The following is a 72089-nucleotide window of genomic DNA, read 5'->3' as shown; positions in this document are numbered from 1 at the left end:
AGGGTTGGGTGAGGAGTGGGCGCCACAGATCCCTGGCCTGTAGCAATGGGAGCCACACAGCCGCACATCTGCGCCCTTCCTCTCCATTATGAGAACCCAGTGGCTTTAATCAGAGGTGTAGAGCAGCATGTATACACCTGCCTTCTGGGGTCTTTTCCTTTTTTTCTGGTGATAGGAGGTGTTGGATGCAGATGATAGACACCTTGCTGTGTGAGCCATTGTCTTCTGTGCTCAGTCAACCTTTCACCTGAAAACAGAGAGACAAAGACATAGAGAGAGAGACAGAGAGAGGGAGATCATCTTTTTCCTTGTACAGCCTGACTGTGCTCAGGTTTGTGATCAGTTGGCAAATTGCAGGTGCTGCATGGATGAAACTTCTGTCACCGGTCTGGATGTGTGTGTGTGTGTGTGTGTGTGTGTGTAGAAGTGGGTTGTAACAAGGAGGCCGAATGCTTTGCTAACTTCTACCTGCTAACTTTGGGGCATGTATGGGATTCACAGCTGAGGTTGAGGGCCTGGAAAGGTGAGAGGCTTGAAGGGGACACAGCACTGTTAAATTACAAGAACAAGGGATCTGTGTGCAATGGAGCTGTGTACTATTTTGGCCTGGTTGGTGGCAGTGTGAGCTTTGTAGGACCTGGGAGTGCGGCCTCCAGGGGATGGCTTCCCAGGGGGACATAGAGCATGACCAACACTTAGTAAGGATATGAGTTCTGCTAGTATGGAGCGCAACAGTATAGTTCAGACTCTGGGTCTTCTCATCATGACGTCTGATGGGTGAGGTCAACCCTATTTTAAATCTTGAGCTGTGATCTTCAGATCTCAGCCTCCTGAGTACTTAGGATTATAAGCATGAGCCTCTTGCACTGGGACTCTGGTTCTTTTTGGTATATTAGGGTTTGACCTCAAGGCCTTAGGCTTGCCAGTTAGGTCTTCTACCATGAGAGTCAAGCTTTTCTGTCTTGGGCATTTCTGAGATGGAGAATTAATATATGCTCAGTCTGGGCTGGATCATGGTCCTCCTATCTGTGACAGGCATTAGCCACCAGGCCCATTCTTCTGTAGTTGGAATGGTAGATATGTAGCACCACGCTCAGTCATTGGTTTAGTCAGATTGGCCCAAACTCAGTCCACGGCAGCAGATTCTTGACCACAGGTGAAACTCTGGGTTGGGCCTCAACCATTGGACTTCAATCTCCTCATGGGACAGTTGTGAGGAAACAAGAGATTAATACAGAGGGATCTCTGGATCAGGGACAGGCACAGAGGAAGAGGACTTCTGATACTATTCTTGGCAATTCTGTGAGCATATGATAGGAAGATACCCGGAAAGATCTCAGATAGTGTGTATTATTAATGGTGCAACAGGTATGGGCTTATGAAACAAAATATGGATCTCTTTATTTATTATCCTATCCCCATGAGTAATGGGATCCTTCACTTTGTTCAGTTTTAAAGCTGGGGAAACTGAGGCACAGATAAACCGGGTGACCTACTAATGACTCCCAGCTGACAGGAAGCTCGGCCTGACTTCTCTGCCATGCTCCCTAGGACAATGGGTGCTATTCAGTCCACATTTTGTGTTGGGAAGTCCACTTCTTTTCAGTCATGGGGCTTGAAATTTGGGCCTGGGGCAGCTCCCTGAGCTCCTCAGCTCAAAGCTAGCACTCTACCACTTGAGTCACAGCACCACTTCCAGTTTTCTGGTGGTTCTTTGGAGATAAGAGTCTCAGAGGTATTGCTGCCCGGGATGGCTATAAACACGATCTTCATATCTCAGCCTCTATTGTACTTAGGATTATAGGACTAAGCCACCGGCACCTGGCTTAAGTGTAATTCTGACCTTCTTTCTTTCTCTTTCTCAGCATCCCCATGTGGTTAGAACCAAGGTAGCCCTCTCATTCTGGAGGTAGGCTGTGGGTCAGGAGCTGTCTCACTCAGTCTGTTGTACCAGCACCATGAGGTAAGTCCCTCTGTGCCCTGGCTACACTGTGACAGTTATGCATTGTCCGTCTAGCCTTACTGGACTCCGTACTGTGTTCAATGCACTTTTCTAGCCAAAATTACTGGCTAAAATTATGATACATAATTACAGAATGAAAATGTAATGCCATTTTAAGAAAGTCATTTAGGGTTTTGGGAATGTGGTTTCATGGTATGGTGATTGCCTAGCATGCATGAAACCTTGGGTTCAATTCCTCAGTACCACATAAATTGAAAAGGAAACACTGGAAGTGGTCCTGTGCCTCAAGTGGTGGAGTGTTAGCCTTGAGAGAAAAAAAAGCTGAGGAATAATTCCCAAGCACTGAGTTCAGTCCCAGGACTGCCAAAACAACAACAGCAACAACAACAACAATTTAGTTAGTAAATGCAAAATAAAGAACCCATATTTGGAATATATAATTGCTCCTTCCATACTAATACCTGACAATAGTCCCTAATTCATGTACTTTACCTATGTTAGGATACTGTGTTGAAAGAATGTTTTGTTCATTAGGTCACGGCAATTAATGCCGGGAATGTGCTTAGATGTCAGGTGAAGATTAATACTGGAAAATTAAAAGATTCCAGGCTTTTGAGTGGGGTCACTGCTAGTCACCATGAGAAGGATAGTCTAAGTGAGATTTGGGAATTATTTTGGCTAGTCATCACACCAAAAAGGCAAAGGTTAATTAACAGTTGTGACAGAAGAGAAGGCATAACTCCAGATGGAAAGAAAAACATGATAGTAACTAAGGTACAGGAGAAACCGTTCTAGGGAACCATGTTTGGTTATTGAAGAACTAGTTATCAACTAGGCTTATTCCTCATTGCCTTTAGCATTCAAAATCTCCTAGGCTAGTTCTTAATCTCTGTGTGATAAATGTATCTTCTTCCATGCTGTTCTTTCATACCTGATCTCCTTTGCTTCCTAAAAATCTCTTTCTATACTTCTCTATGAACATTTCCTGATACTAAATACACCTACAAAGATGAAAGTGGATGCTAATGTAAGAGTCCCATAACTCATGAGTCATTAATGTAACAAAATGGAAAAGGAGGACATATTTATTGCTACTTCAATTTTTCTGAAAAGCTGCAATGTCACATCATTTGGTTCAGATTTCCATTCTTTGCCTACATAGTGACATTAAGTGCACATAAATGCAAATATGAGCTGGGTGCTCGTGGCTCAAGCCTGTAATCCTAGCTACTCAGGAGGTTGAGACCAGAGGATTCTGGTTCAAAGCCAGCCTGGTCAGGAAACACTGGTCCATGAAACACTTATCTTCAATTAACCCCAGAAACCCAGAAGTGGTGCTGAAGCTAAAGTGGTAGAGTGCTCAAGTTGTGGTGAAGAGCTGTGAGACAGTGCCCAAGATCAATGTTCAATCCCCACAACCAACAAAAAAGTGCAAATATGGCTTTAAGTTTCCCCCAAAGGAATGATGAAGTCAATTGTAATCTTCCCAAATGATTTAGTAGTGCACCTACTTTCGCTGAGTTATTTGTTATGGCTTCTTTGCTAAATATATTCTCTCCTTTAAAAATTGTCAAATATTAGCTTTATAATAAACTTCATCTAATATTTCTTGGTTCAAAAGAGAAGTCTATACAGTTGATGTCACTTAGCTTTCTTATTGTCTTATTTTAAAGCCAACCCAGGCAAGAGAGTCTGTCAACCACTTATCTGTAATTAAACACCAAAAAAGCCAGAAGTGGAGTTTTGGCTCAAGCAGTGGAGTACTAGTTTTGGGCCAGGTGGGAAAGAAAGACAACTGTTCAGGGACAGGGGCCAGTCTCTGAGTTCAAGCGCCAGAACCAGCACAAACTAAACAAACAAGCAAACAAAACAAACCCTGGGTATTTCTTTGGGACTCTCCTTATAATAGTGGTGGTCCGAGAAGAGGCTGCTTTTGCTGATCATACTCACTGGATCCTGCTTTTTTGGAATCCTTATTGCTATCGAAAACTCATGACCAGACTAAAGGAATTGATAACTGATTCCTGCAACAAGAGAATCATCTCAGGAGTGAAACATCCATCCATAAGACACTTAAAAACCTCCATATCTTTGCTTCTTTGCAGTAGAACATTTTAAAACAAAGTTACTTCCTTTTGTTCTATACTGGCCTTCAAATGGCATATTGTTTCCTTTTGTAATACTCTCAACCAGATGTTTACAGACAAGTTTTATATGAGTAAAGGACACACTCAAAAAAGTCACGGACAGAGTTTCCTTCAAGCCTTGGATTCTTTTCTTGTACAGTAAAAAGGAAAGCAATAGTTAACTTGAACTTTATCATTTCTCCATGTTCAATTCCTCTCCTGGGATCAGTTTCCATGTCCAATAACAGTTACTTCCACTTATTTCCAGTAACAATCTATGGTGCTGCTACAGAAAATAATGACTGTTTTCTGGCTTCATTGAAATAGCACAAGGACACTTTGGGACATGGGGTAACACGTGTTTCAGAGACAACTTAGTAAATAGAAATGCAATTTAAATTGCTTATTAATACATTATCCATGAGAACATTTTGTTCAAACTTCTTATGAGCTCTGTAAATTAATGTGAATTTTAAATGGGAAGAAGGTCCTCAGATCATTTTTTTGTGAGTCTATGTGCTGTGCATTAATTTCCCAAGTGTACATGAGTTAACCGTAAGAGAAACAATAGCAATTATAGGAGAAAAAGAAGTTCTGTGTTTATGTATAAGTGTTCAATACAATATAGAATACTCTACAAATAAGAAAACTTTGAAACAATAATGCCAAGTCCAGTATGTAGATTTATGTGAGTGATATGGAGAAAGCATTACTCCTAAGTGGAACATGAACCATGAGGCCACTCCTTTTCTAAATCACGCTTGATAATCACGTAAATGTGCAAAAAGAATGGAAGAATGATTCTGTTTCCAATGTAAGTCAGATATGGAAGAATAGACTTAACTGGAAAAAAAGAGTCCATCTGAGAGAACAGGAATTATACTAGCAATGAACCTGGTGGCTAAGATCACATATCTTTTCCTTTCCTTTTCTTAAATTCTTTTTTTTTTGTTGTTGTTGTTCGTGGAAATTGAAATATGGGACAGGGGGCTGTCCCTCTTAAATGCAGCTGAAGGCTAGTGCTTTTCCACTTGAGCCACAGTGCCACTTCCAGTTTTCTGGTAATTATTGGAGCAAAAAGTCTCCAGGAATTTCCTACCTGTGCTGGCTTTAAACCCCAATCCTCAGATCTCACAACAACTTGGTTTATGATCACATTTCTAACAGTGTACACTCAGGATATGTAATGTAAATGTTCATCTATCTTTATATGAATTCTTGAGTTAAAAATCTGGGCTACAGGTTAGACTTTACACTCACAAAAGTGTTTGAAGTTTAAAAGTTGATACTCCTGGAAAAATAAAACCTAAGAATGTAAAGGAGTCTGGGAAGTTCAATTTGCATCTGGCTTGGACAGTATAGGCTTTAAGACACTACCTATAATTAACCAGCCAAAAGCTGGAATACCAGTCAGGAGCAAGATTGCTGAATAACAGCTTTAGCTTTTTGCATACATACATACAAACATACACATACACACAGAGGCACTTATAGGTGCACACAAAAATACACAAATGAAACAGCTCTCAGAATATGTAGAAAAGTTAGAAAAAATAGAAAATAGGTCCTGAGTAAGACTAGAATCAAGTGATAATTTTTAATATTAGAAATCCCTCAAGTGAACTTTGCCCCAGAAGTTGAGAATATTACATAGGTAGGGACCAAAGATAGTAAGAGAGTCAAGCAATCATTATTAATGGGATAGGATCCATGGAGGAATGAGTCAGGGAACCCTGCTGGTGCATCTGAAAATGTTTATATCCAGTGTCAAATGTTAAATATTTTAACATTTGAAAATAGTACATAAACAGTCTGAGCAGTCAGTCTAGTGGATAAGATCATAGGAGAAGTTCAGAATTGCTAGTCTGTTTCTAGATTAAATAAAGAAAATATGGCAGGTCAATGTGATACAAGCCTGGAATTCTAGCACTCAGACAGGAGATTAGAGAGTGGAATTACATAACGGTACCTTCCCTGGACCAGGTAGAATAATTTTGTCTCAGTAAAACAAACCAAACAACATTAAAGGAATACACATTTGTAAGTTTGGCTCAATTTTGTCATTATGTTTCCTATTGAATGCAACTCATATATATTCTCACTTGTGTTTTAAATGCTCTCATCATTACAGAACATCCATAGATGCAAGATAGCTCATGATTCCCATCCAAAAATTTGCAAAAGTAAGTAAGTCTCATTCTGTTGGATTCCAAATAAATGTTGAAGGATTAAAAAAGCTTAAGTCTGGAGAAATAGCAAGTTCGTCTAATGTAGGACTTTGTAGACCTTGTTAAATTAGAATTTAAATTTAAAATATATTTTTTGGTTTTGTTTGTAATTTCATATTCTATAGGATACTACAAAATTCTTTTTAAGTAGAGGGATTAAGTGAAAAATCACAAATGCTTCTGGCATTCTATTTGCCTAGTTATTCTTTCAAAAGAGTTATAATTAGAACATAGTTAATAGATAATTCGCACAGTTCATGTATACCATGTTAATGTGAATAATCTAGACAGAGTTGCCAACAAATGGATGACATTAATTTATACATTTAGAAAAACCAATTTTTTAAGGGTTTGGTTTAATATGGTATGAAGATAGTAATTGTGTGACATCTTCTTTCTTCTTCATATATGTAACACAGGAAGCCATTTCCTTATTTACGTGCCTCTGTATACATGGAGAAAAATGCTGGGACTGGGGTTTGTTTTCAATTTTGTTTTTGTTTTATTGGTTCGTCCTAGAGCTTGAACTCTTGGCCTGGACAGTGTCTCTGAGCCTGTTTATGCTCAAGGCTCATGTCCTACCACTTCAATCTCAGGGCCACTTGAGTCTGGCTTTCGTGGAGATTTTTGGAGGTAAGATTCTAAGAAACCTTCCTTCCTGGGTGGGCTTTGGATCATAATTTTCTTATCTTAGCATACTGAATATCTATGATAATTAAAAAAGTATAAATATAAATAATATTTGCAAGTGTTCTGATCTCAAGAATACAAGTGGAGGAAAAATGATGCAGCTCAGTTTATTGTGTTCTTTTCAGAACAAGGAGGGTGTCACATTAGCAGAGGTGTAGTATTTTTTCAAAATAGAGATAAGGTATTCATGATGTGAATTAAGGAATTTTAAGGTGTCCCTTACAAGTTGGAAACTGTTGGGCTAGGATGACTTTATGGCATAAATCTTGGGATTGATGGTCATATTTATAATAGCTTACTCATAAACAATTGCTTACTTTTGAAGAATTAATTATTACACATGCTTCACAGTTTTATCCTCTACCAGAATGTGGCTATTTTTCTGTTTAGGTCTCAATCTGTAATACCCCATTGGAAACTGCATCTATTGCAAAATTACATAACATGCAAACAGGTACTGTTTTGAATCTCTTAGGAATGTTGAGAATTTAAAAATGAGTAGCTATTAATCATAGGAATTTTGAAGAACACATATATTCTGTCCTCTTAACAACTTACTTACTTTTAAAAGTTATGGATTTCCATAGCATTAAATTGTTTTCTGTTTTAGAATGAGAAAGTACTGAATTTATTCTTTTTTGAAAAATTTGGCAAGTATATTGTGAAAATATTGTCTACTTGGATAACATTCAAGTTGATGACCCTCTGATAAAGAAGGGGTAATTAATTCAAATTAGATGCCAAATATTATTGATTTTTAAAATGTTACTACATAAAGAATATTATTTACTGGGCCAATACAGTGAAATTATATTTTATGCAGCTTATTTTTTCAGTTTTATTATAAAAATGATATACAGTGGGGTTACAGTAATTGTAAGGTATAAAATCATAACTTTTCAAACTTGATAACCCTCCCTCATTTTTCTCACAATTTTCCTTCACCCCTTTACCCCTCACAAGTTGTAATGTACATTTCCAACATAATGTCTTGTGAGTATTGTTATTGCATTGGTTTGCCTTTGGTCCTTTGTCTCACCATTATGTTTTTCCTTTACCCTTCGCTAATCAAGGTAAATGTATACACAATACAAAATGAAATACAGCAGGGATAAACCATAGGGGAAAAACCCAAAGAAAACAGAAATCACATAGTTCATCAAAAACAACAACCACAAATGAAAAAATAATCTGGTTCCATATCTTGGAATTCATTTTGCTTAGCATCAGCTAATATGGTTATATATACGCATAACAAAGCCACTGGAAAATAATAGCTGCATTGATAACGTTCTGAAAAAAGCATGTTAACTTTTTGATGGTAAAGGTGGAATTAGGATTGGTGAATTCTCGGTTCTGATAAAGGATTTCAAAGAATTTTAAAGTTATGACAGGTAAAATTTAATTGTTCAAAATTTTTAACAACTTAGCCTATTAAAAAAATTTTAAATTGCCTGGAAGAATAGGCTTTCATGCAAAGAAATCCAAGGAGACTTAGTAGAGAGGGAGCAATGTGGATGAAGATGGCTCTTTTTCACACTAAACAATCAGACCTCAGAAACTTTGCTGTAAATCCTGTAGGTTCCCTTGAGAATTGTCCTTACCCAGGAACTATATTCTCAGTGTTTGAAACAAGGTTGTATTGGAATTTAAATTAAAAGTTCTTAAAAAAATAAGGCATCAAAATTTGTGAATTTACCTTTAATTATCAAACATTAATTCTCTGAAAAAGATAATTTGAGTCAAAATATTTAGGGAGAAAGTGACCTCCACAATGAAAGAAGGTGTTGGGATTAAACCTTTCTGTTTGTAACACTTTCCACAATGTCTTTGGACGTGAAGCAGTGAAACACAGAAAAAAATCTGATTGGACACTTCAAACCAATGATTTCACATTTCCAAGTGGCTCACAAAAATAATATTCTTATTAATATGAAATAGTGAAGACTTCTTTTATTACATATGCCTAAAAGTTCAGAAAAGAATTGAGCAAATGGAAAAGTTAATAAAAAAGTTTTCTTAGAAGCCTTAGCTAAGCGTATTGTCTTCTGCAGTGAAGGGAGGCCAAAACTTTTTGATGTAAATTGTGTTAGTATTTTTACTCCCTAAAGTGATTTTACAGAGCACATTTGTCTCACTATAATGCAGAACTGATTGAATGAAGACATGAAAATAAATTCCACATCCAAAGGAGGCAACTTAAAGAGTTTTAAAAGAGAAATAATGAAGATGTAGCAGTGGTGGAGCCTGTATGGCTCTTCAGCTTCACTAGACTTGAAGCCAAGAAGCTGTGATTAATTGGAACTCGGCAAGAGCTAAGAGAAGGACATAGAAGTAGGACATAGAAGCATTGTCCTTTTGTAACACACACTTTCTTCCAAGGTATGGGTGATTTTTAACTCTACTCTCCTTCATACATCTTGGTGAACTAATGCAAGACCAAGAGAAAAATAATCTATTGAAATAATTTTGCATAGAATAACTTCACTGTTTCTGATATAGTATCTAAGGAGAATCTTAAGAGAGAAGATAAAAGTGCAGTATTTTTTGTTTCTTCTAAGTATCTTGTTAGCAAAATATATCCTTGAGGTTAGACAATTCTGATTGAACCAACAAGTGATGTAGTACTTTTTATTGTGGGCACTTTAGCCAGAAGAAGTCTTTCAAGGTAAAAGAAAAAATAATGCAGCCAAATATTTGTGATTAGAGCCTCTTGGACTGTTTTCTGGAGACAAAGTTTAGCATTAGATTTCTCCTCATTAACATAGATGTTGTTTCATGGCAACCAAATGCAAGAGGGAAGTTTAATGGACTCACTTGGCCAATTAAACAGCATGAAAGAAGAAAATGACAAATAATATTTAATGAAATTATTTTGACCAATTACATTGCCAGAAGAAAAAGGAAAAATATAATTCAAAATCAATTGACTTAAAAGTTTGAAGAAAGAGTAGTGAAGAGAGATTAGAGAAAATATAGAGGATTGTTTTCTCTCCAGTGGAGTAATGGGTTCTTGATCTTGTTTCTTCCATTCTACCTCACAAGCTACCAAGTGTTTCTCAGGACTGGATTATACAGTTCAGACAGAAAACTCACAGAAGAAAGATACTGTTTAGAGCAGATGTAGGTGATTTATAACCTTAGACAATCTATTTTATTCTGTTCAAAATTCTCCCCTACCCCAAACTTCCTCTTTGAACAGATTTGTTTGCTTTTCCCAAGAATGCCCTTCATTAACTGATTCAAATTTTGAGAGGTCATATTCATACTCTCTAGAGATTGCTGTTTGGTTGTGATTTTTGTGTGTTTTTGTTTCTTGTGTTTTTTAACTGAATTTTAAAAGGTTGTGCAATTGTGTTACAATTAAATATATCCATCTAATTGTCCAATGCTCCTAGATCAGAGTCACTCCTTCCATCATTCTCAACCAACCCTTTCTCCAAGATTTATTTCCAATTTACCACTCCCTTCATGATATGTGTACATTGAGTATTCTAGCTGTACTTACCCCTTGTTCATTTTTCATTCATTCTATGTCTTTATTATAATTCCTCTCTGGTTTCAACTTCCTGATAGTCATTCTGTTAAACTATCTATTAATACTTTGAAAGGTTTATATACATTCCATGGAGTCTCAATCCTGCATATTCTTGAACTGATGTCAGCTTAAATTTCCATAATTCATTCATCTGCAGCAACAATTTGCAAGACTGGAGACGTGAAGCACCTAAACATGATTTTATTCTCACCCATTTGGAAGATTAATCTTTAGTCAAAAAGAAAGTTAAAAAATAGCTTAGAATGTATTCCTAACAATGAATTTTTATAAATGGCTTTGTACAATGGTGTGATTCTTTTATTTTACATGGAATAATATTTTCTATTACCTATAAGTTTTGGAAAAAGAAGAAAATTGACTTTATTCCTAGAGAGGAATATGATAGAAATAGAAGACAGATATTATGTTTGTCATATCTCTGATGAGTACCCATATTCAAGACTTAAAGTCATATTTCTTACTATGTTAGACAGAGGGAAAACATAAAATAACATATGATAAGGTAACTATTTGTGATTTTTTTTAAATGTACCTTAATAAATGATGAAATTTATTAGGTAACGTTTGGGTTTGAAATTTAGGAGGCTGATCTATTTAACACACTTCTGGAAGTCTCTTACTGAAAAACACAAATTGTGGGTGGTATTATTTCTACACTTTAATGAATGGTTGAACATGTTTGGCATTAGTGCTGTGTAAATAATTCAACTCTATTGTAACTTGCTCCCTATACTTGAAAAACTTGTAATGTCACTAAGTATCATCAATTTGTCAAATGTTATTTTGGCAAATGTGATTTCAAAATGTTTATTTGAAAAGGAATACACTTTCAGGAGATTAAATATAGATTATCATTGGTTTGAGAGTGACATTTTTATACCACAGAAACATGTTGTACTGAATTCCCAGTGTTTGAAGCACTCTTTAGTGCTTCAAATGTTTTTCTGAATTACATTTGAGCTCTAAGTCAAGATTTCAGGGTTTAGTAGACCAATTATTGATCTATCCTCCCAGAAACTATTTTTTGGCCCACTTATGTTGGAATAAAATCTTTCGTTAATAATAGGTGAGGGGTATTAAAATAATCTTATGACACTTTGTGAACTTGTTCACTCATATGGGCTGGTCATCTGTAAGTTGAATGTTTAAATTACAGTACTTTCTCTCAAATTTTGCAATCTCATCCTTCATTTTAAGTAGCCTTGTATTTCACAATTGCTTACTTCTAATTCCTGCATCTCAAGGAATTGGTGCCCTGAAATATAGGAAATGCGAAATTGAGATGGGTCTTCAATTACTTTGTGTTGATATGTTGCATGGGCTTTGGTGAGAAGTTTTGCCCCTGTTATCTGATGATGCAGGTAACTCGGACCTGGGTCCCTAGTATGCATGGGTATTGCAGAAGAATAATATTTTTTAGACATCTTAGCAAAATTTGGGCATAATCAGTAGGAATGCTTTAGAAATATGGAGAAAAACAGTTTGGGACAAGCGAATTAAAACAATAAACAGCAGCAGAGTAAAATCCATTATTGATTAGAGGAAAACATTGTTTTTTTTTACCATGTGGATTCAGAAGACCAAGAACAGTTAGAATGTATCATAAGTTTATACTAAAAACATTGCATTGATACTTTTATAGTCTAATATATATTTTAAACCTAATTATTTATATTTCAATTCTATTTATTGGAATAAATAAATATCAATTTATTTGTCAAACTATCAACTAATTCTAGTCAGTTTCAATGTGTGAAATATAAAATCAGCACATATCAATATAAAATATATAACTATATATAATATAATTAAAAAGCACACGTTTTGTATTGTTCTGTTGTAGTTACTGTATTAAAGGCAACTCTATTTTAAAGTATTATTCCATTATCTCTACTTCAGTGTCTGATAGAGTTAGACCTAAAGATTTACCATTTGTAGATTTAAAGCATGGAGGCAATAGGAAACACTGTGATTAAAACATTATCAATTTAATGCCTAATAATGAGGAGAAACATATGCACTTCTCCTGCAACTATGAAAATATTGGGTGATAAAAAGGCAGTAGTGTAAGTTGCTGCATGGTTGGATGGTAGACAGGCCAGGACATTAAGTAATCATGCATACCAACAATTTTTTCACCTTCTTGGCGTTAGCTACTTTTGAAATGGAAGGTATAATAAACAATTATATTTTGATAAAATACCTTCTAGTCTGAACAGTTCTGTTTGAACTGTTCATCTCTCTATGATCTCTTGTAACCAAGATTAGTTTTCTTCTAGTAAGACAATCTATGCTGTCAGGGTAAGATATTCTGGTTGGGCTGTTCCCACATGGAAGAAGTGTAAAGGCTCAGGTAGACATTTGTTCCTGTAACACCTCATTTGGGAAAATGTCAGCTTAAGAAGTTTAGAAGTAGCTCTTAAGCAACACTTACTTTGAATCCATTAGGTCTGCAAAGCTAATTCAGTTGAATAAATAAGTACTTGAAAAAGCCATCACCTTTGGACCTATCTATAAATAATTGAGAGTATGATCAAATTCCAAATAAAAAGACTTAAGATAGTCATTGACAAAAAAATTTTGCAAATGTGAGCAATCGACTGATAAATATAAATTTTCCACTATTCACAGAATTTTAGGGAAATAAGATCGATAGCATTGTTAGGAACAATAAAGTTTCCTTGTTACAAGTAGGCACCCATAGATATAAACCTGTATAAAGATTGCATGATTAACTACTTAAATTTAGAGGATACTACACACTTTAGCAGCACGTATACTCAAATTAAAATACAGAGATTAACATGGCACTTGCACAAGGATAATATGAAAATTTGAGAAGTATTCCATATTTTTCATTCTTCAGATGCAAGAAATGAAAAACAGTTATTAAAAAGTTGATTACAAAATTGCAAGTGTAAAAATACACGTAATTCATATAATTTAGTTTGACATCAGTGTATTAAATCTTCACCTCAGAAAGGCGTTTACATAGCATAAACTTTACAAATATTCTCAAATTAGACAACATTGTCATTTTATCCCAAATAAAAATAATATTAAGTCCTAGAAAAAAAGGAAGCAAACTGTTTCTATATGGAATGCAATCAGAAAGGACACATTAATGAACCTATATATTATAAAATAATGTAGAATTCAAAGTATATCTAGGAGAAAATAAAATAAATTATGAACATTTTGCAAACATATAATATAGAATATTTTAAAATATACTTTTTCAGACAAGCACAAGAAATATTTTAGTTTCTGTACTACTCATTTCAACAGATAAATTAAAATTATTTCTGATTAAAAAAATCACAAACTCTGAAGAAATTATTATACATATATACAAAAAATATTGAATACATTTTGACATCCAAGGCAGGCAATTCACTTGGAAGAATTCCACGGAATCCATGAATTTTTACAGTAAAATATTGGTGCTGCCAGGCATTGGTGGCTCATGCCTATAATCCTTGCTACACAGGAGGCTGAGATCTGAGGATCATGGTTCAAAGCCAGCCTGGGAAGGAAAGTCTGTGGTACACTTATCTCAAATAAACCACTAGAAACCTGGAAGTGGAGCTGTGTCTCAAGTGGTAGAGCGCTAACCTTGAGCTGAAGAGCACAGGGGTAGCTCCCAGGCCCAGATTTCAAGCCCCATGACTGACCAAAAAATATATATATTGCTGTTATTTGGATTGTGAAAATATTTTGTAGGGACACAAAAGATGGACTTGCATTTTTGAAATTTAAGAAACTTAACCCGACCATTAGGACTTCAGTGAACAATTCGTATAGCCTATCACAACTTCACAGAGGTAGTGATACATACTTATCCTTTTGGCAATATCAAATACAGTATCTTCTATGTTGTTCTTCCGGCCTGGTTTTATATAATGGTTCAACAGAAGGTGATCCAGCATATCTTTGCTATCTCAGTTCTCAGCAACAAGATGTAAAGGTGTCAAAAATTCTTTAGTTTGGGGAAGTGGCGCTGTGGCTCAAGCAGTAGAGTGCTCGCCTTGAGCTGAAGAGCACAGCGACAGCACCCAAGCCCAGAGCTCCAGCCCCACAACCGACCAAAAAAAAACACAACAACAACAAAAAACAAACAAACAAAAATATTTTGCTGGGAATATGGCTCAGTGGTAGAGCACTAAGCTTGCATGCATGAGGCCCTAGGTTCGATTCCTCAGCACCACATAAGCAGGAAAAAAAAGCCAGAAGTGGTGCTGTGGCTCAAGTGGTAGAGCGCTAGCCTTGAGCTGAAGAGGTGAGGGACAGCGTCCAGGCCCAGAGTTCAGGTCCCACTACCAAACCAAAAATTTTTTTTTAAAAAAAATGAGTCCTTTAGTCTGGGCATTGGTATCTGTATCATGATGAAGTAAAAAAGAAGCCACTCTGGTATTATTCCATGTATATGCACTGTGCAGGGGTGATCAGTCATCTACAGTTATTGCATGTGCCGCTTGAGACATCAACTCACTGATAATGTCTAAGTGTCCACTGTAGGCTTCTCGAAGAGGGGTATACTCATCATCATCCCTACTATTCACATGAGTGGCCTTTTGGGAAAGAAGTCTCCGCAATGTAATAAGCTGAATATTTTCGGCAGCCCAATGAAGAAAATTGCTTGGATCCTTCTCCAATTGTATTTCTTGCAATTGATACCATTCCTTACTTTTTCATCTTGTTCCCCATATTCCTAAGAATTGCCTAACCAGAGACTTTGAGTGCCAGTGGGAATGAGGTGTCCATGTATTTCCCTAATATTTCACATTGGTTGAACTGGTCAGAAATATCCGGTGAATTTTCTGCAACTGTTTATTCATCATGATTTATTTTCTTTTTTTCCAATTTTACTATTCGAAATTATTCTAACTGGAGAGTAGAGAATTGATGGAGAGCAGAGGAAAGATGTTCCTCCATATTCAAATGTACACACTGAAAATGAGGACCTGTGATGTCTTCATGTGCAGCTTATTCTAGGAATGAGAAAATAGGAAATAATGCCTTTTATATAAATGATATGGGAAATGGCAGTGGAAAAAGTGAAATGATGCAACCAAAAATATAAAAGCAAAATAAATTAGGATAATTATGGAGCAATCATATTATCTATGAGAACCAAGAAAGGGAGAGAGAAAGAGAGAGACAGATGTTTAATGACCTATCTAGCCACAAAATCCATGCCTCTGATCAATTTATAGAGCAAACAAAAATTTATTTTTAAAAGAGATGGAAATAGAATTTATGTATTTACTTGAAATTAGTAAATACATTTTTAGTAGCCTATGTAAAGAGATATAACTTTGACAAAATTACACACAATAAACTAAATCCTTGATAATTCTAGTAACAGATCTGACTGAAATCAGTTGAATCATACTTTTCCTGTACAATGAAGGAATAAGAAGGTAGTAAAGCAGCTAGAGAAAGCAGGGAGATTGTATCTGTGACAAAACTTTGTGGAAATTGGTATTGAGGATTTCTTATTGGTGATCCACTTGCACTGGAAGCATGATTGTGAAGTATTGCTTGCTGATTCTGAACTATTGATTTGATCATAATATTCTCCAAGAAGAAAATGAGAATTGATAGTTAAGGACTACTAATACGTTTTGACTTTCTCACTAAGCACTTTCAATCATCAAAATCACATGAAGACAATAGTCAGGCCTACATTTTAGATGAAAGCAAGTGTCTTTAAAAAAACAAAGAATGTATGTAGTCATGCAAAGGACTTCTGTTTTACCAATGCCTCATACATTTTTCTAATGTTGGGTACCAATAAATAATGGATCTATTAGAAAACTCTTAAAGCTCGTATGTTCAATAGTGAGTTCTCTTACACTATATCATGGTATTGTTTGTGTATGGTTTTAATAATAAATTTACATTACTAACTTGAATTTCTGACAGGACAGTATCATCACTGTACATCTTGCTTCTATACTCTCATTTTAAAATTACTATATAAGTATGGGCATTAGATACCTATAGAGGAAAAAGTAGAAGCCACACCGATGGCTTATGTCTTTAGTACTAGTTAATGAGAAAGATGAAATCTGAGGATTGTGGTTTGAAAGCAGACCAAGAAAAAAAAAGTCCATTAGATTCTGATTTGAAAGTAAAAATCAAAAGCTAGAAATGGAGCTGTGGTACAAGCAGTAAAATACTAGCCTTGAGAAAACTGAAACAAAAAATAAATTCTGGGACAAAGCTAGGCCCTGAGTTCAAGCACTAGGATTAGCACCAAACAAATGAATTAATTAATAGGGTAATTAATTAATTAAAAATAAATTAAGTGGTCACATGTGGAAAGGCAGGTAAAATGTAACATGCGTGGTAATGGTTTATGTATTATTTTGTAATAAGGCATATTATCATTTGTCCTAATCACTAATATTTTATTTGGATTTTTTGTACAATAAACCCTGAATTTAGCATGCATGCATATGTGTGTATACATGTGCGAACATGTGTGTATGTGTATATGTGTACATGTGCTGTTTCAATGTTGTTTGCCAATGTGGAGGGGGTGAGACTGAAAAAAGCTAACTGTGTTGAAATGTTTTTATTTATCAGTGTCTGTCATGTCATTTCAGTGGAACCACCCTTCTGTACATATTATTTGTCTAATAATAAAGTCATCATAAAGCATTTACAATATTAATTTAGAAAAAGCGACTGCTTTCAGCTCTTATTGTATGTTAGGTAAGAAGATACCGACATAATTAGTTAGCAAGTTATTGCTGTAAGATGATTGTCAGTACAAAATATGTATTTGACCTCTTAAATTGGTTATACTTTTTTTTTAAATTTTATTTTATTTTATTTGTGAACATACTGTACAGAGGGGTTACAATTACATGGGAAGGATAATGCATACATTTCTTACCAAGCATTGCAGCCTCCTCCTTTGTTTACCCTTCTCATCCCTTCCCAGCCTCCCTCCCCCCAATACCAATCACTCTCCCCCCCCCCCCCTGCACTGACGTTGTAAAGCTCGTTTTGGACATGACAACTTGTACTTCTCATTGTTGCAACAGGTCCACCTGTATCCTTAAACGACATTTTTTTCCCCATCTCCTCCACAAGTTACACTGACATCAAATATAGTGAAAGCAGGGGTTATACTGTGGAGGAGGGACATACAAAGCAACAAAGAAATAATCTTATAAATGAGTTAGAAACACAAGCATGAAAGAAAAAAACATTAAAATACATATCTAAGGGTTCATTTTTTCTAACATCACATTATCTGACCTTTTCCGCTTGACTCATACATATACTAGATATTGCAAATAAGGGAAACCATGGGGCCTATGTTTCTTTGGGCCTGGCTTACTTCACTTAATATAATTTTTTCCAAGTTTTTCCATTTCCTAACAAATGGGGCAATGTCATTTTTTCTGATGGAGGCGTAGAATTCCATTGTGTATATATACCACATTTTCTTGATCCATTCATCTACTGAGGGGCATCTGGGTTGGTTCCATATCTTAGCTATGGTAAATAATGCTGCAATATAGATAGTTGTGCTGGTATCTTTAGTGTGGTCTTGTTTGTAAACATTAGGGTAAATGCCCAAAAGTGGGATTGCTGGGTCATAGGGGAGCTCTATGTGAAGTCTTTTAAGGAACCTCTATACTGCTTTCCAAAGTGGTTGAACAAGTTTACATTCCCACCATCAGTGAAGTAAGGTTCCCTTCTGTCCACCTCCCCTACAGCATCTCTTGATGTTAGAGTTCTTGATTTTTGCCATTCTAACTGGAGTGAGGTGGTATCTCAATGTTGTTTTGATTTGCATTTCTTTTATGGCTAGGGATGTGGAGCATTTCTTCATGTGTCTATTGGCCATCCTTCTTTCTTCTTCACAGAAGTTTCTCTTTAAGTCTTTTGTCCACTTATTTATTGGGCAGTTTTTTCTTTGAGGATTTGTTGTTGGGGGATTTAATTTTTTGAGTTCCAAGTATATTTTAGATATGAGATTCTTGTCTGTTGTATGGCTAGTGAAGATCTTCTCCCAATCCGTGGGCTTTCTATTGATCTTGCTAGCTATGTCCTTTGCAATGCAGAAGCTCTGCAACTTTATGCAATCCCATTTGTCCAACCTTTCTTTGATTAGTTGTGTTTCCTGGTCTGTATTCAGAAAATTTCGGCCTGAGCCAAGGAGACCTAGGGTTTCTCTTATTCCATCCACTAATGTTTTCAGAGTGTCTGGTTTGACTTCGAGGTCTTTGATCCATTTGGAGTTGATTCTGGTGCAGGGTGATATATAAGGGTTTAGCTTTAGTTTTCTACAAGTAGTTAAACAATTTTGCCAGCAACATTTAATGAAGAGGCTGTCTTTGTTCCATACTATTGTTTTAGCTCCCTTATCAAAAGTTAGATGGCTGTAGGTCTGTAGGTTTATTTCTGGGTTTTCAATTCTATTCCATTGGTCTTGAAGTCTGTACTTATGCCAATTCCAAGCTGTTTTGATTACTATGGCTTTATAGTTGAGTTTGAAATTTTTTATTGATATTCCTCCAGCAATGTTCTTTCTGTTGAGGAGCGTTTTTGCTATTTGGGGTCTTTTATTGTTCCATATGAATTTTTGGATTGCCTCTTCTATTTCCTTGAAGAATGAGGTTGGAATTTTGATAGGTATCGCGCTGAATTTGTAGATAGCCTTGGGAAGTATTGCCATTTTCACGATGTTAATCTTTCAAATCCAGGAGCATGGGAGATTTTGCATTTTTTAAGTTCTGTGTTGATTTCCTTTTTCAAGATTTTAAAGTTTTCATCATAGAGGTCCTTCACTCCTTTGGTTAAGTTAATTCCTAGGTATTTTATTTTAGGTGGGACTATTACAAATGGAGTTCGTTTCCTAAATTCAGCCACACTTTTCTCATTGTTGGCATACAGAAAAGCCATTGATTTTGGGGGGTTAATTTTATACCCTGCTACTTTGCCAAAGTTTTGAATCAGCTTGAGTAATTTGGGAGTGGTGTCTTTGGGATTCTTTAAATACAAGATCATGGTGTCTGCTAAGAGGGAGAGTTTTATTTCTTCTTTCCCTATTTGGATCCACTTTATGTCTGCATCTTGTCTTATTGCTGTAACTAGGCATTCTAATACTACATTGAAGAGAATTGGAGAGAGTGAACATCCTTGTCCTGTTCCTGAGTTAAGAGGAAATGGCTTTAGTTTTTCTCCATTAAGTATAATGCTGGCTGTAGGTTTGTCATATACAGCCTTTATTGTATTGAGGAATGTTCCATGGATTTCTAATTTTTCCAAATCCTTCATCATAAAGGGGTGTTGGATCTTGTCGAATGCTTTTTCTGCATCTATTGAGATAACCATGTGGTTCTTATTCTTGCTCCTGTTGATGTGATGAATAATATTAATTGATTTGCATATATTGAACCAACTTTGCATCCCTCAAATGAATCCTGTTTGATCATGGTGTATGATTTTTTGGGTGAATTGTTAAAGTCGGTTGTCCAAAATTTTGTTGAGAAGTTTTGCATCAATATTCATCAAAGAAATGGGTCTATAGTTCTCTTTCTTTGATGAGTCCCTGCCTCGTTTTGGGATGAGGGTTATGATGGCTTCATGGAAGGTGTTCGGTAGTGAACTTTCTCTTTCAATTTCATTGAAGAGTTGGAGGAGTATTAGTGTGAGCTCTGCTTTGAAGGCCTTGTAGAATTCCGCTGTAAAACCATCTGGTCCTGGACTTTTCTTAGCTGGAAGGTCTCTTATTGCTGTATCTATTTCAATGCTTGATATGGGTCTGTTAAGATGGTTTAACTCATCTTGGTTTAGTTTTGGCATGTCAATATTTGCTAGGAAAAGGTCCATTTCTGTCATGTTCTCAAACTTATTAGCATAAAGTTTTGAGAAGTATTCCCTTATAATGTTCTGAATCTTGGTTGTTTCCGTGGTGATGTTTCCATTCTCATCTCTGATTTTATTTATTTGGGTGTGTTCTCTTTTTTTTCTGATAAGGTTTGCTAAGGGTCTGCCAATTTTGTTAATTTTTTCGAAGAACCAACTCTTTGTTTTGTTGATTCTTTCTATAGTTTTTTTGGATGCTAATTCATTTAATTCTGATTTAATTTTAATTATTTCTTTCCGTCTACTGGATTGGGGTTTATCTTGCTGCTCTTTTTCAAGGAGGTTTAGATGTGTCATTAAATTGTTGATTTCTGATCTCTCCAATTTGTTGATGTAGGAGCTCAGAGCTATAAACTTGCCTCTGAGTATTGCTTTTGCTGTGTCCCAGAGGTGCTGGTAATTTGTGTGTTCATTTTTTTGAATAGCATGAACATTTGAATTTCCCTTCTAATCTCTTCCTTGACACACTCATGATTCAGCAGTGTGTTGTTCAGCCTCCATGTGATACTAGAATTTCTTTGGTGGCTTTTGGTGTTGAGTTCTAATTTTATTCCCTTGTGGTCAGAGAGGATGCAAGGTATAACTTCAATGTTTCTTAATTTAGCCAAGTTTGCTTTGTGGCCTAAAATGTGGTCTCTTTTAGATAATGTTCCATGTGCTGCTGAGAAAAACGTGTATTCTGATGCTGCTGGGTGAAATGTTCGGTGGATATCTGTTAAATCTAGTTGATCTATGCAGCTGTTTAGATCTGCAGTTTCTCTGTTGAGTTTTTGCCAAGTTGATCTATCTAGTGGAGAGAGTGGTGTGTTAAAATCCACAATAATTAATGTCTTTGGATTTATATGGGATTTGAGGGAAAGTAGTGTTTCTTGGATAAATTTGGGTGCACCATTGTTTGGCAAGTAGATATTTATAATTGTAATATCCTCCTGAAAGAGAGATCCCTTAATTAGTATGTAGCGACCTTCTTTATCTCTTCTCACGAATTTTAATTTGAAGTCTATTTTATCTGATACTAGGATTGCAACTCCCACCTGTTTATGGCGGCCGTTTGCTTGGTAGATTTTGTTCCAACCTTTAACATTGAAAATGTGTTTGTTTTTACGGGCAAGATGTGACTCCTGAAGGCAGCAGATAGAGGGGTCTTGTTTTTTAATCCAAAATGCAACTAAAGACAACCCTGAGATACCACCTTAACCCAGTCAGAATGTCCCACATCCACAAATCAGCCAACGATAAATGCTGGAGGGGATGTGGAGAAAGAGGAACCCTATTACACTGCTGGTGGAAATGTACACTTATACAACCACTTTGGAAAGCAGTCTGGAGGGTCCTTAGAAAGCTAAAGATTGACCTCCCTTATGACCCAGTCATACCACTTCTAGGCCTCTACCCTCAACAACAGGAACCAATATACAAGGACACGTGCATCTCCATGTTTATTGCAGCACTGTTCACAATAGCTAGGATATGGAAACAACCCAGATGCCCCACCACAGATGAATGGATCCAAAAATTGTGGTATCTATACACAATGGAATATTATGCAGCCATTAGAAATGTCAAAATAATGGCATTTTCAGGGAAATGGATGGAGCTAGAAGGAATCATTTTGAGCGAGGTAAGCCAAGAGCAAGGAGACAAGCGGTACGTGGTCTCCCTGATGAGTGGATGCTAAATCAAAAATGTTAGGTGTTATGACAAAATTAACAGGACTTAAGAAACAAAGAACTCCCGCTCATCTGGTCGAACCACTACTAATTATCCCATACTGCTGATCACATGTATGGTGTATATGGGTACACCATTATATGTTATAGACTGTGATAGACAATTTGCTCCAGGAAAATTAGAATGAGCTTGTGACTTTAAATGCGCATCCTTATTCCACAATACTGTGAAATTTGGGAAATTTTGTTATCACTTAATCACTATTAAAGAAAAAAAAAAAACCTCGGGGAAGTTAGGGAGGGAAGGGATGGTAGGGGGAAAACAATGGAGGGGGTAACAATGCTTAATAAGAAGTGTACTCATTACCTTGCTCATGTAACTGTAACCCTCTGTATAGTATCTTTATAATAAAAAATTTAAAAAAGGCCTGAGAATATGGATTCGTGTTTTGGCACTGATCCAATGTCTACAGCATTGAGTGAAGCACTAACACCTCTCATGCCTGAGATCTGAGTCTCTTGAACTTTGCAAACAACACAGGAACATCTTTCTTGTTCCTGAGCTACAGGCCACTTAAGCTGGTTTGAGCTGACTGTCAGTTACAGTTGCCTGGCTCTCAGAGTTCCATATTCTATTCCATTATGAGGTAGAGAGTGTCATCTCTCAGAGCCCAATGATCTAAGCTTCCTGCTCACATAAGACCATCCCAAAGACATACTGGAGACTGAAATCTCCCCTCCCACATCACTCTATACATATGTGAACATTGTCAAATCCCAATATCCTCAGCTCGGCCTGGGAATCAGTATGCTCTCAAACTCAAGGAACACTTCCTAGGTCAGATCCATGCCTTATTTGTCACTATTCCTCTCATCCTACAGAAATCATTTTTCCTCTCTGGGCCCTCTCAGCCTGCCATGTACTTCTTGCATCTATTTTTGACATCTACATCCTAGGACTTTGTTAGTTTTTTGTTTCCTAATCTTGTTTGCCCTTGAAGCCCCAGTGTGCTGTCATGTGGAAAAAAGTTAAGTACTTAGAGGTGGGAAAAATCTTACAAGTATTTAAAAATAAACCTTATACATATTGTCAGACCTTTTTATAGATGTACATTCTTGTAAAATAAGAGAGTATTTTTGATACTTTTGTCATATTTTATGACAGAGGGGAAGGGGAGGAGGGAAGAGGTGCTGCATTGTCTTCTCATAATTCAATGATTATTATAGAGAAATACTATAGTTGAAGGAATGTAAGCTTTAAATATAAAAACTGTGCTCTTGTTTTTTTTTTTTTTAATAAGCTAGTCGTTTATAAAGAATTCCTCACTAAAGTCTTGTCATCTTTGTCCCATGAACTATCCTCCTCCTTCAAAATAATCAGGAAAAAAACCTTCACAAATGAGTGGCCTATTGCCCAATCTCTGGATAAGAATTTAAGATACAACATTGCCAGAGAATGTGTGTGTACATTTGTGTTGGAGTGTGTGTGTATGTGTGTGAGGGTGTGTTGTGCATATCTGTGTTTTAGGTCTTGAATTCAGGGGCTATATGACAAGCCCGAGTATCTTTTTGGTGACAGTAGTGATCTACCAATTATGCCACAGTTCCACTGCAAGCTTTCTGTACTGAACTGGAGAGAAGAGACTCATAAAATTTCATGCTCAGGCTGTCTGAACTAAATCTCAGGTCTCAAACTCCTGATTAGTTAGAGTTATACTTATCAGTGATAAAACATTGTTACTGGAGGCAGTTGGGTTGCAAGTTTCAGTCTAACTTCACAACTTTCTATATCATAAAACAGCAACAGTAGAACCCTATATAAAAATACAATAATAAGATGTAATTAGAATATAATTTGGTGATATAGTCTGTTAGCATAAATTTCAGGAAACCATGGTCTTATTGATTTAGCATCACAAATCCAAACAAAATGAGATAATTTCAGTAGACTCTACAAATTTTTAATTCCATCATATAATAATTTCAAAACATTATAATAAACAGGAAAACATTCATACTTATAACCTAAAAAGATGTAAAAAGATGAAGATGGCCGATTATGAAATGGGAAATTCTACACTGCAGGAAAATTATTGTCATGGTGAATATATGGTGGTATTGTCATGGTGAATATATGATAATATTCTTCAAAGGAGCAATAGATAAATATATATTTACTATAGATAATCTAACTTGTTTCTTTTTTTAATTAATTTTATTTTATTTTATTTGAGAACATACTGTACAGAGGGGTTACAATTACATGGGCAGGATAATGCATACATTTCTTACCAAGCATTGCAGCCTCCTCCTTTGTTTACCCTTCACCTCCCTTCCCAGCCTCCCCGCTCCCCCCCACCCAATCCTTTCCCCCCTCCCCCCCACACCAACATTGTAAAGCTCGTTTTTGACATGACATTTTGTACTTCTCATTGTTGCAACAGGTCCACCTGAATCCTTAAACGACTTGTTTGTCCCCATCTCCTCCACAAGTTATACTGACATCAAATATAGTGAAAGCGGGGGTTACACTGTGGGGGAGGGACATACAAAGCAACAAAGAAATAATCTTATAAATGCGTTAGAAACACATGCATGAAAGAAAAAAAAAACATTAAAATACATATTTAAGGGATCGTTTTCCTAACATCAATCTAACTTGTTTCTATCTCTGTCAACTTCCAATATTTTGCACATTGTCAGTGTATTCGTGTTTATGGTATATTCCAAAATAGTTAACAGAGTCAGGAAGTTACCAAAATAAATGAGCTTGAATGTTTAGGGAGATAAACCTGCTAATTATATTGGCTATTTTATATACTTAACATGTAGTATGTTATCATTGTACTCTCTAAGTATATACATAAGGTATTCAAAGTGAAATGGAATATAAGATGGTTTTGCCTGTAAAGCTAGGTATTTGGGACATCAGTTCCAGACAAGTGTAGGGTTACCTGCAATACTCCCCAACCCCTGGCTGTGCGTGATGGAATACTTCTATCATCCCAGGCCCATGGGGAGCTGAGAGCAGGAAGATTTCAATTCCATGCCATTCTAGGAAAGATCATCCACATGGCTCCATCTATCCAAAGAAAGTTCAACACTGACTAGCACTTATCACCCCCTCCTAGGTGAAAATAAAAATAAGGGCACTGTAGTATAAGAAACAAACAATATTAAAACATGGCAATACAAACCATCATGAACAACACTTACCTAGTGTTTGTTTCTCATAACTGTAAACCTAACTATAGCTAGGATTATATATGTGAGCCAGAGGCACCAAGCAATTCATTTTAAAAATGAGTATTTAAAGCCAGGTGCCAGTCTCTCATGCCTGTAATCCCAGTTAGTCATGAGGCTGAGATCTGAGGATCGCAGTTCAAAGCCAGCCCAGGAAGAAAAGTCCCCATAAGACTCTTATCTCCAATCAACAACTCATAAAACAGAAGTGACTCTGTGGCTCAATTGGTAGAATGCTAACTAACTTGAGCACAGAGTCTCAGGGACAGTGTCCAGGCCCTGAGTCCAATCCCCATAACTGTCAAAAAAATAAATAAACATTTTAAAGTCTGAATTTCTTGTAAACTAAAATGACAGCTGTGGTATACAATTCTACAGACTACTAAAGCTTTCATTATATTTGTAGTTAGAAAAAGTAGCAGCACTTGAATAAAGGACATTTTTTCATAAAATAGGGGCAGATTGGTCTATAATTCAAGGAAATTGCTGGACTCATACGTAATATTTTTTGGTGGCTTTTTGTTTTGTTTTTAGAAAAGGATGAGAAAGCTTATTTCTGCAAATGGACATTTGGATGTGTCTAACATCATTCACAGGCCATGCAAAATTAACAGTAAAGACAGGACACAGTCAACTGGCAATAAATTTACTTGTTTTTATGTCATGTTCCAAATGATTTGTTTAGCTTATATGTCCCTATGGCCTATAGTTTCCTATTCCTGCCTTCCTCAAAATAAAAGCATGTTCCACCAATTCAGATTTGAGCCAGGCAATATGTAGTATTAGTGCCAAGAGTTGAGGAAAATTGTAACACAACCAGGGAAGCATGAAACCAACACGTTAGTAGCTGGACACTGGGGACTCAGGCCTATAATCCTAGCTACTCAGGAGGCTGATGATCACAGTTCAAAGACAGCAGGAGTGAGAAAATCTGTGACTCTTCTCTCCAATTAACAACCAAAAAGTCATAAAGGGAGCTGGGACTCCAGAGGTAGAGTAACCTTGATTACAAAAACGCAGGTGCAGAAACCAACCCTGAGTTGAAACTGATAGTTAGACACAAAAACAAAAACAAACAACAACAACAAAACAAACAAAAACTGGGGGAAAGGTCAGGAAAGGATGGCGCTCTCTACAAGGCAAATGTACACGTTATATAAATTGTGATATGGTAAACTCACTCTACATACCTTAGTAACAATTACACTTAAAAAAGAATCTGAGAAATCCCAAAGCCATGGACCTTATGATGTGTATCTGCTTTCTAGTTTTTCAAAGTTCCATCATGTGATCTGGTAGCACACATGTTGTAGCCCAGGGTGATTAGAAAATATGAAGGCAGAGATCTTTGCAGATTGTCCCACCAAATCTTGGATTATTTTAAGCTAAAAACAAAACAAAGCAAAGCAAACAAAATAGATGTTAAGGTTAATTAGGCTGCTATTAAAAATTCAGATGTTGGTAGTCTTTGTGGAAGGGAAGGGAAAAAAACAAATTATGTCAATAGGGATACAGGTGGATCCATAGCAACAACGAGATGTACAACACATTATGTCAAAAAATGAACTTTACAACTTTGGAGGAGGAAGTGGGAGATGGGAAGGGATGAATAGGGGAAAAAAAGGAGGAGGCACCAATGCTTAATAAGACATGTACTCATTATCTTGCAAATGTAATTGCAACTTCTCTGTACATTATTTTCAAAATTAAAAAATTGAAAAAAAAAGATTCCAGGCAGAATTTTACTGTTAAATGTTGAGTTAGTACATATGTTTTGTAGATATTGATCTCACATATGTCAGAAAAATATCCATGAATTCATAACTAGAAACTCTGAAGTGTAAGGTATATTAATAAGGTAAGTTTCATTAGGTAGCCAATGAAGAGAACGCCGCATGGTATTCAGTCAGGTAGAGTAGTTTATTTACTGAACTGCTGCCCATGCCATATATGGTGGAGAGGCATGTGAAAAAAAGGGGGTTGACACAACCTCAGGCCAGGACATATCTAGGCCAAGGACCGGATGAGATATGGCCTGGTGGAGGAAAATTCTGGCTGTGATGTGACCTCAGGGCCTGGGAATATCCTCTGGTAAATGGAAAGTTTGACCAGAGGCTGACTAGGTTGTGACTTAGTAGGAGGGGGAGGTGTCTGCCTCCAGGCATGCCAGATACCTAGGTTACACATAAAGGATGGAAAATTAACCAAGAAGAAGGGAAGTGTCTGCATAAGGTCTGCATGGCTTGGGCAGACCTAATAGTAAATACAGGTAGGACTTCTGCCATGTAACATGTAACTCCTGACTCCAAACCGTTCATTCTCAATCATTATCTTTCTTCTCTTTTCTTTTTCTTCCTTCCTTCCTTCCTTTCCTTCTTTCTTCCTTCCTTCGTTTCTTTCTTTTCTTCTTCCTTTCTTTCTTCCTTCCTTTCTTTCTTTCTTTCTTTCTTTTTTTCTTTCTTTCTTTCTTTCATTCCATCCTCTTTCCTTCCTTCCTTCCTTCCTTCCTTCCTTCCTTCCTTCCTTCCTTCCTTCCTTTCTTCCTTTCTGTTCTCTCTCCCTCTCTCTCTATATCTCTCCTCTCTTTCACTCACCCTCCCTCTCTCCCTTACCTGAGTGTTCTCAACTCTCAAAAAATGGACACTTGGTGAGTTGAACTCACAGGCGGTGAAGAACAGCTCAATTGGCAAACGTGAATTTAATTTAATTTACTGTTACCTTACACCTCTAACACAGGTAACTGGAATCAAATAATGAGCACTCAGCAGCATGGCATCTCAAACCATTTGGAGGAGGAAAGCAGGCACATTCACTACATTCTGGAGGTCCACCCTGGGAAGTTGGGGGAGACTCCTCCCTCCTCTTGGCTAAATCTCAGCCCAGTTTCTGCATAAGAAGAGGTGACTGCCTCCAAGTGAGCCAGTTACCTAAGTGACACAGGTACTGGGCAGAGACTTAGCCTCTTGTGGTGTTGAGATTAATGGAATGATTCAACATGATCCACTAGATTGTTGAGATTGAGACTTCCTAATTTTTGGTTAGGCTATTTTCAAATTGTGATCTATTTATTTCTGATTGCTAACCATGACTATAGATGTAAACCAGCACATCAGACCATTCAAAAATCTTTACCACGCATGGAAGACATTAAGTTTATTTTTCCAGATGACATACAAGTTGACAGACAACAAAATAAGTCCTGAATTCTGGTCGAGGGGTTTTTTAATGTGAAGCAAAATTTACTTAGCAAAATATCTGACTACTGTGATTATACTTTCAAACTTACCCTACGTTTTAATATCAAATCACCTATGAGCCCATGATTCACTCAAATTACCTGTAATCATTTACTTCTGTCATATCTTCTAGAGGTATGCAGAACTGGAGCACACACTATTAACTAAAGTGGTAGAAATTTGAGAGGATCACAGTTCTGAATCAGTCTAGGAAGGAATGTATCACCTATATCAACCTACTAGGTAGGTATATTGGAATGAAATCATGGTCCCTGCTTTTGGAGCTGGGTGCAAAAATTGTTACTCTATACGTAAAGTAACTTAAACAAGAAAGGATTGGTGGAGTGACTCCAGTGAAGGAGTACCTGTCTGGCAAACACTACATCAAAACTGAAATCAATTTCCTAAAGATAAAATAAGAAAAGGAGAGCAAGAACAACTCATACTTAACATGTGTTCAATGTAAAGATTTACACTAACTTACTGTATTTATAATGCCATCATTTATTTCTAGGGCAAACACATTTTGTGTCAAGCTTAAATGAAAAATTAACACACTATATACAAAGCTTTGGTAAAACACAGGTCTGGCTTACAATTGTGAACACAAGTTTGCATGTGCATTGGTGTTGCAAGGTTGTTAAAGTTTATGGAAGTCCATCCTTTTGATGAACTTGACATGATGAAATTACCTAACCATACAATTCACTGGACAGATATTGCTGATATATATATGTATATATCTATATATATATAGATATATACATATATATATACATACATATATATATACACACTTGTATGTATTTATATATTAAGTGACATGTAAATAAAATAAAATATACAATGAATAAATTTAGTGAACAGATACCTTTCCTAGATAATTATTTAATGAATAAATTCATGTCTTATAGTCTCCAATGTTATATCATACTTAAATGGTTGCTGATCCCCTTCAGCTTTTTTATAATATTTTTTTCAGATGAAAAAGCCTGCCAATAATTATACTTGTATGACATTCTTTTCTTTATGAAATGAAAAGCACGCTGTGTAATATAGCTCTTTATGTATCATCAAAATTTTTTATAATTTCAAGTACATATTGCCTTATACTTAGTTTTTGCTCATCCGCCAATAATATCTATGGGAAGAAGACTATGAAGGGTCATTCTGTTACTTTGGGAGCTTCTGTTATTAATCACTGCAATAAATATTATGAAAATGAAACTCTGAAATTATTTAGAGAGATGACTTGAAAGTTTCCCTTCAACACACTCATGCTGCTCCCTCAATAAATCATAGAACTTAAAATAAGTAACATTTTAGCTGGGAGCCAGTGGTTCATACCGGTAATCCTAGCTATGCAAGAGCTGAGATCTGAAGATGGTAGTTCAAAGCTAGCCCTTGCAGGAAATCCGTGACACTCTTGCCTCCAATTAAACCCCAAAAAGTGGAAGTGGCACTGTGGTTCAAGTGGTAAAGTGCTAGCCTTGATCTAAAGAACTTAGCGACAGCACCCAGGCCTGGAATTCAAGCCCCATGACCAAAAAAAAAAAAAAAAAAAGTGAGAGAGAGAGCAACATTTTAAAAGTAATGTGCACATATACACAAAATGTATATAGAAATAAAATTATAACAGTCCCTGAACTGGTAAAAAAAGAGATTAAAGTGAAATTACCTTCAATCATTCATTTAGATAATCTATACTGAGGGCAAGCTATTGGAGCTCACATTACTAACTAAAGGGTAGAATTTGAGAGGATTACAGTTCAGAACCAGTGTGCCAGGAAAGTAATATGATTCTCATATTATCCTAAAGCCTTGCAAGTTGGAATGCATTTGTGATCCCAGTTAATTGGCAGACATAGGTGAGGAGCTTAGCCTCTGTTCAGCCCTCAGCAAAATTGATAACCTATGAGCAAAGTAACTAAATTAAAAAAGGATTGTTCTAATGGTATAGTACTTGTTCAGCAAACAAAATATCTAAATTTATACTCATTTCATAAAAGAGGAAAAAAGGGGAAGAAAGAAAGAAAGAGAAAAGAAAGAAAGAAAAGAAAGCAGAGAAGGAGAAGGAGGGACGGGAAGGAAGGAAGGAAGGAAAGAAGGAAGGAAGGAGGGAGGGAAGGAGGGTGGGAGGGAAGGAAGGAAGGAAGGAAGGAAGGAAGGAAGGAGATAAGGAAGAAAAGAAGGAAGTACAGATGGAAGGAAGTGAAAGAAAGAAACAAAGAAAGAAGGAAAGAAAGAAAGAAAGAAAGAAAGAAAGAAAGAAAGAAAGAAAGAAAGAAAGAAAGAAAGAAAGGAAGGAAGAAAGAAAGAAAGAGTGAAAGAATGAAAGAGAGAGAGAAAGAAAGAGAGAAAGAAAGAAAGAGAGAAAGAAAGAAAGAAAAAGAAAGAAAGAAAGAAAGAATGAAAGAAAGAAAGAAAGAAAGAAAGAAAGAAAGAAAGAAAGAAAGAAAGAAAGAAAGAAAGAAAGAAAGAAAAGAAAAAATAAAGACAGGGAGGAAGAAAGAAAGGGTGAAAGAGAGGTATAAATTAAAACCTCGGCATGTGTTAGATGTTAATAATTACCCTAAATCATTTAAACTATAAATGCCAACATTCAAATCTCTGGGCAGAGACATTTTATATCAAGCCCAGTTGTACGGACTTGGGGCCCCCAAAAGACCACCAGAGACTATGACCAATGCGAACAGCAAAAGAGTCATTTATTTGTAAGCTCCAGCTTAGTCCTCCACGCCCTGGTAACCGGTGACAGTAAGAGTCCCCAAGCACCAAATCAGCACAACTTTTATAGTATTGAACAAACAAGTTTAGGGAATTTCCACACAAGCAGTTACATGATTGATTTGAGTCCACCCTAAACATACTGCCCTTTTTCTAAACTGTTGGTATGTTCTGTTCCTGGAAGAATTGAGCAACTGTTCTGCTTTCTTAAGGGTGGGCAGGATTGGTGGCAACCTGTGTTTTTTTTTTTCTCTCTCTCTTGGGCTTACTCTGAGGGCAGCCTAGCACAAGATGGTGGGGTTAATCTCAAGTTGGAGTTACTTTGGCTCTTCATTCCCTCCTCTTCTAGAGCATCGGGGACCAATCATGTTCCCCTAATTGAAACAGTCTTCTATATTTACAGTTTAGTATTGGGATCTCAGAACTAATAGATGGACTGTGCTGATCCTCTCTTTTACAAAGGACACCAGTCTACAAGGTCTGATTGTGAGTAACAAAATTAACAGTACCAAAGGCCCTGACATTTTCTTCGTGCAATCTTGATTCTGTATACAACAGCTAACTTAATTTTATACCAGCTGTACTCGTAAACTCCAATTTTAAGACATACTCATACTATTTGCTACACACTTACACTTTCTGAGGTTTGTCTTCTTTACAAACATTTTAAAACAATCCTTACTTTTTAAATCCTTTCTTATCCAGAGGATACCAATTTTCCCCCAGTTCCTTTCCTAAGGCTTTCTTTACCACCCTCCTCTTCTTTACAATTCCTTGAGCTTCTTTGTGGTGAGAGTTTAAAACTGCCCATTTTTCCTTTGACTTGTGGAACCAAGTAATCTCAGAAAGCCTCAAGACACCAGTGGAATGAAAAGCTTGCTAGAATTTTTTGGGGGGTCCGGTCATGGGGCCTCAACTCTGGGCCTGGGCACTGTCCCTCAGCTCTTCAGCTCAAGGCTAGTGCTCTATCACTTGAGCCACAGCGCCAGTTCCAGCTTTTTTCTTTTTGCTTATGTGGTGCTGAGGAATCGAACCAAGGGCCTGAGGCATGCAAGGTAAGCGCTCTACCACTGAGCCACCTTCCCAGCCCAAGCTTGCTAGATTTTAAGGCTAAGATTAGGGCTGGGTCTCATTCCTCTTACTACCTCCATTGATTAAAAAAAAAAATATCTCCTTTATCTTTAAAAAACACCCAGGAGGAAGCAGGTTATTACCATACCAGAACCAAACTAGGTTGCGACCCTGAAGTGCCTAAGGCAAGCCAGTGATATCCTCGTTCCCAACATCTACTGTGGGAGTATAGAGGATTACTGCATATTACCAAGAGAATGTCCCACACCATCTTAGTTGTAGCAGCTTTCAACTGGGAAGCATGTTCAGGTGATGGAATCAGTCAGGAGTGCAATCTACTTTTACCACGGTGGAGGTGGTCTGGGTGATGATATAAAGTTCCTCCAGGTAAGTGTCAGGCTGTTGTTGAACTTTACCCATTAGGGTGTGGAGCAGCAGCAGCAGGGACTCACAGTCGCTCCAAGGGAATGTCACACCTCGTGCTGGACTGCAAATTCCTACACAGACTGGTAAGCATACATTGCATATGCTTGTCAGGCTGTGACCCCACTAGTTTTTAAGACAACTTATACAATAGCCCAGGACAATTTACCAAGATGACAACTTTTTAAACAAATAGTTCTTTTAATAATGCTAGGATTTTCTAAGCACATATAGAGGGCTCAGGCTTGTACTATTATTTCCCATGCCTTTTCCTTCTGTCTATTTTGCCACATTTAAAAAAAAAGTGAATATTTTCCCTTGTTCTTAAAATGGGATGATGGGCAAAGATTCATCTTCTGTCACTTCTTCAAGCTGACTCAGAGGTGTTGATCCTACCTAGCCAGGAACCTATAAACTTAGCCTATTTTACAAAGAGGTTACCAGGGTTAGATGTCATTAAGAACAATATTTTAACTTTTGACAAATGCACATAACATTTTTCTGGTTACAGCAGTGGAGCTTATTTAGCCTTCTGGTTTGCAAAAGGATCTTTATGGATGGCTTAGGAACGTGATCTCTAGTAGTCCTAACAATGTCTGAGATACCTATGCAGGCCTTCAGACAGATATCAATAGAAACACATTGTCAGGTTTACAAACTTTTCCTGAGCAGATGAATTTCCTGTAGCTGGTGTCAGCTCAAAAGTTACTGCCAATTAGAGCTTTTGGCACATGCAGGGGTTGGGATTTAAACTATACTCCACATTTTACAACTTTAGCTTTTTACTACTATCACAGATGACTGACAATTTCCTGTCCCTTATAGTCATAGACATTAGGCATGCTTACAAACTACCTTCCCATGACCTCCTGGCTCTGACCAATTTTTGAAGGGCCATGCACAAATGACTCAAGGATCTGACATTATTTCTGCCCTCTAAGCAGTGGCTTACGGTCTGTGGATGCTCCTCAATTACTTTCGTCCAAGGAGTGTTTTCTCCATACTGGGAACAATGCCTTATTGGCATTTCCCTTAGTTGGTTGTTGGACTTGAAATTGGGGCCTACGTGCTGTCCCTCAGCTCTAAAGCTCAAGGCTAGCACTTTGCCACATTGAATCCTAAAGCAGGTCTGCTTGCTCTTTCTGCCTTCTGCTGGCTGAGTAGAGGTGACATTCTCACAGGGACTTTTATCTGCCCAGGCTGGATTCGAACAAGTTTTCAGATCAATGTGTCTCATAAAAGGCCATTTTACTCCAATTAAAAGCAACAAGGCAGTCAACATAGAAGTAGATTTTAAGCATATTCTTACCTGAAACTTATTAAGAGCCAAAGTTACATCTGACAAACTTACAAGAATCCTCACTCCTTTTTGTGGATCTGCTGGGAACTGTTACCAAAAACAAACAAACAAACAAACAAAAACACCAATGAGACCAAACTGAAATAGGAATTAAGCAATAACTTTGGTCATCCTAATTTTTCTTTTTGTACTTTGAGGCAAATGTTTAGAACAATTTTACTTTTAAACTTTATATACAGAAATCCGTTCCTAATTTGTAAGCCTCCTAATCATCTCTGTTTTAATAGTCTATACTTTAGTTTTTAGTTGCATTTTAGAAACCCATTAAATTCTCGAGGCTAGGTGTCATTCATTTCCTTTTGGCTGCTTGTTTAAAACAGATACACATGAAAACTTTTCAGCTGAAATAACATTTTTTTCTTAATGCAAAAATTAGAATCACCATCACTGTACCAAGAAGGTAGACTTAACACCCTTATGCCTTAAAAATAACATATCCAATGGCAGAATATCATTGAGAGCAAACCACATTATACAAATAAACTTTTTAAACCTCTTTTTAAGGCCTTCTTAATTTTAACACATCCAAAGGGCAGTTTTAGCAATGTTAATCAGATCTTCACATCACTCATTTTTGCCATCATGTTTCCAGTGTCTATCTGTAGGGAAAAGGGGCAGAATAAACATGGGCCACTTGGCCCTTCCTGTGGAATGGGCATACATCCAATCTGACACTTTAGGGTTAGTTGAACTGCGTTTGTGCCAGCTGGCCCTCTTTCACCATGCGTGGACTCTTCCCAGGGCCTGTTTCACCATGCATGACCAGCTGAACTGCACTTCTGCTTGTTCACCCTTCACTCCTAAAGATAGGTCTTATGTTGGCTTCTCAATTTCTCCTTTTTTGTTAAGCCAGATATCTTGATTACAGTGTAAACAGCCTTATGCATTCTAAAATACCAGATTTTCTAATTTTTAAGTTAAAGAATCCTTCGAAATCCATTTTAAAAATGTGAAAATGCTTTAAAAATTTTTAGTAATGATCAAATCTCATAATCTTTTGAACTTTAAACTTAAACTCAGCCCATTGTTACAGCATGCTGACCATTTCTATCATAAACATGTTCACAAACACATACAAACACACTCAGATTTTTAAGCATGCAAAAATCAAAATCAATCATATGTACATTTTGAAGTTTTGAAAGAAAAATTTAAGATAGTATTTATTTTAATCTAAGTAACTTTGTTGAGCTTCATTTTCCCAGGGCTTGCTTATTTAGGAAGGCATTTCAAAAATTGGTCTTTTGAATCACTTCTGTTGGAGGAAGGCTGGGGTTGGGGAGTCACCTGAAATTAAACTGGTCTGATTTTTATCCAGTTTTAGACAAGAGCACTTTACATTGTCAGGACTAGCTGAAAAGTCAAAACCAGGCACAAATCCTTCTCTGTGACTGAGCCCAGCTGGAGGCCGGAACTTTTATTTCCCCAGTTTTTATGTTCAAAATCCCTTTGTAATAAAAGTTACTATATGAGACCTTCATGGATGAGGTGGTATGTGTTTTCTGGTGGGGCTCTGTCTGGTTTAAGGAGGAGATGGTATTGGCACAGCCTGTATGTTGGAACAGGACAGGGTTTTGAGGGCGAAGGCCAGTGTGTGTAGGGCTTTGAGACATCAGGGAGGGAACAGGAAGGACTAGACTTGTTAGGGAAGGGATCTTTTGTGGAGTAGGCGGGATTTAGGATGGAAGCTGGCAGGTGCACAGGTTTTCATTGGAAGAAGGTGGGGTCACTGGGGAGGAGGCTGTTTGGGGCAAGGCTTTGAGAAGGAAGAACAAGGCTACAATGGAGGAGGTTACTTAGAGGAGGGGATCTGGTGGAACACTGTGAGACCTTGTGGGATATGTAGGGGGAGGTTTCTCATAAGGCAGGGCAGGGAATGGAGGCAAAAGGTTGACCGAAGGTGGGGATTCTGGAGCAGGAATGTGGAGCTATGAGGGAGTGGCTTTTCAGGGTCTGACTTTGAGAGGGTTGGGTGGTACTAGGAAGACATAAGCTAGTAAGGGATGGGGTTTCTAATGGAGAATGGCAGGACTTTGGGAAGTGTGTTAGGGTGGAGGTGGGGTTTCCAGCAGAGCATGATGTAGTCACAATTGTTTGGAGGCGTTTTTCAGGAGGCTTTGTGAGTGATAAAATTTCTTGACAGTAGGTTAGACCATGCAGAAGACTGAAACTCGGGGATTGAAGACAGCCTATATATTATAGAGAAAGAACATCCATCTATCAAAGACAAATCCAAGAAATATGATAGATCTATTCAACATTTGGAAGACACCATCAGAAAGCCTAATGAGGATAATAGGTGTAGAGGATCCCCTAGAAACAGAAGGTCTAGGAAATTTGTTTCACAGGATCCTAGCAGAAAACTTCCCAAAGATGCAAAAAGATAGGCCTATAGAGATACAAGAAGTTTTTAGAACCCAAAATAGACCAGACCAGAAAAAGATATCACAACTCCACATTATAATATCCACAGGATCAATTCAGACCAAGGAAAAGATCCTTAAAGTTGTCAAGGAGAAAAGATCAATCACCTGTAAGGGAAACCAATTAGAATCACCTCAGATTTCTCAGCAGAGACAATTAAAGCAAGAAGAGCCTGGAATGATGTATGCCATGCCCTAAAGACAAACAACTATCAACCAAGAATACTGTACCCAGCTATACTCTCCTTCATGCCTGAAGGACAAATAAAAATTTTCCATACCAAAGAAAAAGTGAAACAATCTATCTCTACCAAACCAGCCCTACAAAAGTTACTTAAAGATGTCCTACACAGAGAAAACCAACAGGACCACAATAAAGGGTAAGAAACTGCACCCAAATTGAGATTCCAAGAACCATAGGAAGAACCCAGTTAGTGCAGCCCCCAAGAAGGTGCATAAAATGGCAAAAACTAACAAATGTCTCTCAGTACTCTCTCCCAACATTAACGAACTTAACAATAAAATTAAGCAACATAGACTGTCTAGTTGGATTAAAAAAAATCCTTCTGTCTGCTGTATTCAGGAGTCACAACGTGCTCATAAAAACAAACACATGTTTAAAGTGAAAGGTTAGAACAAAATCTAACAAGCAAACGGCCTCATAAACAGGAAGGAGTTGCAATCCTAATATCAGTTAAATAGATTTGAAATCAAAATTGGTGAGAAGAGATAAAGAAGGTCTCTATATACTTATTAAGGGATCTCTCCTTCAGGAGGATATTACAATTCTAAATATCTATTCCCCACAAGATCAACCAAATTTATCCTAGAAAATGTACTTTTTCTCACATCTCCTATAGATCCAAAGATATTAATTGTTGGGACACACACTCTCCCCACTAGATATATCAACTTGGCAAAAAATCAACAGAGAAACCACGGATATGAAAAACTGCATAGATCACCTAGATTTAACAGACATCTACCGAATATTTCACCCAGCAACATCAGAATACACGTTTTTCTCAGCAGCACAGGGAACGTTTTCCAAAATAGACAACATTTAGGTCACAAAGCAAACTTGTCCCAATCCAAAAACATTGAAGTTATACCATGCATTCTCTCAGACCACAAGGGAATAAAATTAGAACCCCACACCAAAAGCCACCAATGGAAGTCCTGTAACACATGGAGGCTGAACAGCACACTGTTGAATCACCAGTGAGTCATGGAAGAGATCATAAACGAAATTCAAATGTTTATAATATTCGACAAAAATGAACACTCACAATAACAGCTCCTCTGGGACACAGCATATGCAGTACTCAGAGGCATCAACAAATTGGAGTGATCTGAAACTAACAATTTAGTGAGACATCAGAGCCTCATTGAAAAAGAGCAGCAAGATAAACCCCAATCCAGTACATGGGAAGAAATAATTAACATTAAATCAAAATTAAATCAATTAGAATTCAAAAAGCATAGAAAGAATCAACAAAACAGAGTTAGTTCTTTGAAAAATTAACAAATTGACAGACCCTTAACAAATCTTATTAGAAGAATAAGAAAACACACTCAAATAAATAAACTCAGAGATGAGAATGGAAACTTCACCACAGAAACAACAAAGATTCAGTATATTATAAGGAATACTTCTCAAACCTTTAGGCTAATAAGTTTGAGAACTTGTTAGAAATGTACTGTTTCCTAGTAAATATAGACATGCCGAAACTAAACCAAGATGAGTTAAACCATCTTAACTGGCCCATAATAAGCAATGAAATAGAAATAGCAATAAGAGACCTCCCATCTAAGAAAAGCCCGGGACGAGATAGTTTCACAGCGGAAATCTACAAGGCCTTCAAAGCAGAGCTCACATCAATACTCCTTCAAGTCTTCAATGAAATTGAAAGAGAAAGTTCACTACCGAAGTCATTCTATGAAGCCATCATAAACCTCATCCCCAAACTAGGCAGGGACTCATGAAAGAAAGAGAACTATAGATCCATTTCTTTGATGAAGATTAATGCAAAACTTCTCAACAAAATTTTGGTGAATCGACTTTCACAATTCATCCAAAAAAATCATACAACATGATCAAACAGGATTAATTTCAGGGATGTAAATCTGCTTCAATATATGCAAACCAATTAATACAATAAATCACATCAACAAGAGCAAGGATAGGAACCACATGTTTACCTCAATAGATGCAGAAAAAGGATTTGACAAGATAGAACACCCTTTTATGATGAAGGTTCTGGAAAAATTAGGAATTCAGGGAACATTCCTCAATACAATAAAGGATGCATATGACAAACCTACTTCCAGCATTTTACTTAATGGTGAAAAAATAAAGGTATTTCCTCTTAACTAAGGAATGAGATAAAGATGTCCACTCACTATACTTCCCTTCAAACTAGGATTAGAATGCCTAGCTACAGCAATAAGATAAGATTCAAATATAAAAGGGAATCCAAAAAGGGAAAGAAGAATCTCTACCTCTTTGCAGATTACATGAACTTGGATTTAAAGAATCCCACGGACTCCACTCCCAAATTATTCAAGCTGATTCAAAACTTTGACAAAGTAGCAGGGTATAAAATTAACCCTGAAAAAACAATGGCTTTTCTGTATGCCAACAATGAGAAAAATATGATTGAAATCAGGAAAGCAACTCCATTTGTAATAGCCCCACAAAAATTAAAATACCTAAGACTTAACAAAGAAAAAAGGACCTCAATGATGAAAACTTTAAAAACCTGAAAAAGGAAATCAAAACCGAACTTAGAAAGTGGCAAAAACTCCAATGCTCCTGGATTGGAAAGATCAACATCGTGATAATCGCAATACTTCCCAACTCTATCTACAAATTCAATATGATACCTATCAATATTGCAGCCTCAGTCTTTTAGTAAAAAGAAGAGGTGATCCAAAAATTCACATGGAAAAATAAAATACCCTGAATAGCAAAAACGATATTTAATGGAAACAACAGTGCTGGAGGAATATCAATACCAAATTTCAAACTCTTCTACAAAGCCATAGTAATTAAAACAGCTTGGTACTGTCCCAAGAATAGCCCATAGGACCAATGGACTAGACATGAAAGCTCAGAAATGAATCAATAGGCCTAAAGACATCTAATGTTTGATAAGAGAGCTAAAAAATTGGAAAGGAAGAGACACAATCTCCTCAGTAAATGGTGTTTTCAATAATGGTTAACTACTTGTAGAAAACTAAAGTTAGATCTTTATATATCATCCTGCACCAGAATGAACTCCAAATGGGTCAAAGACCTCGGAGTCAAACAGACACTCTGAAAACATTAAAGAATGGAATAGGGGAAACAGTAGGTCTCCTTTGCACAAGCTTAAATTTTCTTAATAGAGACCCAGAATTACAACAAATCAAAGAAATGTTGGACAAATGGGATAGCATGAAATTGCAGAGCTTCTGCGTGGCAAAGGACATAGCTAGCAAAATCAATTGAAAGACCATTGATTGGGAGAAGCTCTTCACTACCATACAACAGACAAGGGTCCCACATCTAAAATATACCTGGAACTCAAAAAAATTAAATCCCCCAACAACAAATCCTTAAAGAAAAACCTGCCAAATAAATAAGTGGGCTAAAGACTTAAAGAGATTGCCTCTTCTATTTCCTTGAAGAATGAGGGTGGAATTTTGATAGGTATTGCGTTGAATTTGTAGATAGCCTTGGGAAGTATTGCCATTTTCACAATGTTAATCTTTCCAATCCAGGAGCATGGGAGGTTTTGCCATTTTTTAAGTTCTGTGTTGATTTCCTTTTTCAAGATTTTAAAGTTTTCATCATAGAGGTCCTTCACTTCTTTAGTTAAGTTAATTCCTAGGTATTTTATTTTTTGTGGGGCTATTACAAATGGAGTTGCTTTCCTAATTTCAGCCACACTTTTCTCATTGTTGGCATACAGAAAAGCCATTGATTTTTGGGGGTTAATTTTATAACCTGCTACTTTGATAAAGTTTTGAATCAGCTTAAGTAATTTGGGAGTGGAGTCTATGGGATTCTTTAAATACAAGATCATGTCATCTGCAAAGAGGGAGAGTTTTATTTCTTCTTTCCCTATTTGGATCCCCTTTATGTCTGCATCTTGTCTTATTGCTGTAGCTAGGCATTCTAACACTAGATTGAAGAGAAGTGGAGAGAGTGGGCATCCTTGTCTTGTTCCTGAGTTAAGAGGAAATGGCTTTAGTTTTTCACCATTGAGTATAATGCTGGCTGTAGGTTTGTCATATACAGCCTTTATTGTACTGAGGAATGTTCCATGGATTCCTAATTTTTCCAAAACCTTCATCATAAAGGGGTGTTGGATCTTGTCGAATGCTTTTTCTGCGTCTATTGAGATAACCATGTGGTTCTTATTCTTGCTCGTGTTGATGTGATGAATAATATTAATTGATTTGCATATATTGAACCAGCTTTGCATCCCTGAAATGAATCCTGTTTGATCGTGGTGTATGATATGGAACAATAAAAGACCCCGAATAGCAAAAACGCTCCTCAACGGAAAGAACACTGCTGGAGGAATATCAATACCAAATTTCAAACTCTACTATAAAGCCATAGTAATTAAAACAGCTTGGTATTGGCATAAGAACAGACCTCAGGACCAATGGAATAGAATTGAAAACCCAGAAATGAACCTACAGACCTATAGCCATCTAATCTTCGATAAGGGAGCTAAAACAATTGAATGGAAGACAGACAGCCTCTTCAGTAAATGGTGCTGGCAAAACTGGTTAACTACATGTAGAAAACTAAAGCTAGATCCTTATATATCACCCTGCACCAGAATCAACTCCAAATGGATCAAAGACCTTGAACTCAAAGCAGACACTCTGAAAACATTACAGGATGGAATAGGAGAAACCCTGGGTCTCCTCGGCTCAGGCCGAAATTTTCTGAATAGAGACCCGGAAACACAACAAATCAAAGAAAGGTTGGACAAATGGGATTGTATAAGGTTGCAGAGCTTCTGCAGGGCAAATGACATAGCTAGCAAGATCAATAGAAAGCCCACGGATTGGGAGAAGATCTTTACTAGCCATACAACGGACAAGGGTCTCATATCTAAAATATACTTGGAACTCAAAAAATTAAACCACCCAACAACAAATCCTCAAAGAAACAACTGCCCAATAAGTAAGTGGGCGAAAGACCTAAAGAGAAGCTTCTCTGAAGAAGAAAGAAGGATGACCAATAGACACATGAAGAAATGTTCAACATCCCTAGCCATAAAAGAAATGCAAATCAAAACAACATTGAGATATCACCTCACTCCAGTTAGAACAGCAAAAATCAAGAACTCTAACAACAACAGATGCTGGAGGGGATGTGGACAGAAAGGAACCTTACTTCATTGTTGGTGGGAATGTAAACTTGTTCAACCACTTTGGAAAGCAGTATGGAGGTTCCTCAAAAGACTCCACATAGAACTCCCCAATGACCCAGCAATCCCACTTTTGGGCATTTACCCAAATGACCACAAACAAGGCCACACTAAAGCTACCAGCACAACTATGCTTATTGCAGCATTATTTACCATAGCTAAGATATGGAACCAACCCAGATGCCCCTCAGTAGATGAATGGATCAAGAAGATGTGGTATATATACACAATGGAATTCTATGCCTCCATCAGAAAGAATGACATTTCCCCATTTGTTAGGAAATGGAAAGGCTTGGAAAAAATTATATTAAGTGAAGTAAGCCAGGCCCAAAGAAACATAGGTCCCATGGTTTCCCTTATTTGCAATATCTAGTATAGGTATGAGTCAAGTGGAAAAAGTCAGAGAATGTGATGTTAGGAAAACGAACCCTCAAATATGTATTTTAATGTTTTTGTTTCATTCATGCATGTGTTTCTAACGCATTTATAATATTATTTCTTTGTTGCTTTGTATGTCCCTCCCCCACAGTGTAACCCCCGCTTTCACTATATTTGATGTCAGTATAACATGTGGAGGAGACGGGGACAAACAAGTCGTTTAAGGATTCAGGTGGACCTGTTGCAACAATGAGAAGTACAAAATGTCATGTCAAAACCAGCTTTACAATGTCGGTGGGGGGGAGGGAGGGGGGTTATGATTGGGTGGGGGGGAGGGGGGAGGCTGGGAAGGGAGGTGAAGGGTAAACAAAGGAGGAGGCTGCAATGCTTGGTAAGAAATGTATGCATTTTCCTGCCCATGTAATTGTAACCCCTCTGTACAGTATGTTTTCAAATAAAATAAAATAAAATAAAATAAAAAAAAAAAGAAAAAAAAAAGACTTAAAGAGAAACTCCTCTGAAGATGAAAGAAGGATGGCCAATATACACATGAAGAAATGCTCAACCTCTCTAGCCATAACAGAAATGCAAATCAAAACAACATTGAGATACCACCTCACCCCAGTTAGAATGGCTATAATGAAGAACTCTAATAACAACAGATGCTAGAGGGGATGTGGGCATAAGGGAAATTCATTGCATTGTTTGTGGGCATGTAAACTTGTTCGACCACTTTGGAAAGTAGTATGGAGGTTCCTCAAAAGATTCCACATAGAGCTCCCCTATGACCCAGCAATCCGACTTTTGGGCATTTACCCAAATGGTCACAAACAAGACCATATTAAAGCTACCAGCACAATTATGCTTATTGAACCGTTATTTACCATAGCTAACATATGGAACCAAACCAGATGCCCCTCAGTATATGCATGGATCAATAAAATGTGGTATACACACACACACACACACACACACACACACACACACACACACACACACACACACACACACACACACACATATATATATATATACACACACACACACACACACACAATGGAATTCTATGCCTCTATCTGAAAGAATGACATTGCCCCATTTGTTAGGAAATGGAAAGACATGGAAAAATTTATATTAAGGGAATAAACCAGTCCCAAAGAAACATAGGTCCCATGGTTTCCTTTATTTACAATAACCAGTATATGTCTGAGATAAGCCGAAAAGGTCAGACAAGTTGAGGTTGGGTGAAATGAACCACAAGATAAGGATTCAATGATTTTTTTTTCCCCCTTGGGATTGTTTCTAACATATTTATAAGATGATTTCTATATTGCTTTGCATGTCCCTCCCCCACAGTAAAGACCCTGCTTTCACGGTATTTGATGTTGGTATAATTTGTGGAGGAGAAGGGAAAAAACTAATCTTTTAACTCGGGATACAGGTGTACCCATTGCAACAATGAGATATACAAGTCGTTAGGTCGAAAACTGAACTTTACAGCTTTGATGGGGGGTGGGGGGAGGGTCGGATGGAGGGAGGGGGTAGTATGGAAAGGGATGGGAAGGGGAAACAAAGTGGCAGCAACAGTGCTTGATAAGAAATGTACTCGTTATCTTGCCCATGTAATTGTAACTTGTCTGTTGGTATTCTCACTATAAAAAAATAAACAAATAAAAAATAAAAGAAAAACGAACTTTACACCTTGGCCGGCGAGAGTGGGGGATGGCAAAGGGGTGTCTGGAGAGCAAGGGGGGGGGGGTGGGCAGATGAGAACAGATGGGAAGGGGAAACAAAGGAAGAGGCAATACTGCTTGATGAGTAATGTACTCATTATCTTGCCCATGTAATTGTTGCCCCTTTATATGGTATTTTCACAAATAAATAAATAAGAAGGAGACTCAAGGCTGCTGAAATAAGCATATTTCCCATTTGTACTTTAATGGGATTTTTCTACAAACAACAAGAATTTCATCTTAATATAATAATTTCAAAATGTATTGCTACAGCATAGATTGTAAATGTAATATTTAATACTATTGGAATACTTGAAGACAGAGTTTTACAGAAAACTTTAAAATTCAGATAAACTGCAATATTCCAATAAATACATAGAAGAAATATAATTTAAAAATTCACTGATCAAAGCAAACCCTGGCAGGAATATCTGAAAGACGCTTATCTGAAAACAGAAATTGGCACTGTGGCTCAAGTGGTAGAGGGCTCCACTTGAGCTGAAGAACTCAGGAATATGTTAATACCCTGAGATTAAACCACAGGACTGACAAAAATACAATTTAAAGAATTGAAGCATTAAGGCTGGGAAGGAGACTCAGTGGTAGAGTACTTGTCCTGAATACATGAGGTCCTGGGTTTAATTCCTCAGCACCACATAAGCAGAAAAATGTGGAAATGGCTCTGTGGCTCAAGTGGTAGTGCACTAGCCTTGAGCTGAAAAGCTCATCAGGTATAACAGCTAGACCCAGATTTGAGGCCCTTATACCACCATCACCAACAACAACAAATTAAAGCATCAAACAACCTGAAGTTGTTGTCCAGAATAATGAGTGCGGCATTATCAGTGTAAATGCTTAGTGACTTTAAGCCTAGTTTAAAAGGGGAGGTAGTGGGCAATTTGTGTGTTTGCCAAAACCTACAAAATTATTTTGTACTTTACCAAGGAGGAAGAAAGGAGGAATTGGGGGGAGGAGGGGATGTGTTTGGTGACCTTGCCTTTTGGTTCAGTGATTGTTTTCTGGAGTCGAATTCAGAGAAATTCTGCTTGCAATCCTAGTTGCATGGTGGGGGGAGGGGAATGAAGAAGCAATGCCCTGGAAGTGGTTTTGTCCTGTCCTTGGCCTAGTTCCAAACGTCACTGGATAATCCAAGTCCCACTTCAGGACCAAGAAGCCTTGAAGAGTACTGATCCATTAGGCAGATGGACCTAACCACAGCCAGAAAAGGTAAAAAATGCAATGCCTTGGGCAGCACTGGAAATCTATACCAGGAAGAGTGTTTTGTATTTTTTATTGTAAAAATACTATACAGAGGGTTTACAGTTACATGAGTAGGGTAATGAGTACATTTCCTATTGAGCATTGTTACCTCCTCCTTTGTTTTTCCCCTACAACCCTTTCCCTCCCCAACTCTCCAACTCCTCCCTCATTGACCATTACTCTACATTGTAAATTCATTTTCAACACAGTGTCCTGTACATCTCATAATCACAATGGGTCAACCTGCATCCCCATTTCTGCATTCTGCTACAACATTTCTACTTCCCAAATTACAAAATATGTATATAAGGTGCAGAACACTGGAAACAAATACAGTGAAAACAGGGATTTTACCATGGGATATACCATGGGGGGATGAACTTACAAAAGAATCACATAGCGCATTATAAGTATATTAAAAACAAAAACAAGAAAGAAAAATCACTTGTGTGTCTGACTTGGGGTCCTTTCACTTAATGTCAACTTATATGGTTATATGGTTATATGTCCATAGCCTTTGATCTTCTCTGCTTGTCCTAGACATGTACTAGTCCTTGCAAACAAGGGAAACCATGGGACATATGTTTCTTTGGGCCTGGCTTACTTCACTTAATATAATATTTACCAAGTCTTTCCATTTCCTAACAAATGTGACAATCTCATTCTTTCTAATAGAAGCATAGAATTCCATTGTGTGTGTGTCATTGTGTGTGTGTATGTGTGTGTGTGTGTGTGTGTGTGTGTGTGTGTGTGTGTGTTTGTGTATCACATTTTCTTGATCCATTCATGAACTGAGGAGCATCGAGGTTGTTTCCATAAACATGCTTGCACAGGCAACTTTGGTATGACTTTGTTTGTGGTCATTTGGGTAAATGCCTAAATGCCCAAAAGTGGGATTGCTGGGACATAGGGAAACTTTACATGGAGTCTTTTGAAGAACTTCCATACTGCTTTCCAAAGTGGTTAAACAAGTTTACACTCCCACCATCAATGAAATAGGGTTCCGTTTTAGCCACATACCCTCTAAGGTGTTGTTATTAAATTTCTTGATTAGGGGCCGGGAAAGTGACTCAGGAGTAGAGTGTTTTGCATTGTATGCATGAGGCCCTGGGTTCGATTCCTCTGCACCACATAAACAGAAAAAAAAAATTCTTGATTATAGCCATTCTAACTAGAGTAAGGTACAATCGCAACATTCTCTTGATTTGCATTTCTTTTGTGGCTAGAATCGTTGAGCATTTCTTCATGTATCTAATGGCCATTTTTATTTCCTCTTCAGAGAAGTCTCTCTTTAAGTTTTTAGCCCACTTAATTATTGAGCAGTTGTATCTCTGAGGATTTGATGTTGGGGAATTTAATTTTTTGAGTCCTAAGTACATTTTACATATAAGACCTTGTCCATTTTATAACCTGTGAAGATCTTCTCCCAGAATGTGTGCTTTCTATTGATATTGCTATCTATGAACTTTGTCTTGCAGAAGCTCTCATGTTTCATGCAATCCCATTTGTCCAACCTTTCTTTGATTTCTTTTTTCTTGACCATTGTAATATGTTTATTACATACAGACTCTATCAACACTCGGAATTTATAATTCCATCTCATCCTGTAAAAATTACTTGTTTCATAAAGAGATGAATTAAGGAATGAATTCTTTAACTTATTTTTCTTTACTCTTTGTATCTGGCTCTCTATTAAGAAAATTTCGGTATGTGTTAAAAAGCCCTAGATTTTATCCTATTCCTTCATGTAGTGTTTTCATGGTGTCCTCTTTTATTTTGAGGTCTTTGATCCATTTGGATTTGATTCTTGTGCAGGGTGATATATACAGATGCAGCTTTAGTTTAACAGGTGTTTAACCAATTTTGCCCACACCATTTACTCAAAAGGCTGTCTTTCTTCCATTCTCTTTTTTTAGATACCTTGTCAAAGATTGGGTGGCTATCGGTCAGGGGGTTAATTTCTGAGTCTTCAGTCCTATTCCGTTGGTCCTCAAGTCTGTTCTTGTGCCAGAACCAAGCTGTTCTTATTACTATGGCTTTTTAGTAGCGTTTGAAATTTGGAACTAATATTGCTCTAGTGCTGTTCTTTCTGCTAAGAATTGACAAACCTACAGCCAGCATTATACTTAATGGTGAGAAGGTAAACCCATTTCTTATAAATTCAGGAATAAGATAAGGATATTTGCTCTCTCCACTTCTTTTCAACTTAGTATTAGAATGCTAGCTGGGGCAATAAGATAAGATGCAATCTTAAAGGGATCCAAATAGCAAAAGACGAAGTAAAACACTCCGTCTTTGAAGATGACATGCTCTTGTATTTAATGAAACCCATGGACTCCATTCCCAAGTTACTTGAGCTGATCAGAAACTTTGGCAAACTAGCAGAATATAAAATTAACCCTCAGAAAATAAAGGCTTTCCTGTATTCCATTAACGATAAGAGTGCAGCTGAAATTAGGAAAGCAACCCCTTTTTACTAGCCACACAAAAATAAAATACCTAGGAGTTAACTTAAGAGGTGAAAGACCTCTATGATGGGAACTTCAAAAACCAGAAAAGGAAAATTAAAGCAGAGCTATGGAAGTGGGACACTTCCCATTCTCCTGGATTGGGAGGATTAACATCATGAAAATGGCAATATTGCCAAAGGCTATATCCAAATTCAATGTGATACCTACCAATATCCCAATGTCACTCTTCAATGAAATAAAAGACGCAATCCAAAAATTCATATGGAAGAATAAAAGAGCCCAAATAGCAAAGAAGTTTATTGTGATTCTCATATTGTATTGCCACCTTGATTCTACAAAGTTATTTATGAATTTTTACTTTCTTTCCTCCCTTTGGATAAAGCTCACAAACACCCTGCCTCTAGCTCCCAGACACTTAACTCTTAGCTCTGGACAATTGTTCCAAGAGAGTGAGTTACTTAATTGTATTTTGAGCGCATAAAACATGCATATAAAACTAGCAGATTTTGATCTTATGAGAAAGCAGCCTTTTTTTTCCCCTCTCAAGTTATTTCCTGGTAAGCATTTTTATAAAGAATCTGTTTTCATTTATAAATGAAAGACTGGTAGGAAACTATGTTCATAATCTGGCTCCTTCGCTGGCACCTCAACACCTAAAACACAAATTTCACAAAGCATTTACAAGAAACAATACAAAAACCAAACATTGGGAATGCTCAGATGCAGAACGTTTTACAATACCCAGAATACCTCTGCTGTTTGAGGGAGGGGCTGTCTGTATAAATTAAAAAACAAACCCAAAAGAGCAGCCAGGAGTACCAGACTTGAGTGTCCCTGGCTGCTACTCCATGGACAAGGAGCATGGAAGGGCTTCCTGAGCCTGCTGGAAAGTGCATGGAGGAAAGTTTACTTGCCAGCCTGAGTACAAAAAGTTGGCTTCACCTGCCTGGGTCTGTCTTGTTTTCTCCCCACAGCAGAGCAGAATTGTCCACTGCTCTACGGAGAATAAATACTGTACCAGCCAATCTGCAGAGCGGCTTATGTTTGGTCTTCATACCTTCCTAGTTAGGCGCCCCCTGCCCCACGGTATGTGTGTGCTCCCAGGGGGTGATCCTCAGGTCCCAAGCCCAGGGGGCAGGCATGTGTTAGATGTGAGTCAGTGACACTGTGTCATTTACACAGCAACTGCCAGATTGCTGCCCTCGCTGAACAGCAGGTGCACCCTGATCTTCTCCCACAGCCCTAGGCGAGGTGCCTGCAATGGCCCGATATGGGCAGGCTGCCACTAGGATCCTACTTCACCAGACAGACCAGCATGCCAGATGAAGTGGCTGCCACCTGAATTATTAATTATTTTATGGAGCAGTATTAAACAAAGTGATACACATTACTGTATATGTTATACTACATCCTTGAGTCTCTAGTCCAAAATCATTGAACTATATACTAGCAAGAATGGATCTTATTGTTTGTAATCATAAGGCCATAATGGAAAACTGAAATAAAAGTACAACAAAACATTTATCCATAAACACGTGATTGAATCTCAGAATTTGAAAAAAATTGTAAGTAGTGCAAATGAAATTATACTAGAATAGTTAAATAAACACAAAATACATTACATTCAAATGTAAAATAAGTAATTACAGACAGAATTCCTACTGGATATAAAAATATTACAATGATTTAGAAGGTTGAAGTGATATAGGTTATATATTTTGTTTTTACAAAACTTATTTATATTTCCAAGTTTTGCTTATCTCAGTGAAGGAAAATGTTACAAAGTAGATATATGTGGCACCTCTTGCTTGCAGTAACAGGAAGGGGTGTGGCACTTCCTAATGGGAGTCTTGAGATGAAACCCACACCCAGCCCAAGTAGACCCATCAGAGGTCCATGTGGGGACCCTAAGGGGGTTCAGGACACCGCATTGCTGCTGCACCAGGTGCAGGACCTTTCCGGTGGGCTGTAGCCAACAAGGTTCCATTAGTGACCAAGCCAAGCAACCCAGACTCAGGTGCCAAAGCCAGGGAGGAAGACAGGGTACATGCTAAGTCCTGCCTTCCATCTCTGCAGCCTACATTGCCAAGGCAATGTCCTTTCCCCTGCTTTGGAGAACGAGGGTAGGGGGTGACCCCATTGCCTCCAAATGGAGTATCCCTAGAATGGCATCCAGAGCTGGGCCCATGTAGGCCAGAAGGGCGAAGGAGGAGGCTACACAGCAAAGCAAGAGGGCCTTCATTCCCTCGGTGCTGCAGCTGTTGTGCTGCAAGTCCAGGCTTCTCTGACACTGATTGGCATATGTACGGTTGGCCCTGTACCCGAGTCCACAAGGACCAGAAAATGGAGGTCCACAGAGATGCTGAAGGGGCTCAAGGTTGCTGAGCTGCTGCAGCTGTCACAAGCCAGCTGGCAGAGGGTCCAACACATGGCTCCAGTAACCAGACCCCCTTAAAGAATAATGAGGTGAACCACGGCTAGGCTGCCTGGCCCCAAGGGGGCAGACTGCATACCCAGCCTTCCTTTACCCATGGACTGTGCAGTGTACAAAAATGGTGTCCCTCACACTGCACTCATGTGGGCAGGCAGTGACCCCAGAACAGAGTCTCCCTAGGATGGGCAATGCACTCAGGAGCACAGAAGACCAGTACCAGCACAACTGGAGGAGGAGAGGGCAGCAGTGGCCTCAACTCCAGACCCATGGCTGCCAGCTCCTGGGTGAAATGGAGCAACTGAAACTGGGAAGTTAGGTGGGAAGGGTGGACGTGGCTCATCTGGCAATGCTGGGGAGCATGCACACACATCCACTCACTGCACATCCACCGTAAAGGAGTTGGCCACACATCTCAACGGGTGACTTGAGGAGGCACCCACACCCACAGGGACTACAGAAATGGAGTTTCACGTGGTGACTTGGAAAGGGCTCCAGAGCACAGCCTTGGAGCAATGCACAACTGGCAAAAACAAAACAAAAACAAAAACAAAACAAAAATAAAAAAAAAACGAAAAAAGTCCAGTAAAACTTTTCATCAATGATAACCTATTATACATTAAAAACAGTTTTAGTTTCCTCTTGTATTATATTTTTGCATGGATCCCTCTAAATTAACCAGAAATCTCCAGGATTTCTTCATTTATAGTAATACAAATAAATATAGCTTCTATTCTTTTTTTAATTAAGGGAAGTTGCATTTCTTTCTTTCTATTGTTTGATTCATGAAAAAGAAATCCTGAAATATATCTGTAAAACACCGAACTCAGCATTTCTTCTGAACTCCTCACTGAAGAAAGAGAATAAAATGACTGAGCAACAGGTATCACCCATATTGTCACTGTGCTAGCTGTCTTTCTGATTAGAAAATAATCCTGCCATGCACATGCAAATCATTTATGCAACATGTTTTCCGACAATTCTTGCTGTTATACTGCATTTATCTTCCTCCTCCTGTCTCCTCTCCTGCTCCTCTTCCCCAGGGTCCTGTTTCCCTCTTCCTTCTCTCCTACCTCTACTTTCTCCCTGTCTGATCCTCTTCTCCCTCCTGCTATCCCTTCCTCCTCTCTTACCCCTTCCTCCTCCTTTCCTTTCCTCTTTCTCTTACACTTTCCCTTCTACTTTTTTATGGTCCTAGGTGTTGGACACACACTAAGCAGATGCTCTCCTGCTTGCTACAGGCCTCCAGTCTGGACTTCATTTCAATGACACTCTATTTCTTTGAGGCAAACCCAACAAAGTCTTTTGATTCAGGATTCAATTCATGGTACATATTCTACACCATGAATATCTGCTACTTCATACAGTGTGGCTATAGGTTTGGATTATGCTTTGGGCTTCAGTTAAACTCATCTGAAATAATGTGTTTGAAGGCAATCAAATGTGATCCTGTTACTCCCACATTAATGAACTGGTTACTTCATATCTTGCACGAGTACTTCCATATTGCTCCCAGTTTAATGAACTGTCACTTTGTGGTAGCACCCACAATAACACTAACCCAAGGATTACTGGGGATCAGAAGATTAAGTCCAGAAAGTAAAATCCATGAGGTATTTATCTCAAAATAACCATTAAAAAGCCAGAAGAAAGCCTTTGGCTACGTGATTTAGTGCCATACTTCCACAGAATAAGCTGATGACAGGACCCAGGCTTCATTAGAAGACCAGTGGTGGGTGCATACACACACACACACACACACACACACACACACACACACACACACACACACACACACAATTTCCCAGCTAGAGCAAGTATCTGTTTTTCCAATAACATATCTGAGTTCAAATCTTATGTGTTTTGATATTTTTGAAAGTTTTATCATCAACTTGCCTAATTTTAATAAATGACACCCTGTTCACTATTATTTAATCCTGGTTGGAAAATATTTTAAGATACATTTTCATGTAGAAAGTTGTTTTTTCCCCAACTCTTGACTGTCTTTGTTTGTAAGAATGAAAGAATTGTGCCTTTAATTCATTAGTTCATAAATTAGAAAAGTAACCCTAACCCTAGAACCAATTGCCTTTGGATTCTAAAAGCCACAAAAGTACATTAAATTTATACATCCTGTTTTGGCTTCAACTCATCTTTCTTAAAATATTTTCTAGTTTTACTCAATATCTTGCCATTTTTCTAACACAACATTCAGGCTAACCCTCACACTAATCATACCCTAATCCTAATATTATTAGCAGTTTCCTATTTCATATTCATCCTAATTCGATCTTGACTTGTTATTCAAAGATTTATTTTCAGTTTGACCTAAATTTTCCATTTTCCTGATGCTAATTGTAAATAATTTTATAGATGTCACCTAGACAAGAATTTAAAATGCATGTAGAAATCAAATTTCCACAATTTAAGCTATATGAGAGGGGTCATACCCTCGTGTACTATGTGGTGTGAATTTTACCACAGTGATGAACCCTTCCAACTAATACCAAGAGTCATGTGCAATAATTTATTATTTGATGTTAAGATGAGTGCTAAGTGTAGAATACACTTTGAATTATTACATTAAATTACAGAAATGAAGCAATAATGATATGTTATTTGTTTAAACTCTAATGCTTCTCAATTTTACAATTCATAAATATATTATCAAAATTATTTTCACTTTCTTCTTTTCTATAGCTGCTGAAATTAAAATTATATATTAAACATTCAATATTAAGAAATCAGTAAGTAACTATTATTAAAATGATATACTATTAAACTCTGATTTGAATTATACTTCTAACAAATTGTGATCTAAACAACTCAATAGAATTAAGGGTGATCATTTTTAACCTTATTAGCTTGTTTTTTTTTATTTTATTTTTTGGGTCCGATCATGGGGCCTGAACTCTGGGCCTGGGCGCTCTGCCTCAGCATTTCAGCTCAAGGCTAGCGCTGTACAACTTGAGACACAGCACCACTTCCGGCTTGTTTCTTTTTGCTTATGTGGTGCTGAGGAATCAAACCCAGGGCCGCAGGCATGCACGGCAAGCACTCTACCACTGAGTCACCTTCCCAGCCCAGCAGCTTGTTTTTTGTTTCCTAATTGTGTCATTTGTTATTCTTGGTCTAAGTCATCTCTTCATCTTAATTGTTTAGTTTTCTATTTTATCTCTATTGGTTTGCTGATTATGCATTTTGTTTAAACTTTTTAATTACTGACATGAGGCTGAAAAGCTTTATGCTAGTTTATTACTTGCTATGTTAATGTAAAATTACTCCTTTCCACAGCTCTTCTACTCTACGATACTACAGTATTTCCTCCAGTCACATCTCCTGTATCGCTGCTCTCATATATTTTATTTTATTTTTTATTTAAAGTTCCAGTATCGTTTTTAAAAAGTACTAAATCTTTTAAATATCATCACTTACTGTATTTTAAGAATTCAAGAATGAAAAAAATCACATATAATCACTCCAAAATGCTTTAAAACTAGGAAATGATAAAACAGGCCACTGTGAAGTAAATTTTCTTCTACTTTCAAAATTATTCTGAAAGCCTTGTGCTGGTTTGTCACACATGTAATCCTAACTACTCGGGATACCTACTCAGGGGCCTGAGATCTGTGGATAACATTTGGAAGCCAATCAGGGCAAAATAAATTCATGAGATTATTTTTCAAAAATTTTAATGAACTAACAAAGGGCCAGGAATGGAGATGTAGCTCATATAGTAGCTCACCAATCTAGAGAGAAAGACATAGCGAGACCTTGAAGCCCTGATTTCAAACTCTGAGCATGCCAACACGCAGGAATGCACACACACTCACTTTTTCAAAATATCTTCATATCAGTGTTTTGCATTAATTTATTTGTTAACGATATTATTTGGGTAAAATAGGCAAAATAAACTCTTCCATCTCAAAACATTTTTATACATTTTTTGTTGTAAAAATACTGTACAGAATGGTTATAGTTACATGAGCAAAGTAATAAGTACATTTCATATCAAGCATTGTTACCTCCTCCTTTGTTTTTCCCCCACCATTCCTTCCCTTCCACCTCCACAAGTACACTCCTCACACCTCCAAGGCCCACCCAATGTCCCCAGCCTAAATTGTAAAATTCGTTCTTCAAAATATTGTCTTGTGCATCTATTGTTATACAATGGGTCAAACTGTATTCCTATTTAAGCATGTTGTTTTGTCCCTTTCTTTCCCCAAATTAGAGAAGTGTATATACAAGATGCAGGTGCACCAACATCAAGTAAAGTGAAAACAGGGGTTATATTGTTGGGGAGAAACACATTAAAAAAAAAGAAATCACATTGTACATTATAAATATGTGAGAAACAACAGCAAGAAAGAAAAAACCACTTGTGTCTCTATCTTGGGGGTCATTTAGCTTAACATCTACTTATGTAGTCATATACACATAGCTTTTCAACTTTTCTGCTTATCCCAGACAAATACTAGTCATTGCAAATAAGGGATACCATGGGACCTATGTTTCTTTGGACTTGGCTTACATCAGTTAATATAATTTTTTTCCAAGTCTTTCCATTTCCTAAAAATTGGGCGATGTCATTCTTTCTGATGGAGGCATAGAATTAATATATATACACATATATATGTATATATATAGTATATGTGTGTTTGTACACACATATACACACAGAACATTTTCCTTTTTTGTTTTTTAGAGCAACTTAGTTTTCCACCTTCATCATTTTTTCAAATGTTTTTATTGTGATTAAATGATTACATAATTTCCCATATTTCACAATATTGTGGGATAGTGATGCTTAGTTAAAGTCACAAACACATTCTAACTTTGATGGAGCAAATTGTCTATCATGGTCTACAATACTTATGAGTTCTATGAGCTTTGCAATAGAGTTATTTCCTCCATATGTATAGTTTTTTGTTTTGAAATATGTATATTTCCTTTGTTTTGTATAGTGTCTGCTGTTCCCTCTTTCCCACTTGTTCCCTCCTTCCCTTCAGTGACATTGAGTTGCTTAATTCATTTTGGTCAATGTCCAGTGCAGGTGATGGATCCCACTGTTGCATGTTTTTCCCTGATTCCTTCTAGTTCTGTGTCGTCTTCCTGGTTTCCCTTCAGTGTGCAAATATGATCAGCAGAATGAGGATATTTAGTAGTGATTCGACCAGATGAGTGGAAGTCCTTGGTTTCTTAAGTGTTGTTAATTTTGTTGTATCACCTTACATTTTGGATTTAACATCCACTTACCATGGAGACCATGTGCTGTTTGTCTCTTTGCTTTTGTCTTACCTCGCTCAACATGATTTCCTGTAGCTTGATTGATTTCCCTGCTAATGCCATTATTTTGTCTTTCTAATGGCTGGAACATATTCCGTTGTGTATAGTTACCACAGTTTTTGGATCCATTCACCTCTGGTGGGACATATGGGTTGTTTTCATATCCTGTATATTGTGAACAGTGCTGCAATAAACATGGAGGTGCATGTATCCTTGAATATTGGTACCTGTTGTTCAGAATAGATGCCTAGAAGTGGTATGAGTGAGCCATAAGGAAGGTCAATAATTAGCTTTCTGAGGACTCACCAGATTGCTTTCCAAAGTGGTTGTGTAAGTGTACATTCACACACACACACACACACACACACACACACACACACACACAGAACGTTTTCTTGATCCATTCTTCTACTGAGGGGCATCGGGGTTGGTTCCGTATCTTAGCTATGGCAAATAATGCTACAATAAACGTTGTTGTGGTGGTAGTTTTAGTATGGACTTATTTGTGATCATTTGGGTGAATGCCCAAAAGTGGGATTGCTGTGTAATAGGGGAGCTCTATGTGGAGTCTTTTGAGGAAGCTCCAAACCGCTTTCCAAAATGGATGAACAAGTTTACACTCCCACCAAGAGTGCAGTAGGCTTCCCTTCTGGCCACATTCCATCCAGCATCTGTTGGTGTAAAAATATGGAACGATTCATTAATTTGCGTGTCATCCTTGTGCAGGGACCATGCTAATCTTCTCTGTATGTTCCAATTTTAGTGTATGTGCAGCCAAATTGAGCACAGAACATTTTTTATATATAAAGTGTAATTGATTGTCTTAAACTAGACAATTCAACAAAAAGTAAGTTCAAAAAATTGTGAAATTTTGCAACCATGTATTTCTTACATAAGCACACATTTAAGAATAAAGTCAATATTGACATGACAAAAACAAAATAATTCCAGATATTTGTTGTTCATGAGATGTGTAGGAGGAGGAATTCAATTATTCTACACAAGGCACCTGTCATAATGATCATTGCAGCAAATGTTAAGGTTTGTTAAAAGTTTTAATGATTTAAATATGTTTCATTTTGGGATTTGCTTATATATGCAAAATTAAGACTGGTAGGTCATAAATTTTTTCGATAAAGTATATAATATTTCCGGTAGCATGTACTACTAAGTATGTACATTTCAGAGTTTATAGAAACTTTGCTAATGAGAAGTTGCAAAGACTGTGTAAAGAAGCAGAGTGAAGAGTTAAGAATTTAAGTACACAGTTTCTGATAAATCTTTAGGGCTCCCTTAAGTTATATGTTAGTGATGAACAAATAATGATAAAAGCCACATACACATGATGAGATTATCTATAAATAGTCATCTTAGTGGGTAAATTTAAAGGCTACTCATAGCTTTATCCAGTTTTAAATGTACAGGAATATGAGAAAATAGTAAAATCTACTATGTACTTTTCAAATACTGTAAACCCTGGTAATTGTTTTGTTTTTTTATTTTAGGAATCATTAATATATAATTATTGTTTTCTTTATTTATAGCATTTTTTCCTTGTCGTAATATAATACAACTTTTTGTGAGTCGTGATTAAGAGGTACTTTGAGAATATTATTGGGATGGCCACACCATTTTTCATAGGTGCATGTGAATTTACAAATAGCAAAACTAAAAACAAAATATTGATTAAAAATTATATCAAGTAGAGTCTGAATTAGGAGTGTTGATAAATGTCCACACCTAAAATCTTAACCCTAGGCTGAAGTAGTGGTATTATAGTGTTGAGGCCACAAAATTGAGAAACTGTGTTTTGTTTTGTTTTTTGCTTTGGTTTTGTTGGTTGTGGGGCTTGAACTCTGGGTCTTGGGTAGTGTCCCTCAGCTCTTCAGCTCAAGGCTAGCGCTATCACTTGATCCACAGCAGCACTTTCATCTTTTTCTGCTTATGTCGTGCTGAGGAATGAAATCCAGGACCTCATGCATGCAAGGCAAGCACTCTACCACTGAGCCGCCTTCCCAGCTCCTGAGAAACTGTGATTTAAAAAATCATCTGAACAATATTTGCTTTCTGCTTTGGGTTATATAATGAAATATGTGAACACATTTTTATATTTTTGTGAATTGTCATACTTCTAAATTTATACTAACTACAGCCAATTTATCCTTTTCAAAGTCAAGAAATATTTCTGAAAGTTTGCTTCTGTGAAGACTGTTTTTGCATTTATAATTTCTTCTGAGCCATTTTTATTTATTATCAAAATCACTTTATATTTTATTTTGATGCGTTATCATACATCAAATACCTTCAAATGTACATGTAGTGTCTCAAAATAGCAGTATGAATGTCCTCATACACCTCTTGTTTATCTGTTACGCACTTTAATATTATGATATTTTTCTCTGTCTTTCACTCTCTTCATTTCTGCTCTTTCTCTTTCATGCTCCATGTCTGCTACTTAGAATTTCTGCTGGTCTACTATTATCCTTCAGGATCCACTGGTTTTGTGGGAACATGATAGGGACCATCAGTTACCCTTGCATTCTTTAAGAGTTATAACAGTGACGTGAAATTATTCTTTGCCATTCTAAATGGCAAAACAACAGATCTAGGAATTCCTTTTCACTTTTAGTACTATTATAAATTTTATCTCATACGAATCATTGGGACTGATAATATACTTTTAGCCTGGGACCTAAAAGTTCTTTTTCATTTACAAACAACCTTTTTCTTTTATTATCAGTAAGTAACAAAAACAAAGCTATCCTATGGGAAAGTAGGCTGAAGTTGTTCACAGTGATGAAAAACAAGTTAATGGGGGAAGTATGTACAAAGGATACCCCTCATATAACACAGATGCTTAGAGCAGTTTATCATGTACACTTTTTGATAAGGACAATGTGCTGGGAACTCTAGATTAAATCACTGAACACCTGATATATATATATATATATATATATATATATATATATATACATATACATATATATGTATGTATTTTTATTTATACATGCATATATATGAATATCGGCCCATATATGTACACATGAATGTCACTATACACACACATACACACATACGTACACACATGTACACATGCACAAATGGAAAAAGACACATAGATATAGCCAACACAGGTTTCACTAGTTGTTGAATATGCCTTAGACAGAATGCTTGGAAACAAATGTGTTGAAGATGTATTCGTCTCTAAGAGTTCTTTTACCACTCCTCTTATCTCTTCCAACTGGTACGTTTAGAGAGATTCGACTTGAAAAATGCAGGACAAGTGATAGCAAGTAACTCGGAAATCTCAATACGTATAGGTCATATGGTGTCTCTCTGCTCCCCATGGAATGCTTGCTCTTGTAGACACTCTCAACAGCCAAAGTAGCAGGACAATATCCTTGTTAAGAATAAAGTTATAAGGCTTTAAATGGCATCCTTCCTTGGGCTCTTTTCCAACAGTGAGCATCAATTCCTAAGCAGATGAGTGACTCCCGAGAAGACTGGAGTGCAGGTCAAAATTTAACCAACCCATATGAAAAGTCTAAAGTGAGCAATTCTGACTGAGGTCGTGCCGATGTCCTGGCAACGCAAATGAGAAAAAGAGAAAGTTTTTAATGTATTAAAATTTGAGAATAATTTGTAACCTGTCAATAAATGTGTAGAACACAATTATACCAACTGACAATAGATGGAGTGCATTTCATTTATATGCTTTTGGACTTTGAAAGTGTTTTTAAGTGTGTCTACACAAGTAGAATCAGCATGAAACAAGCCAGCATTTCTTCATTTAAGATGCAAGGAAAAGATACAGGTTGACCCATTGTAACAATGAGATTTGCAAGATACTATTAGAGGGAGTTGTTGGGGATGGTTGAAGGTAAGGAATAGTAGGGGAAAAACAAAGGAGGTGGCAACAATGCTCAATAAGATATGTACTCATTACCTTACTTATGTAACTGTAACCTCTCTGTACAGTACTGAGCTTCTTCAGTAAAAATGCTGGCAAAATTGGTTAATCACTCATAGAAAACTAATACTATATCCTTATATATCATCCTGTATCAAAGACCTCGGAGTCAAAGCAGACACACTGAAAACATTACAGATTGGAGTAGGACATACCCAAGGTCTCCTGTGCAGAGGCTGAAATTTTCTTAATAGAGACCCAGAAGCACAAGAAATCAAAGAAAGTTTGGACAAATGGGATTGTATGAAATTGCAGAGCTTCTGCTTTGCAAAGGACATAGCTAGCCAGATCAATAGAAAGCCCATTGATGGGAGAAGATCTTTGCTAGCCATACAATAGAGAAGGGTCTCATATCTCAAATATATGTGGAATTCAAAATATCAAATCCCCCAACAACAAATCCTAAAAGAAACAACTGCCCAATAAATAAGTGGACTAAAGACTTCAAGACAAACTTCTTTGAAAAGAAAAGAAGGAAGGCCAATAGACACATGAAGAAATGCTCAACCTCCCAAGCCATAATAGAAAAGCAAATCAAAACAACATTGAGATACCACCTCAAGCCATGTAGAATGGCTATAATGAAGAACTCTAATACCAACAGATCCTTCAGGGGATGTGGCCAGAAGGGAATCTTACTGCATTGTTGGTGGGAGTATAACTTATTCAACTACTTTGGAGTAGTATGGAAGTTCCTCAAAGATTCCACCTAGAACTTCCCTATGACCCAGCAATCTACCTTTTGGGCATTTACCCAAATGATCACAAACAAGAACGTACTAACCCTACCAGCACAACTATATTTATTACAGCATTATTTAACATAGCTAAGATAGGCATCAACCCATATGCCCCTCAGTAGATGGATGGATCACGAAAACATGGTATTTAACCAAGTCCTAATCTTAAAGAGGGAAATGGTTTGGATAGAATGATCGGAGAGAGATTACAAAAAAACGAACAAGAAAAAATGGAAAAACCAAAATTTAAATTTAAGTAGTGAAACACTTAAAAATTATGTAAGTTTAAACAAATGATATTGAGAGAAGAAAAGGATAAGATGAGAAGAAGGGATGGATTGAAAGGAGAAATGAAAACTAAAAAATAAAAATTCTTAAAATTAGTTACTTGAAAATTATATACATATAAAGAGATAATACTGCTGTTAAAGAATTTAAGCCTAAGAGGTTGTGAATTGAGTAATAATTTTCTGGATTAAATGTGTACACAATGGGGTTTAAGGTCTAATAATCAAAGACAGGTATATATATATCTGGGAATGAACCGAACAGCAATTTAGTCACACAAAAAAAGAAAGAAACAGAAAAAAATGAAAAGAATACTTAAAAAGGGCCAAAAGATCAGAAGAGATTTAAAAAAGCACAAACACACACACCTATACACCTAAAATAAAAATTATGGGAGGAAAATAAGATTAATAGAAAACAATTTTAACAATTAATTTTTTTAAAAGGTTCAAAAAAGAGTTCTTTGATTGCAACAATGAGATGTACAATTCATTATGTCGAAAAACGAACTTAACAACTTTGGTGGGGGGTGGGGCAGGGTCGGTTGGGGGGAGGGGGAAGTATGGGAAGGGATGGGAAGGGGAAACAACAAGGAAGCAACAATGCTTGATGAGAAATATACTCATTATCTTGCCCATGTAATTTTAACTCCTCTGTACTGTATTCTCACAATAAAAAATAAAATTAAATTTAAAAAAAGAGTTCTTTGATTTTTTTTTTGTGGGGGGTTGGGGGCAATGGGATGATTGTGTATCTTCCGTGTCCATAACCAGTCTCTTGGTGGAGTCTCTGGGCTGCTTGTGGTGTTTGGTTTTCCTGTGGCTTGATTGTTTTCTGAAGTCAGTGTTTGAGCAGGCAGAAAAATGCTTTGCCTAACCCAATGTTTTGTTATCCTTCTCCCAGGCTAGTTCAGTGGGAGGTAGATTTGCTTTCAGTATCCCAAAAGAGGAAGAAGGGAGTTTCCTCTAGTTTGAAGATGCTGTGATGAGATTAGGTTATGGGTAGAGTTGAGGCCTTTCAGCAATCAGTAGCTTTTCCTTGCTGAGCTAGCTAATGAGACTCTCAGAGAGCCCAGCTTGGAGCCATTCTCAGGGTTTATGTTTACTGAGTTTCAATTGTTTGTCTAGGCTGCTGTAGGGAGGGGCAGCCTCTGGCTCTGTTTACCCAGTGGTGAAAGTCACTCCTCAGGGGGCAGATTTTTCTCTGTCTGGGCTGGTTGACTTTCCCCTGGGTAGAGCTAAGCCTGGCAGGTCAGGGCAGATTCCTGTGACCTGCTAAATGACACATTTGTTTGCTTCCAAGGCCTGAGTTGGAGCTAGTTGCTCAACTGGGCCTTTGTTAGTATCAACGATGGAGATCTCCAGTGGTAGGTGACACGCAGCCTTCCCTCCTCTGCTCCCTGAGAAGAAATGAGGAGATCAGGTTTCTACTCATGCCAGAATCTTGTTCCGGGACAGTTTCTGGTCTGTGATCTGCAGGATGAATATATCTGCTCCTTGTCAGTTCTTGATTGTGTTGGGTAGAATCCACTTGTCCGCCACATCTGGAGCCTTTGTCCCAGATTCTCTCCATAGTTATGGCTGCTAAGAGTGTCTCTGCTTCCAACTCTGCCACTTCAGCCATGGCTAGCTGCATGTGTTCAGATCTGTTTCCTTGCTTGGATTTTCCCTCTCTGTCCAAACTCTCTGCATTGAGATGACACACTTGGTGTGACTCTGTAGCCTAAAACTGTTCACTGGAATACTAAAATGCTTTCTATAGGAGAGTTTGTTTAGCCTTCAGCTTCTCCTCTGCCATCTTCCTCCGAATCTCATGATTTTTTTTTTATTGTAAAGATACTATACAGAGGGTTACAGTTACATGAGTGAGGTAATGAGTACACTTCCTCTTGAATATTGTTACCCCCTCCATTGTTTTCCCCCTACTATCCCCTCCCTCCCTCCCTTCCCCAAGGTTCTTTTTTTTTTTTTGATTGTGACTAAGTGATTACATAATTTCAAAGTCACAAGTTCATTCTAACTTTCCTGGAGCAAATTGTCTATCACAGTCTGTAATATATAACAGTGTTCACATGTTAAATACCATATTTGTGATCAGCAGCATGGGGATATTTAGTAGTGGTTCAACCAGATGAGCGGGAGTTCTTTGTTTCTTAAGTCCTGTTAGTTTTGTCATATCACCTAACATTTTGGATTTAGCATCCACTTATCAGGGAGACCATGTACCGTTTGTCTCTTCGTTCTTGGCTTACCTCGCTCAACATGATTCCTTCTAGCTCCATCCATTTCCCTGAAAATGCCATTATTTTGTCATTTCTAATGGCTGCATAATATTCCATTGTGTATAGATACCACAATTTTTGGATCCATTCATCTGTGGTGGGGCATCTAGGTTGTTTCCATATCCTAGCTATTGCGAACAGTGCTGCAATAAACATGGAGGTGCACGTGACCTTGTATACTGGTTCCTTTTGTTCAGGGTAGATGCCTAGAAGTGGTATGACTGGGTCATAAGGGAGGTCAATCTTTAGCTTTCTAAGGACCCTCCAGACTGCTTTCCAAAGTGGTTGTATAAGTGTACATTCCCACCAGCAGTGTAATAGGGTTCCTCTTTCTCCACATCCCCTCCGGCATTTGTCGTTGGCTGATTTGTGGATGTGGGACATTCTGACTGGGGTAAGGTGGTATCTCAGGGTTGTCTTTATTTGCATTTCCTTCACCACCAGGGATGATGAACATTTCCTCATGTGTTTCTTTACCATTTTCATTTCTTCATTTGAGAAGTCCCTCTTTAGTTCCCTTGCCCATTTAGTAATTGGTTTGTTAGGTTTGGGAGGGATTAGTTTCTTGAGTTCCCTGTATATACAGGATGTTAACTCCTTGTCTGATATATTGCTGGTAAATATTTTTTCCCAATTAGTTGGTTGTCTTTCTAGCTTAGTTGCAATAGATTTAGCTGTGCAGAAGCTTTTTATTTTAAGGTAGTCCCATTTGTCGAGTCTCTCTCCAACTTGTTGTGACCCTAGAACTCTGTTCAGGAAGTTCCTTCCTGTGCCTATTAGTTCAAGTGTCTCTCCTACTCTGTCCTGCAGTAGTTTCAGAGATTCAGGTTTAATATTAAGGTCTTTAATCCATTTTGAGTTGATGTTGGTGCATGGTGATAGGCTGGGGTCCACTTTTACTTTTCTGCATGTGGCTGCTCAGTTTTCCCAGCATCAGCGGTTGAAGAGGCTGTGTTTCTTCCATTGTATGTCTTTGGCTCCTTTGTCGAATATCAGCTGGCTGTAGGCCTGTGGATTTATTTCTGGATCTTCTATTCTGTTCCATTGGTCTTCGGGTCTGTTTTTGTGCCAGTACCATGCTGTCTTTGTTATTATAGCTCTGTAGTAGTGTTTGAAGTTCGGCATGGATAGCCCTCCCATATTGTCTTTATCCCCTAGAATTGTTTTGGCTATTCTAGGTCTTTTGTTGTTCCATATAAATTTTTGGACTGTTTTCTGTATTTCAGTGATGTACATCATTGGGATAGGAATTGCATTGAATTTGTATATTAGTTTTGGTAGTATTATCATCTTTACTATATTAAGTCGACCTATCCATGAGCATGGGAGGTCTTTCCATTTCCTAGTGTCTTCTGCAATTTCTTTCTTTAACTTTTTATACTTCTCATTAAATAGTTCTTTTACATCTTTGGTTAGGTTAATTCCTAAATATTTTATTTTTTGGGAGGTTATTGTGAATGGGGTTGCTCCCTTTATTTCCCTCTCTTCCTGTAAATTATCAGTGTATAGGAAGGCAACTGATTTTTGTGGGTTTATTTTGTATCCTGCTATTTTGCCGAAGTGACTTATGATTTCTAAAAGTTTGGGCATGGAGTTTTTGGGATCGTGGAAGTATAGTATCCTGTCGTCTGCAAAAAGGGATAGTTTAACTTCTTCTTTCCCTATGCGGATCCCTTTAATGTCTTTTTCTTGCCTTATTGCCCTGGCTAAGGGTTCTAGGACTATGTTGAAGAGGAGTGGAGACTGTGGGCATCCTTGCCTTGTTCCTGATTTTAGGAGGATTGGTTGTAGCTTTTCCCCATTAAGTATAATATTGGCTATTGGTCTGTCATAAATGGCTTTTATTGTTTTTAGAAATGTTCCTTCTATTCCTATTTTCTCCAGAGCTTTTAGCATGAATGAATGTTGAATTTTATCAAAGGCCTTTTCTGCATCTGTGACGATAATCATGTAATTCTTGACCTTGGCTCTGTTGATATGTTGGATTACATTTATTGACTTACGTATGTTAAACCATCCCTGTGTCTCTGGGATGAAGCCTACCTGATCATAGTGTATTTTTTTTTTATGTGTTTCTGGATTCTGTTAGCTAGAATCTTGTTAAGGATCTTTGCATCTGTGTTCATCAAGGAAATTGGCCTGTAATTCTCCTTTTTGGTTGGGTCTTTGCCTGGTTTGGGGATGAGTGTGATATTGGCTTCGTAGAATGAGTTTGGGATAGCTCCCTCCTTCTCTGTTTCTCTGAAGAGCTTGAGGAGTATGGGTATTAGTTCTTGTTTAAAGGTCTTATAGAATTCTGCTGTGAATCCATCTGGTCCTGGGCTTTTTTTTGTTGGAAGACTTTTGATAGCTTCCTGTATCTCATTATAGGATATTGGCTTATTTAATTGGTTAACTTCTTCTTTGCTCAGTTTGGGTAACTTGTATTTCTCTAAAAATGCATCCATATCTGCCAGATTTTCTTCCTTTAGAGAGTATAGCTTTTGAAAGTAGTCTGTTAGAATTGTTTGGATATCTTGGGTACATGTTGTGATGTTTCCGGTGGCATCCCTAATCCTATTAATATGGGTTTCCTCTCTTCTTTTTTTAATTAATCTTGCCAACGGGCCATCAATTTTGTTTATTTTTTCAAAGAACCAGCTTTTTGTTAGGTTCATTTTGGTTATGGTTTTCTGATTTTCTAATTGGTTAATCTCTGCTCTTAATTTGGTTATCTGGCTTCGTCTAGTAGCTTTAGGTCCCATTTTTTCTTGTTTTTCTAGCTGTTTTAGTTGCAACATAGATTATTTACTTGGTCTGTCTCCATTCTCTTGATGTGGGCACTGAGGGCAATAAATATGCCCCTCAGGACTGCTTTTGCTGTTTCCCACAAGTTTCTTTGTGAGGTGTTTTCATTTTCATTGAGTTGTAGGAAATGCTTTATTTCTTCTCTGATCTCTTCTGTTACCCAGGCATTGTTAAGGAGTGTGCTGTTCAATTTCCATGTATTAGAGAAATTTCTGCGGTATGCTTTGTTATTGAGAGCTAGCTTGATTCCACTGTGGTCAGATAGGATACAGGGGATTATGTCGATCCCTTTGTATTTGCTTAAGTACCTTGCATGAACTATGATATGGTCTATTTTGGAGAAAGTTCCATGAGCTACTGAGAAGAATGTGTACTGTGTTGTTTTAGGGTGAAATACTTGGTAGATGTCAGTTAATTCCGCTTGAAGTATGGCCTCACTTAATTCGGTAGCTTCTTTGCCAGTCCTCTGGTTGGTAGACCTGTCCTTTGGTGAGAGTGGCGTGTTAAAGTCTCCTAGTATTATCGTATTGGGATCTATTTTATTCTGTAAGTTTGAGAGCAGAGAGTGGCGTGTTAAAATCTCCTAGTATTATCGTATTGGGATCTATTTTATTCTGTAAGTTTGAGAGCATTTGTTAGACATATCTGGGTGCACCAATATTTGGGGCATATAAGTTGATGATGGTTATATCTTCCTCTTGGATTGTTCCCTTTATTAATATGTAGTGTCCGTCCTTGTCTTTCTGTACTGATTTTAATGAAAAGTTTATTTTGTCAGATATCAGGATAGCTACACCTGCTTTCTTACTGGGGGCATTTGATTGGTAGATCCTTTTCCACCCTTTCACTCTGAGTTTGTTTGTATGTTTGGCTGAGAGGTGGGTCTCCTGAAGGCAACAGATGGATGGGTCTTGTTTTCTGATCCAGTCCTCAGTTCGTTTTCTTTTAATTGACGAATTCAGCCCATTTATATTAAGAGAAAGTATAGAGAGATGCATTGTTGTCTCTGCCATTCCGTTTTCCTAAGTTTTTCTTCTTTCCTTTTCTCATGTGCTTGCTCCGTTAGACTTTGAATAATGCTTGTTTGGGGCAGGTCCCAGTTCCTGGTTGCTTTCTTCAGGTTGTGTCCCCCCTCTTAGAATTCTTTGTAATGCTGGCTTAATGTTTATGTATTCATTTAGTTTTTCTTTGCTATTAAAAGTTTTCAGTTCTCCATCGAATGTGAATGCTAGCTTTGCCAGGTATATCAGTCTGGGTTGGCATTTATTGGCTCTCAGGGCTCCTATGGTGCTTTCCCAGGCTTTTCTTGCATTCATTGTTTGTGTGGAGAGATCTGCAGTGATTCTAATTTTTTTCCCGTTGTAGTATAGCTCCTTCTTCATTTTTGCTGCATGCAGGATTGTTTCCTTATTATTCAGATCTATCATTTTTACTATAATGTGTCTAGAAGTGTTTCTCCTGGGATCTTGCTTGTTGGGGGTTCTATAAGCTTCTGTAATGTAGTTAAGATGGTCGTTTTTGAGGTGGGGAAAATTTTCATTTATTATCTTGTTAAATAGGTGTTGCATTCCCTTGCTCTGGAATTCCTCCCCTTCGTCCACTCCGATTATGCGAAGGTTAAATTTCTTGGCATTATCTGCTTGCTCTTGAATTTCCCTTTGGTTTAATTTGAGTGATTTTTCCATATCTGTCACTTTTTGGTCCAGTTGGTGTATTCTGTCTTCTGTATCTGACACTCTACCTTCCATTTCATTCACTCTGTTGACCGTGGCTTCTATTGTGGTTTGCATGGAGGAAATGGATCCCTTTATGGATTCAATGTTGGTTCTCAGAGTACTGATCTCACCTCTCAATGAGGTGAGATCAGTATGCATTACCTCTAATTTGGCATTTATCTCACTTCTTACTGAGGTTTGTGCAGCTTCTATTTTTGCATCCAACTTTTGTTTGATATCCTGTATCACTTTTGATAGTTCATCCTTGTACTCTTTCAATTTCTGATCCATTTCTCGCTTTATTTCTTGAGTCATTGCCTCCAGCAACCCTTGGATGTAGCTTTTGTCTTCCATTTCTGCTTTGCTCCCACTGGGGTTCTCCCCTGCGTGGCTGCTGGCTTTTGAGGTGAGCTTGCTCTCCTGGGTGGTGGTAAACCTTGTGATTTTTCTCTGTGATTTTCGCATGGGGGTTCAGGAGACTGCTCTTCAATTTTGTTTTGGTGTGTCTGTCTTTGCTTGGTTACTGATTCTGTATTGGTAGAGAGAGTCTGTGCCTGATCTGGGTTCTGTTGGGAGCCTATTTCCAGCTGCTATTCTGACTTACTTAGGATTCTCAGCTCTCTGCTGTAGATTGCTGGCAATTCCCGCCTTTGGAAGGGTTGAGCAGCCTAGACTGCTTGTGTTTGCTCCTACGGGTGCTCTTGGGAAGATCAGATGCTCTGGATGCACTCTCCCAAATACTGGAGTCTGCTATGGGCTCCTGATGTGTTTTTGTTTGTTTGTTTTGGGCTGGTTGTGGGCTTGAACTCTAGGTTGGGTGCTGTACCTCAGCTCTTCAGCTCAAGGCTGGCACCCTACCATTTGAGCCACAGCACCACTTCTGACCCTTTTTGCTTTTGTGATGCTGAGGAATCAGATCCAGGGCCTCATACATCCAAGACTATCACTCTATTGCTGAGCCGCCTTATCAGCCTGAGCTCCTGCTTAATATCAGGTGCTGGCAGCCTGTGTTGCCCAATTCCCAGCCTAGGGTATATGGGTGGAGTTTTGGTGGGGTTTGGGCTTCTCTTGTCCTGAACCTCCAGGTCTTTTGTTGTCACAGGCATGCTTCCTGGGGAGTGTTGTTTCCTGGTTTTCTCCTCTCTGTTGAGGCGTATGCTCAGCTTTTTACTTCAGTTGGGAGGAGTTGGTTGTGTTGTTCAGGTGCCAGATCCCCGGGCCTGGTTCCGGCCCCAACCTGGAGCATGCTCGTTAGGCCTGTGCTGATGTGTATACCACCTAGGTTATGCAGCCTGGAGGACACAGTTCAAATTTCTTCTACTGTTGGTAGTCTTGACCCAGGGGCGCTGTTCCTGGCTTGGGCATTTAAGCTTCCTTCCAGGGGCACTCTTGCTCTGGCCTGGCCAGCAGAATGTGCTCCACCAGCTGGTGGAGCTCTCGAACAGTTCCCAGTTTTAGTGGGTCCTGTGGTCCGGGTATTGGGGTAGGGAGTCTAGGTCAGGGTCTGGGGATTCCCTCCAGCTCTGGTCTCCCTTGAGGGATACACTGTCCCCTGTGGAATACTCACCCTGGAGCTGGTTGTTTCTGTGTAGTGTAGGTCGTCAGTTGTTGTTGCAATCCGAGTTCAGTTGGGGTGGTTGCGGGCTGGGTTGGGCGGCCCCCGCCGGGTCGTTGCGATCGTGATTGTGCGGGTGGTCTGCCTACAGGTCCCTTTGTCATGCTGCTGGTCCGGGGCGGCTTTGGCGGGATGGAGCCTCTCTGCTGCAGTGGAGAGTGAGGGGTGGGGGTGGGATCCTCGTGGAGAATCCAGGCTGGTAGGTTTCTCTGTTCCTGGCGATCCGCTGTTCTGCAATCTGGTACCTGGTGATCTGCAAGCGGCCCCCTGTGTCTCTGGGCTCCGACAGCCCCTGCCGGGCAGGCTGGCTGGCAGCTTGGCACACTGCCGCACGGCCATTAAAGGTTGGGGGAGAGGTCTTCGCTCTTCTCTGTTCTGAAATTCTTCTTTTCCTCTCTTTCTTTTTTTGTTATTTTCCACATCTGGTTTTTCTCTGAGTGTTCATCTTTTTGTTGTCGATCTCTTGGGGAGATTAAGCGTTGGAACTCGAACTCTCTTTTTGGTTGGAGAGAGCTGTGGCGTTTCCCTACTGCCCCGTCGCCATCTTGGTCCCCCCTCATGATTGTTTTATAAGTGTTTTTTTTTTAGGGAAAAATGTCATTGGTGTTTATATTTTGTGTTGCCATAAAATGAACCTATTATTGTCTTAATTTAATAAAATAAAACTCTCTGGCTGGGCACTGGTGGCTCATGCTTGTAATCCTAGCTACTCAGGAGGCTGAGATATGAGGATCTCAGTTCAAAGACAGCCCGGGCAGGAAAGTCTGTGAGACTTTTATCTCCAGTAAGCCACTAGAAGACAGAAGCGGTACTGTGGCTCAAGCGGTAGAGCGCTCACCTTGAGCTAAAGTATAGGACCAGCACTGAGGCCCAGAGTTCAAGCTCCAAGACTGACCAAATAAACCATACAAAACAACAAAAAACCCCAAAAACTCTCTGATTCTATGACAGCATACATTTTGTGGGTAATGGTTAAGACCATGTTGCCATTCTAAAAAAAAATATATCACCCCCAAAAAGAGGAACAATAGGAAATGTATAGCAGGAAACTTATAAATCTTAATGGATTAACAGTCTGTCAGTTTGTTTTAACTATTCATCAAAAATGAAAGTAATACTCGATAATATTTTATTAAGGCTTTTAAATTTCTTTGAACTTGACATTTAAGATTCACTTTAAAAAGAAAATCAACAGGTGACAGTGTTTTCTCCTTACTTTTCCAAAGAAATGATTATTTCATCATTATAGTGTATAGCACAATATAACCAGAAAGCATTTGTTAAGGAAAAAAAATTCCCATTCTCTGTTTTGCTTGTCTGTATTTAAAGCTGCATACCACATCCTACCCACCCTATTGTCTGTCTTCTCATATGAAACATTTCAGTAAATGTGTCTGCCTGCAAAATTTTACAAAATAGCATGCTTTCATTCATTGTGCTTTCCAAAATATATCTCACAAATGCCAAAAACAAAAAACAACTTAAAACATCTGTGGATTTTTCTATTTATGGTGCAAAGTAATCACTTTCTATAATCCTTAGAACCAGCTCTACACATGCATTAAATGCTCTTTCACTTCCAGGCTTTAGAAGAGCAGCATGTAACAATGGTGTACATGTTAATTTGTTCACCACATCTGGTTTGTTTACAGCAAGGACTGTCTTCATGGAAGATGGTAATAGATGAGTTGTGCAATTATGTAGTTTAAAAGGGCTCTGAGTTGGGGATAAAGAATATCCATTTATGTGACTAAATATTTAAATTAAATCCTATAATGTATACTCCTTCAATTTTATGGATAAAATATTCTACATTCTAGGTTTTTTTAAAAGAAATATTGTACGTTGTTTCCTTGGTGACAACGTAATTGGAAGATTTAAAATTTTCCTATACCATGGCCATCTGAAATGAGATGGATGTACTTAGGTTAACATAAAGAAATTTTGGGACAGCATTATTGTTTGAATCTTGGATGGGATTTGATTGGGAATTGTGACAGGCTTTCATAGTATGAGAAGAAAAAAAAAGACCATACTAATACTTTAATCTGCCACATTGTTTTATTAGTTTATTCAAACACACACATATAAACACACAGATACACATTATGAAGACCCAGTCAGTCTGCAAGAAACTATTTTAATGGGAATTCCATAAAATATTTAGTCTGCTGAGATCTGATTAGAATTTATAGAAGTATCTAGTGGCTTCCACCACTGGACAAGTTATCATTGGTGAAGATGTTGCCATTTGATTTTAGAATGCCCCATAAAGACCTATGTGTTAAAGAAAAATGACATTCCAATTCCTCCCAGACTGTGGAGCATACCTGAATAGTTCTTCTGGAGATTAAGTTCTTCAGAGTGAAACTCATGAGAAAAAGACTCTCATCTTCTTTCTTCTTTTATCTTTTAATCATTCTAGGCAAAAAACATTTCTCTTTGACATACTCCCCTCCTTGACATTGTCTTGTCACTGGCCCCCAAAGCAATAAAACCAGTTGAACATACACTGAAACATTCAATCTTGTAAATCTGAGTAAGCCTTTCTGCTTAATAAAAGGACAATATCACTTATTATGGTAAGTTATAAAGCTAACCCAACGTTCTAGACTTTCTAACAATGTAGAGTATATTAAAATATGTTTCATTATAAAATATCTCACTCCATGTTGTATATTGTGTTTTTATTTCTGTTGATCCTAGCGCTTATAATCAGGACCTAACTGTAAAACTGTTTGCAATAAATAATCACATTACTTTTATGATTCTATAATTTAGCTTGTTTTCCTACAAATTTATAGGATAGTGTAGCTATGGAAAATCAATAAATATTGAATTTTGATATAGGATTACCTATCACTGCAAGTGTTGTCAAAATTTATCTACACTGAAATGATTGCCATTGATATCTTTCTCAAGATTACAAATGTTTATACTTTCAGCTGACCTTTTACAAACTCATACCCCAAACATAATTTTTAGTTTGTTCGTGCAATCATAGGAACATAAATATATGGCACAAAATGTTCATTAATTTTATCTGCTGTCATTAATGGAGTATACCTAATAGAATTAAGTATATA

General features: G+C 37.6%; 1 non-coding gene and 1 pseudogene across 1 annotated transcript; one reads left to right on the top strand and one right to left on the bottom strand.

Annotated features, from left to right (window-relative positions):
• The first annotated feature begins 13325 nt into the window (after positions 1–13325).
• Positions 13326–13422, top strand: LOC122096973 (annotated as a pseudogene).
• Positions 13423–56288: 42866 nt separating this feature from the next.
• On the bottom strand, positions 56289–56394 carry LOC122096976. The gene has a single exon (XR_006145455.1). It is a non-coding gene; the product is annotated as a U6 spliceosomal RNA (small nuclear RNA).
• Positions 56395–72089: the final 15695 nt, after the last annotated feature.

Source organism: Dipodomys spectabilis, unplaced genomic scaffold (genome assembly GCF_019054845.1).
Source record: "Dipodomys spectabilis isolate Male_0828 unplaced genomic scaffold, ASM1905484v1 ptg000408l, whole genome shotgun sequence".
In the NCBI taxonomy this organism is placed as follows: Eukaryota; Metazoa; Chordata; class Mammalia; order Rodentia; family Heteromyidae; genus Dipodomys; species Dipodomys spectabilis.
Note: the sequence above shows the minus strand (reverse complement) of the source record. Positions and strands in the feature narration are given on the sequence as shown.